The sequence below is a fragment of the Pempheris klunzingeri genome, chromosome 10, assembly GCF_042242105.1.
Source record: "Pempheris klunzingeri isolate RE-2024b chromosome 10, fPemKlu1.hap1, whole genome shotgun sequence".
NCBI lineage: Eukaryota > Metazoa > Chordata > Actinopteri > Acropomatiformes > Pempheridae > Pempheris > Pempheris klunzingeri.
The window spans coordinates 25,517,540-25,589,628 of NC_092021.1; the positions used below are offsets into that span (position 1 = coordinate 25,517,540).

The 72,089-nt window shown below is 42.6% G+C and overlaps 2 protein-coding genes across 2 annotated transcripts in view; both read left to right on the forward strand.

The window, feature by feature from the left end:
• Positions 1 to 33,159: 33,159 nt before the first annotated feature.
• Positions 33,160 to 56,894, forward strand: wars2 (tryptophanyl tRNA synthetase 2, mitochondrial). The gene is made up of 6 exons (XM_070838460.1): positions 33,160 to 33,256; positions 46,492 to 46,752; positions 49,714 to 49,794; positions 51,364 to 51,446; positions 53,094 to 53,212; positions 55,861 to 56,894. Exons 2-6 carry the CDS (start codon positions 46,687 to 46,689, stop codon positions 56,307 to 56,309), a joined length of 798 nt encoding a protein of 265 aa, XP_070694561.1. The 5' UTR covers positions 33,160 to 33,256; positions 46,492 to 46,686; the 3' UTR covers positions 56,310 to 56,894.
• Positions 56,895 to 62,700: 5,806 nt separating this feature from the next.
• Positions 62,701 to 72,089, forward strand: part of tbx15 (T-box transcription factor 15) — a 35,547-nt gene continuing 26,158 nt past the window's right edge. Inside the window, exons 1-2 of the mRNA XM_070838117.1 lie at positions 62,701 to 62,887; positions 70,831 to 71,038. Of these exons, the coding sequence (XP_070694218.1) occupies positions 62,701 to 62,887; positions 70,831 to 71,038 (395 nt within the window). The remainder of the gene's footprint in view (positions 62,888 to 70,830; positions 71,039 to 72,089) is intronic.

Genomic DNA, 72,089 nt, shown 5'->3' on the forward strand with positions numbered 1-72,089 from the left:
TCACATCTCGGCTTTTCCTGCCGCTCCTCTCTCCTCCCTCTCTCTCTCTCTCTCTCCCTCTCTCCCTTCCTCACTCGGCCTGTTTTCTAGCGGCGTTGAGCGTACATCTGTCCGGCAGGTTGCGGATCAGCGCGCTCTGCTACATGTGGGACATCAATCTGCCTCTGAAGTCTGATCCACATGTGTCTGACATGTATCGTGTGGTGTTGATATGTGTGTATGTGTGTAAATAATATCAGTGCTGGTGTGCCAGAGAAACTGTGTAAATAATTATATGATGCAATCGAAAAGAAAACAGAATACTGTGATCATGCACATTAGGCTAAAAAGTACCAAACATACAGGTATCAGCTGTCTGAAAACACAAATATTTTAGAAACTTGTTTCAAATTAAACAAACTGGAACAACTAAATAGTCCTTATTCACATATTTTACCCAGAAATCTTTGGCCCTGATTGTTTTCATGGACTTTTCCACCGTCTCTTTTGTTATTGAGCTCCAAATAGTTCCCAGCTGTTCCCTCAGACTTGCTTTGGATTAAAATTGTGTGTGGTCTATTTTTTAATCCAATAAATCCCAGATCTGTTCGATAGGATTCAAGTCTGGACTCTGACTTGTCCAGTCCATCAGTTCCTCTACTCCAGATTCCTTTTCCATCATTTCAGATCCATCATTGTGATTAAAGAGCTGCACATACTGGAGGGTTAACCATCACAGGAACTAAAGAAATAATCTGGTCACTTCCAAACCGACTGGATACTTTGAGATTAGAGAGATTTCTTTTCTCAGCACAGAAGCCTGTTTTTTAAAGTCAGCAAAGACGAGTTGTGAGCCGCTGTGAAGGAGTCGTACAGGTTTTACTGTCACTGTACAAAATGCTCATCAACACAGTCGTTCCTCCGTTAGAAGGAAGCTGAAGGTCTGTGGATGAAATGAGTTTCCTTTTTATTATCATTATAACTTATTTTAACAGCAGGTTATGACCCCTCAAACACACTCACTTACTCGGGTTAGTTGCTCCTGTAGTTTTCTAATTTCTTTATCTGGTGACACCGAATCAGTTTTAAAATAACACTCAGTGTGTTTGTCTGATTGTTTAAACCATGAACGTGATTTATTCTCTGTAAGTAAAAGTAAAGGTCTGATGCTGCTGCTTTAAACCTGTTTCCTTCCTCTTTTTAATAAATGTTTGATTATGAAATGATTAATCGCAAACTTTTATTACAAAAACAGCATCAACATGAAAAAAACGACTCAACGACACTTTGATGTTTCATGAGTCTTAGATAGAAATGAGGCTTCAAGCCAAATGTTTGATATGAAGAAACTCAGTCAGAGCTCTGTCAGGTCACCAAGCAGGCCAGTAAAGAAGCAAATCCTCCTCATCAGACAGCATTTTACAACTCCAACGTCAACGAGCTGCTTCAAAATTTGACATTTAACACCACAAACAGACAGTGTGTTTTTAGACTCTGTCTGATTCTGGTTATTAAAGACTTCATCCAGATTAAGATGCCTTGATCGCTATTTATGATGATGGATGAGATAATTTAGTTCAGTTTTTTTTTTTTTTGCAGTCAGAAAGATTACAGAGTGGGTCAGAACATCAGGATTTGACATTTGTATGTCATTAGAGGAGCAGAAATATCCTGCTCTCTGCACAGACTGGGGAGGAACGCTGTCTCTTAGCATCATCTCTGTCTCTGTCAGCACAAAGGCGTCAAATTAACAAGTCAGCGTATAATGGGAACCAGGAGGGCGGTCAGTCCCTGCTCATTTACACTGTGAAGGAGGAGGAACCGCCGTGGGAATCCTGGTTCCCCTGGAGGAGAAGAAAAACCTGCCCCACGTCCCTGGTCCCCGAGCTTCGGCCGCCCCAGTGGAGCGAAGGGAGGAGAAATGGTGGAGATTAAAGCTGGCACCTCGCTCTCAGAGGTGGGGGGCTGTGGGGGGGACCAGCCCCGGGCCTCTGCCAGCCACGGTGAGGGATCGTGGGGGAAAGGAGGCCTGGCAGCCCCACTTCCTCCGAGCTCCACGGTGGACGCCAAATTAGAGAGGCAGAAGCAGAGAGCCTCGCCTCATCCGTCACATTCCTCTCATCTCTCACTCTTTTTGTCTGCTTTATCTCGTTATCTCTCCGACCCTCTGCAGCCCCTCTGCTGGATTACAGAGCACAAATCTAATCCAGATGATGCAAACCACAGGTGACTGGAGAGCAGGGGGAGACAACCAGAGATGACCAGGCCTGATAATCAGTGTGTGTGTGTGTGTGTGCAGCTCTCTCTTGTTCCTGCTGCTGACAGCTTGGACCTGCACTGACTGTGCTGCTGTGGACAGTTTCCAGGGTTTTTTTTTTCTCCCCCCATCATGTTTTTATCAGTTCTTCCTCCATCTTGTCTCTCTTGAACCATTTCAATGACTGTGTTCAGCTCAGTTCACTTCATTAAGACAAGATAAGATAAGATAAGAGAAGGTAAGATGAGATGAGATAAGATAAGATGAGATGAGATAAGAGATAAGACAGACAAAAAGATACAAAAGACATAAATAAACTATAAACATAAAAACACTAACCTCCACATATGAGATTAATAAAATGCATATATAATAAAAAATAACTGACGTGGGTGTAGATTAAGAATTGGCATGAATATGCAAATAAATAAGATTTCACATTGTGGACTGTATGATAACCAGTAATGCTATATTATGTTATATTATTAATATAGAACTTTTCCCTTTATCAAGTTTGCATGTCTTTATATTTATTACTTCATTTAAATCTTAAGTCTTATTTATTTTTCTTTTGGATTTTTCAAGCTGACACTGATTTCGCAAAATGATATATTTATTTTCACCTCTTCTCATGAAATAATTCTGACAATGTGATTGATTCCTGATAAATAAAGTTTATATCTTCTCAACTGAATTGATCAAACTCTTCCAAACACATCACAGTGAATCTTAACCTCTAAAGACCTGGCGTACACATGTGTGGACATCACACTTTGGGTTATATTACCATAGTAGTTAATTCTGCTTAGCTGGGGCCGTATGGACATGTATGTGGGCAAAATTGTTGATATTTCATATTGTTTTTTGCATCGTGATTTTCAAAACATGTTCAAAATATGTTTTGTATGTGTTATAAATACATGCAAAAGCAGTCAGGAAAAAAAAACTGCTATGTTCAGGGTGGAAATAAAGAGTTTTGCACAAAGGTGACTTTATTGTGTTTTCTGGAAATTAAGACCGATTGTCCACATATGTGGACAGAATGTTTCTCTAAAACTACACCATGTAAAAAGATGATGCTTAGGTTTTATACTTATCAGGGTCCAATAAGCCCAAATAGCAAGGAGAAATAAAAAATGCATATCAAACAAGAGCTCGGGTCTTAAGAGGATAAACCACAATGAACCTTTGCAGACTGTGTATTCAGGCTTTAACTAAATTGGGGGTATTGAACAATTATTCCAACTTTATGGGCAACAGTGTGGATACATATATATATATCTTTTTACATGAACACAACAATTGTATTTACAATTTCTTCAATTTGTTTCTGACACAATGACGACACCGTCTCTTGTATATTTTTGGCTAATATATATATATTTTTTCAGGCTAGGTCCATGTACTGTACTGTATCTACATTAGAGGCATTTCTCTGAAACCTTCCATTAAAACAGTTCCTCTCAGATCAGCTGTTGGCGTCGTGTCCGTGCACCCTCACTGCTTTATCACTGCACTAAACCAGACTACTTGCTCTGCTGTTGGATTTAGGCTCCACACAGATTTGGGTGTTGAGGTGTTACAGTGTGTGTGACCTCTGACCTCTGACCTGTGGCCTGTGACCCCGTTACCTCGTCAGGTGTAATATGGACCAGCTCACTTCTGCTCACATGTAAAATCAGTGCAACAGACGTTATTATTACGCTCATGTGTGCTTATTGTGCTGGTTTGATGACGAGCCAGCATGATAGACGAAAGGCTGCATGTTAGCTTCCACTGGTTTGCATGCTCAGTTTTCCCTTTCAAACAGCTACATGATGCCTCTTAATCAATGACCACACAGTCACATCAGATATTCCCCTCATTACCTGACGTTTCAAAACTTTAGTTTAGTTGCTGGATTTATTTCAAATAAACCAAAAACGTTAGACTCTTAATTTCCAGTATAAAAAGTTGACCTGGATAAAGTGTAAACCACAGTCAGTGTGTCAGGTCAGGACGTCCAACCCTTTCCCTCAGTGTCTCTCTCAGTGTTTCTCACGGTGCTGTACTCCCTCTTATCTCTTGTGTCTGCAGCCAGTGTGTGTGTGTGTGTGTGTGTGTGAGATGCTGACAGTTCACCTCTCTCTCCTCCACTTCTCGATCTCCAGTCTTTCCTGGTGTTGACACACACATCTGGATGACGGCTTTGAGGTCTGCAGTCTTCATCAGGAACCAACACAGACCATCAGGTTACGTTAACCGTCCGTCCGTCCTGTCGTTTCTCACTCACGCTGCTGAATGTGCTGCTGAACAGGAGCTCATCACAGCTACTAGCTCATTTAATTTTTTGGATGATAGATATGAGTTCTGTAGCTCACAAGCTGTGGCAACATTTTCCTCGATAGAAAAACTAAATCAGGTTGAGACCAAAGCAGTCGACACAGAACACAGAATCATGGTGCAGTTAAAAGACGTCAAATTTAAAAAAGTAATCATGTAAAATCAAAATCATTCACACACTTCTGTGGCTAAATGGAAACTTAATTGATCTCCTTTCTAAGATATTCCTTTATCAGTCCCATGATGGGGACCACTACACTAAAGTAAACTAACATTTTGGAAAGTAAATTGACTCAAAATTGAAATTAAAATCAGATAATCAAATTCTGAAACACTGTTATGATGAATTTAAACTCCTAAAATAGGTTTTCTTTCTTTCTTTCTTTCATTGATATCCATCTCCATGGAAGTAACTGATGGCGGTGACTGCAGGGCCACGTCACCAGCACAGGCAGCAGAGACCTGAGCCACTAAAACTGTGCCTTGGTGGCATCTTGAATATAGTTAAACACACACCGTAGTGCTCGGAAAACAGAGAAATAAATCTTAATTTCAATCAAAAACATTTGCTCAAAGATGGCAGACAGAGAGAAGCCTTAAAGATAGCCCACCGTACCGCAGCTGGCACGGCGGGAGGAGAAGTGGTGAGCCGACAGAGCGAAGCGTCTCGCTTTGATGAAGCTGCTGTGGTCAGTCAGCGGAGGACGAGCAGAGACGACCGTCAGCTGCTGTGGAGAATAAACCTCTGCAGATTAAACTGCAGTAGGTTTGTAAAGTAGGAAATGTGCTGTAGTATCTGATGGGTGCATTTAAGAGTGGTATTTAAGAGTGTGTCCACTTGGTGTTTATGGCTGCGCCTGTTGGTGTCTGTCTATCTAAAGGAAGCATGAAGTCGACAGGAGTGATTGATTTTACCTCCTGATTTGGGTACAAATGGTCGTAAGTATTTTGGTACATTCCTGTACATTTTTAACAAAGACGTCAGCTGTCGAGCTAGGAGGTCAAGAGGAGTAGAAAAGATGACCAGAGAATGGGCTCAGGAGGAGACGGGGACAGAGGACGGGGGTCACGCTGTCTGTTCCTACAACTGGCTGAACGTCTTCCCAGACTTCCATGGTGCCTGTTAGACATCTGACCTTGTTGCAACAAACCTATTTTATTCACTAAGTCGTTGTCAGCGGAAGTTTCCTTTCATCAACTGCACATCATCAGCATGAGAGAAGATACAACAGTGACTAAACTGAAAACTATCTGAAAATAAAATGAAGCAAAAACAGAAAACAGAACTAGAAAAAGTTTGTCAGGTTTGTTTCTTCTCACCATGTTCCCCCTTTTTAATCTAAATAAATTATATTATTCCTCCTTAAACCTCTTAATCTTAAATCTGTATTTACTATTTACTTTACCATCCCTGTGGCTTCAATGGGTTCAGACACATAAAAACCCAACTTAGTACTTAGAATACAATAAACTACCGTTCTTATTTCAGCAAAATCTAGTTCGAACATCCTTTTATTTAATTTGAACCACAAAACGACTTAATCCTACCAAACATTCAACAAAAGGTCCCCAATACAGTGACCATCTTTAAATCACACCTCAAAACCCACCTGTTTAAACAAGCCTGCTCACTGTGACTGTCACCCTGCACATCTCCCCTTGTTTTAAACTGGTAACTGGTTTGTTTCACCGTTTGTTTTTATCCTTGGGTGCTTTGAAAGGTGCTTATAAATAAAATGTATTATTATTATCATTATTATTATTATTAACTGGAAACACACAAAAAAAATGATGCTAAAAAATATTTGTGTCCAGTTTTTAGATATTTGATTCTTCAGCCTGGACAGGGTGGGGGGGTTAGCAAGTGTGGAGAGGATTTGTTGACAGTAAGAGAAACACCTTAGCTGCCACATGTCGGATCTGTAGGAGCTTCCAAACAGTGAACAGAGCAGGTTCTCTCAGTCTAAGCGCTCTAAAGCTGATCTGGCCTGCACACATAACAGCAGAGCCGCACTCCTCCTCTCTGTGGGTCTGGTTTCAATTTCTGGAAAATGAAGAGGTTGTGAGAAGGAGCGAGGGGAAAAACTCCCGCCTTGTAAATCCATTATTGTTCAGGATATATCAGAGATCCAGCTTTAATAGCACTGTTTGTGTAGGATCTACTCTCAATCCCCTTCTCCATAATCCCATTCGCCGACCGAGGCTTAGCTGCACAAATAAACACGGTAATGGATCCCCTCACATACAGCAAAGAGAGGAGGCAAAGACTGAGGCACCCTTCGGCCCAATCTTTTCCAGATGGCACCAATAGATCACATTATTTACATGGGCTGTGTTCGGGTTCCCGAGGCAACGCTGCTCTGTTTTACAATCGTTGCTTCAATGACCCGAATCCTCTCTGTTTTTTCTTACCCGGGCCTTGATTAGCGCAGGATCCGAAGAAGATAGATCTCCTTTGTGGAAGCGTACGCTACTGATGCACAGATGTGGTGTCACTCCAACGCACCTTCTCAGGAGGATGAACCTCCCCGGTCTCCCACCTCCTCCCCCCCACATGGGTTTCCTTATGATATTCAATCCCCAGGCAGGGCGTGCATCATGCACTGATCAGCGTGCATCGTTTCCATTAGCGCAGCTCGCTCCCCTTCGTTCACCCGTGAACTGCGGTACGATCTTTGGGACTCATTACCCCGGTGCTCTCAGTGTGGTTACGGATAGTTAGCTTCCTTCATGAACCTTAATTGTTTCTCCTCGTCCTCTCTGCTCAGAGATGAGCAGCCGGGGGGATGGAGATGCACGCTGCAAAATCCCTCCGGCAGGCGGAGACCTCAACACGAGGGGAAAAACTCTGCCCCAGCTGGTGCTAGTAAGCTAACCTCCACTCTGCCTGCCCGTGTTATTTTAATCACAGGAACAGTAAATCTGTCCGAAGAGATCAGGGACCTGTGGTGACGTGCTGCTGGGACAGGAGGAGCTCACGTTGTGCGTAAGAGGTCAAAGGGCATTCGACGGACAGGTAGGTTTTTATTGCTGGTAGCAGGGAGGAGATTCCTGTGAGGGTTTCAGCTGCCAGAAGCATCTCTTTGTTGTTCTCAAAGCTGTGGAGGCTGGACGCAGCATCTCTACGGCCTTAAAGAACAGCACGAAGGTCGTCAGGCCTCATGGGAGGGGTTCAAAGCCTACTACTGTACTAGTCCATGCCACAGTTGTAGGGATTTCTCTTCTTCTGCCAAATCTCACCGTCTTCTTCCTCTGCTTCTTCTTCTTCTTCTTCCTGGCTGCGAGTCAACCGTCCAGGCTGTTTGCCTCATGCGTCTTTCCAGCTCTGGCAGCGAGGGAGACGGAGGAGGCTGGCCTGGGCTCCTGACACAACGTCGGGGAGCAGAAAAAAGTAAGAGAGAGAAAGAGAGAGAGGTTGGAGGATGTTAAGACCTGGGAGTCCTCCAGAAAGTCTGTGTTTTCTGAGCACAGTTTGGCGCAGTGCTGCTGCCAGGTATGTGCACGTGTGCGTGGACATAAACAGCTTATGCATGAAGCAGGATTGACTGATGTGCACTTTGATCCCAGTAGAGACGTTTGATGATCGTTTCTTCTCGTCAGAGCTTCTGCACAGTCGGCTGAAACACCTCTTAGAGATCCTAGCCCATCTCACAGACTAATTATTTATTAGGGAGGTCCATTTAACTACAGAAAAACTGATGTCTTTGATGCAAATGTTCACCTTCAGTTCTTTGACAGACACTGAGAAAATTAAAAATCAGACATCCATCAATCATGTGCAATGGTTGTCAAAGGTTTACTGTTCACTTTATCAGCCGCTTCTTGTTTACATCTTATTCTATTTAATTAGTTAGGCACTATTCCTCTGCTTTTTCACTTAGAGACACTTTGTACTGTACTCTGTACTGTGCAAAATAATTTCCTTCGGGATCAATAAAGTTGATCTTATCTTATCCACAAATCAGCGACAAACACGATGCACACCAGAGGAGATCAATGAATGTGTACATCACTGCCCTAAAGTAATCACATTACTCTGAAAGCTGATATTACCGCATCCATATTTTCTATTATCAACGGGTCACATGACTGTGTAACAGGAGCTGCAGCTTCTGAAAATCTTCTGACTAAGCAGTTCCCCTCAGCTCTGCAGAAATGTGAAGTTCAGCACACTGTTCTGGTTTTCTGTACCACAACTTTCCTCTTAAAACTCACTGTGTGCAGCTCAGGCAGGCAAAGTTAATGACCGGCTGTTTTACGGAGCGTTTAGCGGCTAAAGAGCCACAATACTTCCCTCAGGTTTGGTGGAGAGCAAATACAGAGCTCACAATATCAGCTTAAAAGGTCTCGTATGTCCCCAAGAGGCCAAAAAAGGCTTGAAGTTTAAAGGGTTTAAAGGATATTTCTGATATTTTTAATCCTATTTAATACATTTCGGGTTGGTGGGTACAAAAACAGGTTTAAATATACTGGAATTATGCTTTAAACTAAATGATAAATGAAATGATTATGTGGAATAAACAATATTAAAGCTCAGCAGTGCAGATTTCTCTGCAGCAGGTTTGTAACAAGACAGCATCCAGTGTTCAATACGGGGGCTAGGGCTGCTGGGGCGGTCAGCACGAGTTGAGATGAACATTATTGATCCCTGAGGAGGAAATAGAGTGAAGATTAAGGGTCATTTGTTCTCATTATGAAAATATAGAGCTCCTGTGGGCCCTGAACTGTCTCACCATGTTGACTATTGACAGATTTACAGACCAACACGTGTAAGCAGTTTTCAGAAATACAAATTTTCAGTCGATTTCGAGAGCAAATGTGCATCACTGGCCACACTGCAGCTGGAATTGTGCAGCCGTTGACAAAGAACACCCTGATGAGCCAGTGTTAAACCCCCCCACCACACTTCCGCCTGGAAAAATGTGCTCCGACTGCGTGTGTTCGATTCCTGGCTCGACCTGTGCTGTCGTATTTCTCTCACTCCACACGTTCTTGTCCTAGCGGTGATAAAACCTAATAAAACATTGCAGGGAAGTGTCTGCCCGCCGTCCCCCGTCCAAAAAACTCAATTAAAACAAAAACAATGAGCAGTTAGAGCACATTATTCACACTGACGCTCCCTGACTGGGATAAATCATTCTGCTCAGCGACAGACTGGCGCATGATTCAGGCAAATATATGAAGTGACAGTGAGCTGTTCGGAGCAGATGGAAGCTGAAGAAGAGGAGGAGGAGGAAGCTGGAAATGTAATTATAATTGATGTGGGTGGGAGGCCGGTGAGTTCGGACAGTGAGCGGGGGCTCGTCGGCCTGCCCCCGGATGGTTGTGGGTGCGAATCCCTTGTTGCTGAGGCCGATGAAGGCAGCTGAATAAACCCAGCAGAGGAATGTAGAGGCAGCAGAGAAAGTCATTAGAGGGAAGCTCAGTAATTTGGAGGATGAGAAATTATGTGGGATTTTAGAAGGTAGTGTCCATTTATCACATTATATTTATACTTTCAAAGCATTTCTCCTCTCAGACTCACAGCTGGCATGACTAGTGTGGTGTCAATCAACTTTTTAAGCAACTAAAAACAACGAGATACCTTTAAATTGGAAAATATACGACATTATATATGAGTATATTATCGTGTTTACACAAATAGATGGAAATCAGCTAATAATAAAATACAAAAGATATTTAAAAAAAGGAAAAAGAATCATTAACCCTTTCAGTGTTTTTATTCATCTTTAGGCTGAAAAACAAGGCTTCAACTTTCAACCTATATTTTATAAAGACATATAACACATGAGCTCAGTTTGCCTTTAGTTATATATTATTATTAATGATACTCATCTATGTGAAGACACTGATCACGTTAGTGATTTCTCACAATAATTATCAACAATGACTTAACAAGGTGGGAAACTGATAAAATCAATATTACACATTTAATTTCTATTAATCTCAGCAACTGTTTAAATTTTCAGATGATCACTTCTACAACATTTCATAGAACAAATGTTCCATTTTCACTGCCCACTGACAAAGAGCCTTTAAACACATCATCAACTATGTTTGTAAAAGTTATCAATTAAATAATGTTTAAGAAAAATCAGCTTTCATATTTTTAAATAAATCTTACCACATTTTAAACTAATGAACAAATCTGCGGCATTTTTAACATTATATCTGTTTACATTTCATGAACACACTTTTGAATTGAACACAATTAAAAATCAATATTTTTATTTAACGTTGCCATGACACCGCCATGTTGCCCCTGACAACATCTGGTATCTGTTTGAAAATGTGGAGCTCTAAACGAGGCTTCGGCTGCTTGTTGGGATTTTTCCTCCGGCCTGGTGAAAACAGACTGCTGCTTACCCAAAGCTGCCTTCAGCTCACGGGCTGTTTCTGCCTGTAGCTTCCCGGTGGGCAGTTAGCATGCTAGTTAGCATGCTAGGTCAGCACTAGAGACACTTCACTACGGGTCACAAAGCTAGCATGCTAGTTGCATGCTAACTTGCTCTCCACATTGTGCCGCTTTGTCGTCGCCCCACAAATGAGACACACGGTTTTCTTTCACAGTAGTAACAAAGAACTCTTCCTCCCATTCACTGTGAAAATGATGAGCTTTCTTTCTTTTTTCTGCCATGTTTTTGGGGTTAGAAACCACATTCAGCTCCTTCATCTCCGCTAGCTTACTCTCCACGAGCGCCAAAGTCTTGTCATGCGCACAACGCTGACCTTTGAACTTTGACCTTTGAACTCGAAGAGGTCAGAGTTCACCTAAAACTATCTACACTAATTCTTTTATTTTTAAGATATTGTCATTTTCAAATCTATATAAATGTAAGTGTGATTAAAAAAAAGAATAACAACAGAAAAAAATAAATTTTTAGACGCAGCTCACTGGTGAGTTGTGCTATTTTTAGAACAGGCCTGGGGGGGGCGACTCATGAGGTCCTTGGGGGCGACCTGGTGTTGGTGACCCCTGCCTTAGATGTCACTTGATGTCACAATATTTTTCTTACCTGCAAGGGTTTGTTTTTCTAGAAGGTTTGAACAGAAGAAAATGAGCACCTTGGTGTTTCTGTCTGTCTGTCGGCCATCTTGGCTTCACTCTGGGCAGCAGTCAGTGGATGAGATGATGCAGTAGCTTCACTGTAGTGGCTGATGTGCAACTACGCCATCAAAACTCATGCATATACAAGAAAACAGCTTTTGAATAGCAGTAGTGACCTCTATGCATGAAAGGGTCAAAGCAACTGAAGACTGCATTTCCCATGAGCACCAGCACCTGGTGTTGTAAAGATCTCAATCTGTCTGGCACATTTACCAGTTAAACCCTCTTCGTATCTGTACTTTAACAATAATCTGGCTAAAACAATCAAAGGTGTATTGTAATGTGTGAGGCTTTGAGCTACACGGCTGCTCTGGACTGTTTTCATGTGTGTTTTTACACATTAACGTCACTTTGCAGACATTTGTCATTTAATCTCTGGTTTTCAGTCACATCCTAGAATAGTTGCCGTACGTCGGTTATTCGGGGAAAATCAAAAAGAGGACGACACCAGCTCAGAGCTCAGCATGGAGCTCTGCAGTGCCACTTGAGACACAAATGAGAGGAAGTTCCTTCTGGACGACCTATAATTTCACAGATGAGGAGCATCTTTGAGTCACACCATCTCTTCTTAATCATGTTTCTGCTCATAAACATGTCTGCTGGGAAGCATTTGTGTTTCCCCTCGTGGCAGCGATGCTTCACTCGCGTCTTTTCATGTCTTCGGATGTTGTTTCCAGATGGAACCACGAGGAGTCAAAAATAACGTTATATTTTTACATCTTTCATGGCAAGTTGGTCCTTGTGATCTGCACGCTGACAGTCCGGTCTCATATAGACGGATCAGACAACTGCTGCTCTACATTTATGTACAATGATAATAAACTGACAGTCTGTAAGTAGTGAACTGAGAACAGAACTATCTGTGGATCACATACTAGTGCCTCATGAATCCTGACAACTAATCTAAACTAAGGAAAGATGGAGTTTTGATGCTGATGCACACTTCTGTTAGATTTTAGCACCTCTTGTTTTCCACTGAAATGACCTCCAAAGCTTTGACCACAATTAGTGCGAAAAAGACCAAACCAAAAATGTAGAAAAACTGGAAAATAAACACACAAGCACACATTTAATATAGACACACACACACACACACACACACCAGTCCACCATTTTTTCATTATGAAGTCTTAAATATGGCTTATTATGCCAAATGTGTGAGAATTATTTTTCCTCAAAGAGTTTCCATAATTCTGACAACATTATTACTGTCTCTGTATTTCAACATGATAAATCATGAGCATTACTCTTTTTTACCATTATTAATTATTTTACTTATTATAATTATATCAAACTTACAGACGTTCTCTCCTCCTTATTTTTCTCTCATCGCTCTTTCTAACAATTTTAACTTGTCATAACATGAGAAGAAAATATAAAAATGTTCTCTACTGGCATACATACATATATATATATATATATATATATATATATATATATATATATATATCACATCACTCACGCAGTCCTGAGTCAGTTTTAAATTCAAACTTTAGGAAACTTGAGCCGTTTAGCATCACTTCCATAAAGTTTAGGGACGCGCAAGAGACAGAATCAAATTAAACAACGGTCCAAATCAAAGCCGCACACGCTGAGAAGTTTTATTTCCAAGTGCAGATCAAGGTTCAAAAACATGGATCCCATAAAGAAGACGCTGTACAACGGCTCTCAAAGTCTGTGTAGAACTCCCCTTGATGAGTGAACAGTAAACTATGCACAAACTGTGGAATGCCCCTTTAACATGACATTTTTGAGGACCTCTGCACTGGACCTCCTTAACCTATAGACCACTGATGGGACTCCATGATGCTTTGTGCTTTTTTATATTGACAAAATAAGGACAAAAGAGGGAAAATGTGCCTGTTTTAAAAACTCTATGGCTTTAAAAAAAAAAAGAAAAAAAAGAAAATCATATCTGCAGGTTTTTCCGAGCCCACTTCTAGAACCGCTGTGTAATTGTCCTCCTGCCCCACAGCACCCCTGGGACCTCCAATTAGACACACAGATGCTCCACACACACACTCACAGCAGACAATCAGACACGCACTTCCTCCCGCTCACAAACACTCTCAGGGATGGACACACACCGCACGCTGCTCGCTGCAGCTCTTTCTGTTTTCCACAGCCAACGTGAGGGCGGTGAGGCCGAAATGTAAATGAAAATGAGCGGGTTCGGTGGAAAGACGGCGGGCGGTTCCAGCTGTATGATTTCGGTAAAACAATCCTCCATCACACACATGCCGAGGATCTGACATGCTGACAGCAGTGATGAGGCCTTGAAACAGATATTACACATCTATTACACATGTGAGCAGACCCATGCACACACACACACACACACACTCACATATGTGTCTCTGCAAACACACACACACACACACACACATGGGAGGACGGGTAGAAATATACAGACACGACCGAGGGGGTTTGGGTTAAATGGAAAATGGTTTGCTGTTGGTCCAGCCGGCGTAAATGTTTCTGATCTGGAAACTTTACTCACCAGACAGAAAAATAAGTCACAATCAAAGCAGGAAATATTTCTGATTGTTGGATCATTTCTTTGCTTGGATTATTCTGAAGTGGCTTTTATTTACCTCAACTGTGGAGAGAGTCTTTATTTGAAGCCTCGTAATATTAGAGACAGACCCTCTCTGTTTCTAGAAGTGTGTTTCAGTTTGGTGTCTCCCTGTTTTCTAATCCCGCTCCTGTTTTAACTGGAGGTTGATGCTCCATGTTACCTGCAGTCCTGAGTACCGTCACACTGTTTGGTCTCCTTTTGTCACTGCACGTCGACTCTACTTTACAGGTTTTATGTCCGGAGTTAAGCCACCGCTGCAGAAACACACATCTCCTGCACAGATGTTTCACATTAAAAGCCTCGTGTAGCGTTATCGCATATAAACATCTGCAGAAAGTGTGTTCTGTTACTAACAAACCAATAAACAAAAATGTCTAGCCTAAAAATCCACTTTCGATGAATATGCAAACACTTTTCATTGAAAGAGTTGAACTGCTGGACACACGATGTCTCCTGATGGTGCACCGAAGGTTTCAGGTTCCCTGTTCCTGATGGTGCACCGAAGGTTTCAGGTTCCCTGTTCCTGATGGTGCACCGAAGGTTTCAGGTTCCCTGTTCCTGATGGTGCACTGAAGGTTTCAGGTTCCCTGTTCCTGATGGTGCACCGAAGGTTTCAGGTTCCCTGTTCCTGATGGTGCACCGAAGGTTTCAGGTTCCCTGTTCCTGATGGTGCACTGAAGGTTTCAGGTTCCCTGTTCCTGATGGTGCACTGAAGGTTTCAGGTTCCCTGTTCGACCCTGACTGGCTCCCAAACTAGCAGTGATGTCACAAAGTCATTCGTGCACAACACTAACAGTTTATCTGACAGTCATGCCAACAGCTAATCCATAACGAGTGTGAATAAATTGTGTTTGTTGTTGTTTAATTGTCCTCACAGGACGACCCCCCCCCCCCCCCCCCACACACACACACACACACACACACACACACACAGATGATTCACTGGCTGAAGGGATCAGAAACGCTGCAGCAGCTCATGAACGACGGGAAAATAATCTCAGTATAGTTTCAGTGTAACTTCACAATCATGGATGTATCAAGAAAACCAGCTGGGGAGGGGCCACTTCTGCTCACTGGTGCTGGGGGAGGAGTAAAGATGATGATGATGATGATGAGGATGATGAGGAGGAGGAGGAGGCATCCAACACGCCTCTGGGGTGCATTTATATTTAGCTGTTCTGCGATCAGATAGTCATGTGATCCAGCAGACTGTGTCAAACACAGAACACTTGTTAGTGGGACAGATTCATCGCTGCCTTCAGGGAAAAACGCAAAACAAAGCCAGACTTGTTTTATTTTACTTTATTGGTATCAGTTTTCTGCATTAATCATTTCATTATGGTTATATAAGCTCCTTTTCATCATATTCTCACAGTTGTGCTGTAACAGTGCTAATAGTGTTTTCTGAAAGAGCTGTGACAAAATGAAACCATGATTTTTAAATGTGTGTTTTTAATAGAACAATTAGCCTTTCACATTAAAACACAGTGCAAAGTACAGAATATGCTCACTAAATACATGTTTCTACACACATACAGTACAAACACACACACACAGACATGCACCTGCACACTGATGTACGTGTCACTATCATTAAAATTAAAGTTTTTTAAATTCAGGCCTTATTACTTCAAATCTTATGTGTGGTTGTTTTTAGGAGGCATTTATGTGCAGATGTAAACCTGACCTGTGTGAGTTCACTGCAGTAAAATCAAATTAATAAGTGTAGACCAGGGGGGCCCACACTTTTCCGGCTTGTGAGCTACTTTTAAAATGAGCAGGTCAAAATTATCTACCTACATTAAAACTGCTAAACATGTATTTATTGATATAGTTTACTTTATATATAGAATATATGCTGGCGTACACTGCAGCTAATGTAACCCTTGGTGTTACACATAAACATGAACAGCAGTAATGCACAGAGGTGACAAACAGTGATGCACACTACATATTAAAATATAATATATTATAATACTGCACACAGTGACCAGAGGAACTGGAACATTCAGTACAGTTATGGTCTCTACCTTCCTCTGATGACCTGCACTGAATGGAGTCAAACATCCTTCCTGTCCTGTTCTCCATCCCAGACTATCTCTTCTTTAGTAGATATAAACTGGAAGGCTAAAGCTGGAGTTTTGCAGCAGCTCATGTCCCTGCCGGGGACCCGTACACTGTAAGAAGTCTTTCACCCAATATGTTGTTGTAACTTTAGATTGTAATTTGTTTTCACATGATAATGAACGTTTTCAATTTTTAACTTATGTTCATAAGTTAAGATGTGGATAACTCTTTGAGTTGTGTTGTACAAACAAAGGATAAAATTTCAATAAGTGAACTTGACTTAGTGTGGTGAGTTGTAGAGTATAAACCGGATCTTGTAACCGCACAGGAATATTACTGCGCGACACATATAGTGCTAGGAATGCAGACTTTCACATATAAAATAATATCTGGCCTTTTGATGAGTTAATGCGTGCTTCTAATATAAATCTTAATGTAACAACTTGAAAAAGGAGCTTGAGAAAAGTTAATCTGGACAAAACTGTCGACTTCGCGGAAGAATACTATCTACATCAGTCCGCCATACGGTCCTGGTACACTTTGCTGGAAAAAGCTGACGTGAGGACTGTTTTCTTCCTTTCGTCGTGGAGTCCAGAAGCGCGTTGAATGTAAGGAAATGATATTTTACTTGTTTTTTAAGCCAAATAAAATATATGCATTATATCACCTTAAGCCATGCACTGCACGCACATATAAATGTGGTTATATACTTTTTTCATGTCGAGTAAGCCATGTGGTGCTATTGCTAGCTTGGAGGGGGGACGGTTAGCTACTTGTAGAAATGTGGGTTTAAGTTATGTTTTTAAATCGATTGTAGTTTTTTAATGTATCCGCAATATAAATTAGAAAAACTGTTAATTTGCTCGAAATGCTCCTTTGTGTACAATAATGAGAATATTTCCTACAAATCGACTTTCAACGGTTTAGTTTTCCTCTTGGCCCCGTTTCGGGCGCGGGCGCGCACACGATTGCTAGACAATGAAAATTGACATTTTCATCACTTTATAAAAGTCACCTTTTTCATGCCTTTGGTGTTTGCATGTCTGCTCGTGTAACACGGCAGGAGCGAGGCAGATTCCGGGCTGGTCGAAGCGAAGAGGAACTGCAGTTTTACCAGAGGCTTGTGCCTGTAAAGGTAAAATTCTAACGTTGGCTTTTTACTGTTAAGCAAGTACTTTTACTACTTAAGCAATTGTTTTGATGCATACACAATTTCTGCGTTGTGTTAAATGTTACCGCGCTGCAACGCGCGGTGCAGCGTGAGTCCGAGCACAGGCCATAGTCTGCGGTCACTGTGTAGGAGAGAGCCCCGTGCACCGCACGGAGGTTTGAACGTGACTCTGACCATGTGAAGCACTTACTCTATCTTATCTGTGTTTTGCCCAGTTTTATTTAAAATGTATGTTAATCGTTCATGCGGTCACTGTTATAGATGCATTGGTAATTCTGTTACTTGTCAATCTGAGGGTAGGTATGTGTTTATAGCATGCACATCGATGTACATGTCTTGGTGAACATCGCACGTTCACGCCTCGATTGACGATGCGCGTTCACGGAGATCTAGAAGTGCAGTATTAAAATTCTCCTGCACTGTAGGAGTGAGGAGAGTGGAGAGGATACAAAAATTATAAAGGCTTTAATATTTATTGTACTGATAAAATGTATACATCATTTCTATTTTTCTTGAACACATACAAGTTTACCTAAGCAGCACAAATCAGCTTTGTCTTCAATTTACCTTGCTATATTGTGCAAAACTGAACATGTTAAAGTATATGGCTATGAAAAGGTTTTGGCACCGTTAATATCAGATATTCAATATATAAATAATTCAAATAGGCATTGTTTCAGCCACACATGTCTGCTTTATCCTTGAACCTTTTACAGCCCACTATGTCAAGCATTTGAGGAGTTATCGCTTGAAGAAAAGCCTGTCTCCTTGTCTTCTAGTTCAAAAGGAAGAACTCAATGACTACATTCCTCTTGTTGCATACTTCATTCGAGGCTGCCTTCTGATGACGCCCAGAACCTTCTTGCTGAAGTAAATGTAAGTCATTTTTGATTTATTTTTGTATTATTTTTTGCTTACTATTAATGAAAAACTATTAAATCTGTTAAAGCAGAAAACACTGACTTGCTACAGAAAAGAAACAGAGTAAAGGCAGTCAAAAAAAGTAGACATCCGAGGCACTCTGGTGACCAGAGTGCTTTTGTGACATGGATAGCCAATGTGTTTCAACACAAGTAACTTTTTGGCAGTTTAAACTGTCCTGACATTGGTGTCAAAACACATTGTCTATCCATGTGACAATAAAAGGTTCTTAACTTTTTCACCTTACCTCACCTTACTGTTGTTAGTCTATTTGTTACTTTAGCAAGTCAGTGTTTTAACTCTGTTTTTATTTTTCCATAGCTGAGACAATCCACAATGCTACTACGAGTAATCCTATCCCCAAATGACATAAGGCGCCTGACCATTGAAGAGAGACCACCTACTGTTGACAAACTTTACGAGATACTCCGAAAGAATTTTGGATTAAGGGGTAGCTTTTGTTTACAGTTTGAGGACCCTGACTTCAATAATGAGCTCTGCAATTTGCAAGATATACAAGAACTTCCTGTGGACCGAGCAACATTGAAAGTGCTCCTTACTGCTGATCCAGGAGAAAGCTCTGACTCCACACTGAACACAGGAAGCTAGTCAAGCCCCTCTATTGGTAGCGTGGATTTGGCTGAGTGGCCTGACCCTTACCCGATACCTCAGTTCTCCTATGACCATGAGCTCAAGTTGAAAGAAGCCAATGCAAGATATGCAAAGGATGGACTCCTGATGGAGGTACCCAAAGCAATGAAGTCAGACATTCTAGATACTCTTGCAGATGGTATGTGTAAAATTAGTCCATATCCTGAAAATCATCATTATAAGTTGGTGGCAAGGGCACTTGTGGACAAACATCCGGGCTTGAGGGATCCTGGGTCCCCAGCAGGATGGTATTCATGGGTCTATAGCCTGAAGTATAAGCTTGGAAACTTTCGTCGTGACTTGGCTGATGCTGGACTTCCAGAAGTGGTTGTGAACAAGTGAAAAGGAGGGCAGGCTAAAAGAAAAGTCAAGAAGTCTAAAAAAGGCGAAGTTCACTTTTGTCCACAGCTACAAGAAGGTGACAGTGTAGAAGCAATGGAGGAACCACTAATTACTGAAGTTCGCAACCGATGGCCAGCATTGCTTCAAGAAAGACAGGTAGTGTAACTGCTTACAGTTCATAAAAATCGTGTTTTGTGTGCTTGCCAGTATAAATTATTTTTCATTTTGTTCTTAGATAAAAGCTGAATTTCAAAGAGTTGCTGCAAAAGAACTGCTGCCTTCATTTCTGGATGGCCTTGATGAAGTTGTTCCTCGGCTGCTTCAACTCTACAAATCTTCATGCAAGTCTGGAAGGTGTTGCTCCTTGTGTGACATTTTGACCTCCCTTGAGAAAGATGTAAGTCAGGGTTTCAGCGCGCATTACGAAGCATTAAAAGTCATTAAATGAGTTCTGCCAAAATTAAGGCCATAAATGTCTTTAAAAAGCATTAAATTGGATTCTAACAGGCATTAAATCTAAATTTCTTTGAAAAATAGTATCATTGCCCCACTTTTTTGGTCCAAATGTTCATACAAGATTATGGTTCGAAACATAACTGCAGGTTTTGATGAAATTCTGTAAATTTTCAGTCACTTTCAATTGTCTGTTTTACACAAAGTTTTGCTCAAAGCCTGTTGAATCAAATTTTCTTCAGAATATCTACATTTGTTTCGAGATACGTGAGGGCATTCCGTAGTGAATACAACAGAGCTTGATGGTATTTGCTGCTCCGCCCCTCAAAACTAATCAAATACGCAACCCCACGACTTCAAAACACTCGTGTGGACAAGTTGTCACCTACACATTCACGGCGCTACAAAAAAGTAATGTGAAATTATAAAATAGGGTTGTTTTCGAGTAAAATGCATTGCCGTAACTACATTCCAAACGCTAGGCGGAGTGATTTCAAAGAAAGTAGTTCAGAGTATCTCAGACATGAGTAAAATTTCACTCAATCTTAACGTCAAAGATTTTGTTATGTTTTCTAATCCGTAACAGCACCTCTTTCATTTTTATTTCTCCAGGCCCATTCTGACCATCTGGATGAAGCGTTGAAGAGAATGGAACTTGGACTGCTTATTGCCTATGAAGAGGAGAAGGATGCTGTGCCACATCAGGTCTTTGATGTTGCCGTTGTGGTCGAAGAAAGCATAGTGATTCACCGCGAGAAAAGTGTAGCATGTGGTGTGGCAATGCTGATGGGTGTCATCTATGCCGTAAACCTGGAATATCCCTCAGCAATGAAGTACACGTTCGAGTTTCTGCAAAAGGTCATCATGAAAATCAAACCAGAACAGGCCTCTGCCAGAATACATGGACTGCACAATAAAATACTGAGGTACAAAATGTAACTGTTTCATAGGTAAATCCTGTTGCATCTTTTCCTGCTCACTGTTCTGAGCCATTTTAGGATTTGAAATGTTTTATAGCAGGCCTGTTTAATTGTCCCCTTTTAGATACATGTTGACTAGTTTTAAAACCTGGCATTTTTTAATATACCAGTGGTTCCCAAAGTGGCCTCAGAGGCACTGCAGGTGTGCTCCAAGCTTGTCTAGAATACAAGAGCATATGAAAAAATTTTGTTTGAAAGATTAAATATTTTTGCAAAAATGTTCTACTTAAGGCGAGACACGTCAGGTGAAAACATCGATGTTCATGGGCTCACTTTCTCAAAATAAAGTTTTCCTTACACTCTTGCAACAAGATCTCCACTTTTGTAGCACTTACAGGCTCCAAATGTTCCAGTCTTGTACTTAAGAGTTATTTTCAGTGGCTTAATGTTTAATTCCTGCCTGAGTTATTGAATTCAGAGCCCCAAAAAAAGAGGCAAAATTTTAATTTTTACAGGTTTTCTCACAAATAACTAACTTGTTCAAAAAAGATCTAAAATCCCTGCTGAAAAAAATCTTTAACTAATATACCAACAAAATAAAAATTAAATTTAAAACTGTCTCAATCCATTTAGATTTTGTCGCTGAAAATAAATTAAATTTTGGCCATTTTCATCCCTAAAATGACTTTTTATATGAAAACATAAAATTACAGAAAACATACAGTAATTTACTCATTTATGTCAATTATCTACAACAAAAGTTTCAAATTGATATCTATACATTTATTTTTTCCTATTCATCTGCAGTATCTCGCCTAAAAATTTGTATTTGGCCTACAGCTTTTGCAATTTTGTCCTTTATAAGCACTTAGAGACTTGTTCTGTTCAACTTTAGAAAATAAAAAAAATCTTTTGACTACTTGTCTATTGTGAATTATTTACAAAGCCTGTTTGTCAACAGGAATTACAACTATACATTCTTTTAACAAATGTAGGTTAGTTCAGTTTTTGCCATAAAAATATAAGTTCTCCTAACATTAGACTGTAAGTGGTGCCAATATTGAAAAAAGTAGTATTATGTGTCCAATTAGCAAATATATTTGGTTTCACTCAACTGCAGTGAATGAGTTCAGATTTATTCACAACTTAACCTGCTATGTTGTTCAAAGCCAAAACATTGTTTTCTTTCAACAACAGTTTATAGGTTAACAATTCTTTCAACTTAAGCTGGTGAGTTTAACAAACGCACAAACTTGCATTAATATGAAGAAGTAATATAAGTTTATTGTTGGCACAACATAACTTGTTTGTTGGCAAGAACTTAAACTGTTAAGTTGTAACAATTTACAGCAATACATTTTGGACCACTTATAACTTGCTTGCTTTATTTGATTGAAAAGATATCGGTATGCTCAAAGAACTCAGCTCTTTGTGGCAAAAACTCAACAAAGACTTTTAAGTTAAATGACCTTATTTTTTCTTACAGTGTAGCAGAGAAGAGCTCTCAGACTGGAGCCCTGAACGTCAATCAAGTCGATCAAGATTCATTACATACGTTCCTTCATTGATTTTCTAAACCGCTTGGTCCTAATTAGGGATGACAGATGGACTAAAATCTATTTTCTTAAATGTCACGCCATCTAACGTACTGGGCGCCCCTGGTGTAGAGTAATAACTAATAGCTTACTGGTATAGCTGCCCCCCCTCTGATACTGGGAGGTTTGGGAGGAGTCCCATTAAATCATGATATAAAGCCTAGTTTCTCCCCTCCAGCTCTCTGTGCTGTGGATGTGGTCATAAAACCAGATGAAACTTCTGTGCTTGTTGTGGAGAGAACAGAAACAGAAAAACGCCTGTCTCAGGACCATCACCATCCACCCATCCACCCATCCACCCATCCATCCACCCTTCCTTCCTTCCTTCCTTCCTTCACGTCACTGTCCTTGAGCTCACCTCCCTGCACGCTGCTCTGGAGTCGGCAGCGTGTGTGAACGGCAGCTGCCCAGGTGTGATTTTCTCAGATGTGTTCATCCGAAGCTGCTTCCTGAAACCGAATACAGAGAGTTTCACATGTGCACGCCGGCGGAGCAAATACCGTCGGCCTCTGCTCCTCCACTCGCTCCTGCCTTTAAATGAGAGTAAATTAGGTGTTACAATGTTGTGGCTGTTTTAGCGGCTGCTGAGAACACACACACACACACACACACACACACACACACACACACACACACACACACACACACACACACACACACACACACACACACATATTTGTACACACCAGTCAGATTGCTGATATTTGGGCAGACAGTTTATTCAGTGTTCTGACTCTTAATCAGTCATCAAGTTCAAGGGGAAGCAGGCGAGATATGCAAACACACACTCACACACACACTACCTGGATCACAAGGTCACATTTGGAGATCAGGATTTACTTTGGCCCGTGTTGCCGAGCTTTAATGATTAAATCATTTATTGGTTCAGGTTTTCGTTACTCTGCGTTAGCACATGTCTGAGGGTGAGGGACTGACGCCAGCTCCACACACACCTCCAGCACTGAGGAGGCCAGTGTGTGTTCAGCTCAGGCTGCAGAACGTGACCGTGTGCTGGACGCTAGTTTCTAAAAGTCCTCGGCCGCTCTCGGTGCATTCAAAAGCACAACTCATGGAGGGCACGGTGATAACGGTGGTGGATTTAAAGTCCCATTTTCTGCTTATCTTAAAGTTCATACTTGGTTTTTTGGGGTTCCTGCCAGAATTAATGTGTAAGAAACCCTTTTTTCCCCTCCTGACAGATGTGGCTGCTGCAGCTGTTTTCAACTCAACTTGACATCTTCGTGTTACCGAGGGCTGCTGTTAGTGAGGACAAAACAATGGCGACGTGTATTCAGGAGGTTTTCAGGACGGTCACATGATCAACAGATCCCCTTCTGACATCATAAAGGGAGCCAAAACTAAACAGGAGACACAGAGAGAGGACGGTCTTTGGTCTCTAGACACACTGGGGATGTACATAATAATAATAATAATAATAATCATAATAATTATAACAATAATGATAATAATGATACTGATAATAATAATAGTAATAGTAATAATTATAATCATAATAATAGTAGTAATAATAACTATGATGATGATGATACTGATAATAATAATAGTAATAATAATAATAATAATAATAATAATCATAATAATCATAATAATGACACTGACAATAATAATCATAATAATAATAATGATAATAATAATAGTAATAGTAATAATTATAATCACAATCATAATAATATTAATAATAATAATGATGATGATACTGATAATAATAATAGTAATAGTAATAGTAATAATTATAATAATAATAATAATCATAATAATAGTAATAATAATAATTATGATGATGATGATACTGATAATAATAATAGTAATAGTAATAATTATAATCATAATAATGATGATACTGACAATAATAATAATAATCATAATTATAACAATAATGATAATAATGATACTGATAATAATAATAATAGTAATAATTATAATCATAATCATAATAATAGTAATAATAATAATGATGATGATGATACTGATAATAATAATAGTAATAGTAATAATAATAATAATAATAATAATAATAATAATAATAATAGTAATAATAATAATAATGATGATGATACTGACAATAATAATAATCATAATTATAACAATAATGATAATAATGGTACTGATATAATAATGATTATAATAATGCTGCTAATAATGATACAACAGATGATAAGAAGATGATAACAACAACAATAATAATAATTATAATAATAATAAGATGAAGAATTAATAAATAATTGAATACATAAAGAAGCAGCTGTAACAGTAATTAAAATACAAATAAAACTAAGAGGAGTTTGGCAAAAACTTATAAAACTGCTTGTGTGTACGACTGATTACATACAGAAGTTTTTTAAACTCTGAACAGACCCAGCTGACCTGATGGGGAGGGGGGGGGGGTGATACCAGAGGGTTGGATCTATGTTGAAAAGATAATTAAAAGTGCATTTTGCATAAGATGGGACCTCTAACCAATTAAAAGTGCTGTATATCTTCTGAAACACTGGGTGTCAGACAGACGTAGACTCACTGAGGGCGGCTGAACTGATGCTGGCAGATTTTCAGAGTTTGTCAGAAGCTCAGTTTCCCACATTATCATGTTTCTAGCTGAACTGTTTGAAAATGAGAAGCTCACGAAACAGACTAAATATGATGTTAGCTTAGTAGAAACAAAGACCTTTTATCACCAGATCTAGTCAGTCCTGGTTTATAAGCAGTAAGTTTCCATCTTGCAAGATAAAACTTTAGATTTTACCTCCACTGACGAGCAGGAGCTGCTTGTAGCCTGGTTCAGACCTGCTGAGGGTTTTCTGCATCGTGACCTCGATGAGGCTACAGGTGATAATGTAGCTTAATCATCTTATTATATAGTACGTTACCTCTGTGGCCTCTGGGTTTACGAGTGCAGGCAGTGAGACAGTTAGCCAACATGTTTGTATTTAAGTCAGTGTTTGTATTAGTTTGAGTGAAGTCTGTTCATTCACTCATTGTAGGTGTGTGTGTGTGTTATGATAACAGAATAAAAGACTTTCTTATGTCTTTATATTCATAAAAATCCTAAATAAAACACAATAAGACACATTTTACTTTCAGTGTTTAATGACTGTATGACACACATTAGTTTTTCTTCATACCAATGAAACGATGGAGAAATTAAGAATCATCTGTCTCTAGGAGTCCAAACCATCCAGAATGAGTTTGTCTGCGTGACTTCTACTTTCCTTGGTGGGCTGTTGGGGGGAGGATTGTGGGAAATGGAGAGGGAGCTCGTATCCAAAGAGAGAGTCATTATTTTTCACGTCACAGGGAATAAACGAGGGCTGTCAGGCTGACTAATGACTGGGTCTCTGCTGCGGTGGAATCAGGAGAAAGTCTCTGTCTACCGATGTCAGTCATTGTCTGATGGACCCCGGCGCTGGTGGATTCTGGGATCTGGCTCTAATTACATGCTACGCTGGCATCCACTCATCCCCCGATCCCTTTGTTTTTTTGGAAAGGGGTAATGAACACACACACGGCGGATGTGCATGCATTCACACACACACACACACACACACACACACACACACACACACACACACACACACACTCGCTCCCGCTCAGCAGTCTTCATCAGTTTTGACACTTTGCTCAGACCTCAGCTCGGTCAGAGGCTGCACGGTGGAAACCCCCGGAAAACACAGCACGTCTGGTTCCCAGAAAACGACACACAAAGCTCTCAGTTACGCTTTTTTCCACGTGCTAAATGACTAATAACGTCTTTGAAGCACACTCTAATGACATAAAGTATGGATGTATGCTGCACACACACCCTCAGCCTGAGCAGATGCTTTTGTTGTGACTTTTATTTTGTGTTGCTGAGCTGTGATCACTCGAGGAGGAGGGACATCTTCCTCCTGACAGGAAGCAACAGGCATATGGGAAATGTGGCTGTAATTTTGAGAAATATTTATGACAGCAGAGCACGTGAGGGAGAAACTCTGATTGGATTCATGCTGTGATGTGTTGGTTCATCAGAAATACCAGAACAACAGTTCTCCCCCCTGTAACGTCCGACCATGCAGATGAGACCTTTGGCTTGTCGAGCACAGGTGTAACTGATACACTCGTTATTAGGAACCTTAATGGAGGGGGGGTGGTTTGCACTGTTACCTCACAGGAAGAAGGTTTGAATCCAGGTTTGGACTTGAGGTCTCTCTGTTTGCACGTTCTCCTCGTGCCTGCGTGGGTTTTCTCCAGCTTCCTCCCACAGGTGGTGACTCTGAACTGCCCGTAGGTGTGAGTGGCTGGTGATTGGGATTAGCTCCAGCCCCCCTGCAGGTATAGACGATGGATGGATGGATGGAAACCTTCATGGAGTAGACTGATCATTCATGTGATCAGCAGAACTCAAACCTGTGGTGGGAAAAGTCTAAAACAGTGAATGTTGGGTCTGAACGCCTCTAAACATCTATTTACCAAAAACAACGACCACAACGTTCATGTCAGTGATAATAAGACGAGGAAACGTCCTCTTGATCTGCTGCACGTCTGTGTTTCACCCTGTCTGCCCCCCCACTCCTGTCCTGTCAGCACTACAACAGGCAATGAGACAAGGTGCTGAAACAGACAGGCTCCCTGAGGGACCCCACAGCCCCCAACCCCCCCACATCTACACACACACACACACACACACACACACACACACATCTACATCTACACACACACACACACACACACACACACACACACACACACACACACACACACACACACACACACACACACACACAGTTGAAAGTGACTGACAGGATACAGAGATGTCTTCTAGAAGAGGTAGAGATGATCAAGATAAAGAATAAAACATGATAAAACATAATTCTCTGTCGTTCAGGCTTTGATGACGAGTTATTTAAATATATTATATTTAATATATGTGACTTTTACCGTCCTCTACTCTAAAAATATTAGTTTTCTATCATTCACACCCAGTTTCACCTCCTCAGGAACAAGTGAAGCTTTTATATTTATTTTTCCTCCTAACTTCCTTTCATCCCCCACTTTTTTACCATTTTTAAAAGAAATCTCAGCGCACCTTATAGCTACTATTTTCATTTATGTCTATAATGTCTTTAATACTTCTGAGTTTCTTCATCTTTCACTTGTCTACGTTGTTCTAGTGCGTTAGAGAGACTTATCATCACCTGTCTTTACACCTCTGCTGCAGTTTCAACAATGTTTGTCTCATTGTCTTTTATGTTATTGTGTTATTTTCTTTAATTTATCATTAATATCAATAACAATTGTTATAAAATGATAAAAAATAAATAAAACTCTGAGCAGTGATGTTTGAAACAAGCCGACCAACAAATCATTCTGTCCTCCTCACAATCAGGAATTAGAATAACTGTATTATAAGTAGACCTGAGACGTTTTCTCATGCTCTTATAAAGATCCCAGCGGAGAGGAGGGGACGGCAGAGTGTGCTCCTGTCGTCATGCTGCAGTCACACAACTCACTCAGCCTGAGACTCTGCTGGGAAACTGTCAGGCAGCAGCACTAATCAGAGGCCTCGGGGAAAGTGCTGCGTGCCTGTGGTTGGAAGCAGCCTCTGAAAACTTGTGGAAAAGGTCATGTTTCACGGCGGAGTTCAGGCTTCGCAGCGAGAAACGGTGACAAAAAGAAGCCAGAGATTTCTGCTAATCATGTTTGATTAGAGAGGACGGAGAGTCCTGCCTGAGGAGCCCACAGAGACCAGCAGGGGCCACCTGGTGGAAAGACTAAACCAGTGTTGACACCTGAGCTCAACGTCTGTGAATACATGAAGAAAATAATGGTGCGTCAATCTCTGACTTGGGCCGGACACACACACAGTGCTGCACACTCACTTTAGTACCTGGAGGTGGCTGACACTGATGAATTATTGATATCTATAGATGCTACGTGTGGTCTGATTTAGGATTATTGTTAAATCTATTTGTTTTTTTTTAAATAATTTTGCCTGTAAGGTGTCGCACAAAAACAGTTCCCACAACCTTCCAGAGCCTGATGAGGCGTCCGTTCATTGCTTTAATTGTCTTTTAATCCAGAACCAAAGAATCTCTGCTGTTCAAGCTGTGGAAACAATTAGCAAACATGCACATTTCCCACATTATTGATTGATTTTCTGTTGATTTCAGCCTTTCAGCCTTAAAACTCACAAAATCTTCAGTGCCAGTCATTTTAAACCTAAATAACAATATGTATATATATATATATATTTGTTTAAAAAGTCAGTTGAAGTCAACTGATTCTAGACAAACTAACAGTGAAGCAGTCCTGCAGAAGAAGAGCCTGGTACACTGAAGCACAGGCCTGGACATCACGTGTGGATGTAAATCAGGTGCATATATATGGACACTAATGCACTGATGCAACAAACACACACAGGTCTCTCACATGTTCAGCCACACAGATTAGTAATGAGCTCCAGATTCTCCTCGGGGAAGCAAACATTGCTTTACACAAAATACTTTGTCCTGGGTGTTTATTATGCTTGCCGAGGATTCCCACTCCGAGAACAGCGGGTCTGTGAGGGCGCGACGCCGCTGCCGGCTGTGTGCGGTCGGCCTGACAATTCAATCACTGACACGTCCTCTGCACTGCACACCATCACACTTTATTATGTTTTCATCCCTCCGGCCGAAGCCTGGAGAGCTCTCCACACATTCAGCTGTCTCTGTATGTGTCTGTCTGTCTGTCTGTCTGTCCGTCCACTGAATCTTTCTCTGTCTGTACTTAAGTCCATCTGATTTATACATCTTGTTTGTCATTTCTACTGTCCGTCCATCCATCCATCCATCCATCCATCCATCCATCCATCCATCCATCCATCCATCCATCCATCCATCCATCCATCCATCCACTTGGGTGGTGGACGTCCTGTGGACTCTGAATACCTACAGTGTCAGAGGGGAGATCCTGTCTTTCAGCGTCAGGATCCTGAGTCCAGAAAACACACACACACACACACACACACGTCTTTGGCCCCTCACTCAGCAGCCCCCCCTCCCCCCCACCATCCTCCCATCATGCCTTGCCTGGCTGTATTATGACAGGTGGACCAGCCACACTTTCCTACCAGCATCTCTCCTCAGCTCAGAGGCTGCAGCAGAGACTCAGTGTGTGTGTGACTGTAAGAGAAGGGATTAAAAAGTGTTTAGCAGTTAAACCAACGTTGTGTCTGTATATTATATCCATATAATCTGTGGATCTACAGAAGTGTTGTATGTGTTAGCTGTGGTATGGCGGGTTGGATTGACGGAGATGGAGACGTATGAAGGGGAGAAAGATAATGAAGGACGTGAGGAGCACCGGTAGAAGGAGGACGAGCTGCAGGAGGAGGCGGGAGAGGTTATTCAAGACGTGGAGCTAGAAGCAGAGGGGGGGCGTTAGCAGGAGGTGCAGAGAGCCTGATGAGGATGAAAAATGAGTCACCCTGATGGTGAAAAGTGAGCGGATTTGTGATGAAAGCACAAAGTCTTCACTCGTCACCTGGACGGCCTCTCGCTCCTCTCCGGAGATCCCACTGCTCAGTTTCTGTTTCTTCTTCTCTGCTTCAAACTGAGTGATGGACACTTTTTGACACTTGAACTCTCAGTGAAACAAAGACTCAAAAGATCCTACAAAGAAAAAGCCTGTGCAATCAGTAGAGAACAGTTAAATGATGCTGCGCAAAAAAAAGAACATCTTGTGACTCGGATGGTTGAATCATAAAGTGGAGATGCTGCACTTTCAACTTTGTGTGTTGGTTTCTTGATTAAATTAAAGTTAAAGTCACATTCCCATAAAGATGAATGAACATTTCACTATTCTCTGGCTGCTATAGAACAAGACAAGTATGATTTTAACATTTATAAACCCTCCTATCAGCCAGGGGATGGAGCTGATGATTTGCCAAAAAGAACTTGTCCTTTAAAAATCAGGTTTTATGGCAGTGACGTCTTTAAGTGATCAAACTGATAGAAAGATATTCTTCTGTTTTTCATAAGGATGCTGTTTTCTTTCTGTGCAAGACTCTTAACTGTGTTATGATAAGATTTTAGAAGTGTGCGCTAATTTTAAGCCTTCAGATACACCGTTCAGGAGATTAGATTAGATTATTGAGGAAGAGTCAGACTTTGAGCCGACAACAGATTAGGATTAAGAGAACTGGGTGATCAGATTTTAAAATTCGTTTTACGTTTTTTCCTAAATTTGTAAAATCAGAAAGAATTGAAGGGAAAATATATTATGTTAATGTTGTTAGGTGATGTTTTATGATATAAAGCCTTCAGGGAAAATAATAATAATAACAATAATAATAATAATGTCTACTATAAAGGACAAAACTGTGTGATAAGTTTCGTGCACTCCAAGTACTTAAATAATGAAAACAAAAAAGACATAAAACACTTTTCCACAGACCAACAGGTGAGGTCGATGCGGCAATAAAAGCAGAGAAGAAGAAGCCTGCTAACTAGTCAACACGCATGTAAAAATACAGGATTTTAAATACTTAACAAACGTTTTATAAGGAAGCAAATAAATCCAACATGTTTGGATTCACACGACGTGGTGAGTAAAACTGCCTGTAAACTTCAGTTTGTTTACAGGAAAACTCCGCAGGGCGACTTTAATGGTACATTTTGTCCTGTTCTCGGCTCGTGTTAACACTCACACATCTGCAGAAAAGTCGTTTTTAGGCTATTTTTGGCTCCTTAATTGTTAGTTAGCACATAAGTGCGCTGTTTTCCACTGAGACACATTTACATATTTACATTTTGATGAACAATGGCTTTACCTGCACCGTAAGCTTAAATGTTTTATTACTGGTGACCCATCGTCACAGGTGACAGTATGAGTCTCCCCTGCAGCCATACATATTTCACCACTCTCACACACATCCATTAGGGTCGCGTTGGGCTGGAGCCAATCCCAGCTGACTTTGAGCGAGAGGCGGGGTCACCCTGGACTAAACCTAACCTTTGGAGTCACCAGTTAACCGAACCCTAACCCTGGACAGCAGGAGGAAGCTGGAGTACCGGGAGAAACATGCAAACCTGCCGACCAGCCGATCTGAACCTGGAACCTTTTTGCTGTGAGGCGACATCACCGTGCTGCCCCACATAAATACATAAATACATAAATAAATTAATCAAAAGCAGGACAATCCCACTTCTCTTGATTTATGGAAGGTAATTTAAGACTAAGAAGCAAAGAGGAGGCAGCAGAAAAAAGAAGAGGAGAGACGAAGAGCAGGAGGACCAGCTTCTACTGGGTGGCCAAGAAACAGGAGCTGAAGGCTCACACACACACACACACACACACACACACACAGGCCGATCACCCGCCCACCAGTCAGGCTCTGCTCCACCGACCAGATCTCCCATCACCCAGGCGTGAGAGAACAAACCAGCTCAGGTCTCTAAATCTGACGCACCAAAGAGCTCAGCCTCAGCGCCTCGGGAAATAATAATGAATATGGAATGATAGTCTGTATTTTGCTCTGCAAATGCAACCAGATGCAAAATGTGGAGGGAGAAAAAAAAAAAAAAAATCAGGAGCAGATGTTTGAGCAACAACAGGTCTGGAGGACTGTGAGCGGCCGGCGTGCCCTGCAAACATAATGTAACCCTAGCCAGCGTGCAGCATAATCACTTATAGTATACATATCGGCACTTTGTAATGAGGGAAGGTATGGAAAAGAGGCGCAGCTGCTCCCTGGGAAAGTTCAGTTGTTAAGGAAGCAGCCCGGCTAGACACAACACCACCCAATTAACATAGAGACTTCAGACAATGAGGAAACCGCACATGTCTGACACATTTCTATAGCCTACTGTACATGCAGCGGTGGTGCTGGAGTGTGTTTTTGCATATCTTCCCCCTCCATAGGCTGCCCAGATATGCATGCAGAGCGGTGCAGGCAGCTGGTGTGCAGTTCAGCGAAGAGAGAAGGACGTCCTGTGTAGTTTTCACATGAAAGACACAGAGGCTGAACTTTCTGAGAACGTAGTAACATGAATTTAAACAACTCTGTGTTCATTTTTTTTCCACTTTTAGGGTGAATTTTATTATAGAGAAGAGTTGAGTTGTGCAGAAAAAGCTGCCAGACAAGTGATCAAATCAGAAGGACTTCAAGAACTGATATTGTTATTATTGTTATATTATTGTGTGTGAGGCAAATGGTGGTCACACCAGATACTGACTGGTTTTCTGACCCCTCCAGACAATAAAGCAAAACTGCACATTTCAGAGTGGCCTTTTATTGTGGGCAGCCTAAGGCACACCTGTGCAATAATCATGCTGTCTAATCAGCACCTTGATATGACACACCTGTGAGGTGGGATGGATTATCTCGGCAAAGGAGAAGTCCTCACTAACACAGATTTAGACAGATTTGTGAACAATATTTGAGAGAAATGTTTTTTTTTTGTATATAGAAAATGTTTTAGATCTTTGAGTTCAGCTCATGAAAAATGGGAGCAAAAACAAAAGTGTTGCATTTATATTTTTGTTCAGTGTAAATATATATAATATAAAGTCAATAGCCTGGATGTACAATGAAATTTATAAACAAGAGGCAACATTTCATGTTTATATTACATGTTTCCTGCATTTATTCAGTATTATCTTATTTATTTATAATATAATAAACGAGTTTCGGTCTCCTGTTGTGATTTTAGCCTATACAGCTAAAAGGCGAACATCCGACTCTTTTGTCCTTTCAAAGCCACCGTAGCGTGACGCCTCAATCCAAGATGGCGCTGCCCGTGCGGACCAACCTGAAACGTCTCTTCGGCTTCATTCAGCGGTTTAATTCTCCAAAAAGAAAACTCTGCGCCGGAGTCTGTGCGGGAAACAAGGCGCGTGCTGCGGAGGAAACATCTGTAAGTGAACTGTTCAACTTTTTTAGTGTCTCAGCTCCGATAAGTGTGTGTGTGTGTGTGTGTGTGTGTGTGTTTACCCGCGTTAATGACACTGCAGTTATAATTAAAACTCAGAGTGAGTAAGAGGAGAGCTCCTTAGCAGTCAGATATGTCAGGCTGGCATGTTAATCTAATGCTGCTTAGCTAAAAGAGTGTCCTAGTCCCTCTGTTGGCTGATTAAATACTATGATTGGTGTTTGTTCAGGTTACTGTCGCCTGTTGGAAACCAAATCAAACACACACTCCTGTCAGCCTCAGCTCTCTTTGCAGCACATGCATTGCTGCGATGGTTCTTTATATGAGACTAACTGATTGGCTCGAGCTTTGTTCTCTGCATCTGTGTTTTCAAACTTCACATGCCATCAGCTGTGTTCTGCAATCCAGGTGATTTATGGCAAAGTGACAACAAATGAGTCAAGATTCAAAGACTTTGCAGCTCTAGACCCAGTTATTCAGTGTTCATCAGTTATGGTGGACCTACAGCGCTCACTGGGATCCTGACCGAGTCTGAAGAGCTGAAAGACACTTCTTAATACGGCTTAATGACTGAACAGCTCCAGCTCTACCTGACTCTGCAGAGAGAGTCTCTGCATCCACAGCTGACCTTGTGTCGGCCCACCACACACACCAGTCTTTAGACTGAGGTCCTGTCATGTGTGTTCCTCAATCTGCAGTGTTTAAAGCCAAGAAAGAAACAAGTCATTTAGAAATGGTGTCACTTTTAAAGTAGTTTGTCTGTCGGAAAAGTTTATTTTCCAACAATGTATATCTTTGTCTAATACAGTTTTTTTTTTTTTTTTTTTAAATCTTTATTTAGTCCGGTCTCGTTGAGGTTAAGATCTCTTTCAAAAGAGACACCTGAGAACGAGAACATTCACTAAAACACCCAGAACAGGTAATGAGGTTTTAAATTCGACTCCAGTTTGAGGGCAGATCGTAGCTCAATCCATTTAAAAGGTGCACAACACCTGAACCCAGCTCTGCCAGCGTTGGTGCAGGTGTGAGGGATCTCTGAAGTTAGACAGGCACTGGATCGAGTGCTGAAGTTAGTGGATTTAAGTGAGGGAAGAAGAGGAGGTGATCCACTGTGATCCAGAGAGTTTAGCTGCTGAAGAGCTGATGAAACCAGTTACAGCTTAATTCCCCAAATGTTTGCAGCTATCCTGCCCTCATCAGGGTCATCACAATTCTGTAATAATCAAGTATAAAAAGAAATTTAAACTAATTATCAAGTTTCTATAAGCCTCCCAAATACTGACGTCGGTATCGGCCTCAAACTGCAGCGTCAGTTGTACATTTTCAGTCTTTCTTTCTATTTATTTAGTGTTTTAGTTTGTTGAGTCGAGCCAAAACCTTCACATCAGCGATTATTTTAACACTAAATGCTTCTAGTATTAAAATGTCTAGTCGGCCGTAGCGCTGATGATCAAAAACGTATCACAATCGGGGTTTGAATTCTTGGTCTGCTAGTTTATTCATTCTTTGATCAATACTTGCTGATTTAAAGGTTATCCATACAAGATGTAGAATATTAATACAGTATTAAACAGCTGCTGTCTATGTAAAGCTACAGTGGAGTTCTGGTGTCCTCAGCGTGCTGTAATCCGCCTGTTTCTGGTCGTCTGGAAAGCTGCACGTGCATTTTAGCACTTGTTAATTTATACGAGTCGTTCAGCGAGTCGGAGCTGCTGCCCAGCGACAGACTCAGCAGAGCTACTGAGCTAACATGGTAGCACAGACGCTGAGAGAGGCTGTGAGTCAGCAGTGGACAGACTTTTCATCCATTTTAAAGGAAAGTTTTAGGAAAGTTCTTGTATGGCAGTGTGTGTTAAGACACAATTACTCACTGATGCCCCGAGAAGTTTAGCATTTTTTGTAAATTGTTTTTTTTCCCCCGTAAATTATAAAAATGTACAGTAATGTTTTGGCACCAGTATTGAGAAATTGAACACAATACTCACCCTTCAATACGAACTGATAAGTTCATTTGTGTTGTGTTTGCAGAAGGATTTTTATTGATCTAACAAAAGAGGACAAGTTTGTTCTCTGCTCATGTTTCGTCGTCAGGTTACTCAGTGACGGTCAGCTGCTGGCGAAGTGTTGGTCTGAAGAACAACCTGCAGATTGATCAAATCTCATGTTCCTTTTGTTGCTGTGTATTGTCCTGCACCTTTCACCTACCTGGAGTTGGACGTGCAAACTTTTTCTTTTTGCTTTTTCATGTGAAGTCGACCAGCAGCAGCTGAGTGCAAGAATTCAATCAGCCAAAGTCTCTTGTGAGCATGAAGCAAACGTGCAGCCGTTCTGCAGCACACATGCAGTGGAAAAGTATTATTTTTAGGGTTAAACCGCTGCTTTCAAGTGAAACCGTCTCTCCAAACTGTTAGTGTGACATACGTAGGGAATACTTGTGGAATTATAGCAGGAAGTTTTGGTATTTAGAGCAGCTGCATTTAGTTTGACAGCAGAAAGTGTTTTCAGAGACTTAAAGCCTCAACAGTAACTGTTGGCTTTGGTGTCAGTTGCTAAGAATCAAAGAGTGAAGTTTTTTCTTTTTGTAGAGTTCAGATGAAAGCAAACATGGTTAAGCCCAATCCCTGGGGAAAAGGCATTCTGGGAAATGGAGGAAACCATAAACTGAAGTTGAAGTAAACAAGGCAGGATGAAGCAAAATGTCATCACACGAATTTGATTTTATATTTACATTTTATACTTTTACAAAATGATTGTTATTTGTTATCAAGGATTTTTTTTCTGATTGTCTGTTTGAGTTTAAATCACTTCCCCTCTCAGCCCTGTTTGGCCCATCACATCCTTAGTTGTCCAGTCTTGAGCTTAAGCAGCTTTAATCTGTGACTAAAACTCTTTTCCTCGTCCATCTTGAGTTTATTTGGCGCATTTTCCTCTCCCAGTCCGGCATGTGACATCATATCCTCAGTAGCACTGCTTGAATGTACCTTTTTACCTCAGTGGATTCAAGAAATGCACCCACAATAACTCAGCTTAGGGTTTTCTATCATTGCACGGCTGCCTTGGAGAAGCAAATGGGGTGTTAAAGCAAACTACGAGTCCCCTGGTGCGCCTAAGAATACCCAGTGTGTTTCAGTATAACAACGATGCTAATTATTGAGCTGTTCTTGCATTACGGCGCAGTTAAAGACCTTAACCATCTGCCCAAAGCCCTGTTGCTGGTTGATGTACGAGCTGTAATACAGTATGCGTGTTCACCGCCGTCCCGTCTGTATTTTGTTAAGGCGAAGTCTCTGGAGAGGCCGGAGAGGTGTGCGACGAGAGGGGAGGAAGGGGTGGAAGTGGGGGGGGACTCAGAAAGCATCACAGCAGTGCTTCATTACCAGCAATAACATCAGAAATGAAGTGTTGGTTTTCATTTGTTTTAATTTTCTCCAAATGTGGAAGGCCGAGTGCAAACACCAGCGCACTCACAATGCCCCGAGGTGTGATGTGCGTCAAACAAGATGCTTTTTGGAGGTTTTTCTGCCCTGGAAAATGTGTTTAAAAAGTCAGTGAACCTCGATGAACTGACACAAAGATGAAGTGTGACCTTTGTCAGATGCTTTGAATTTCGAGAGGAATGTTTGTGAGGCAGCTGGTTTTAAAATCTTCTCCATCGTTGTTATAATTTGCTGTTAATCGCTGCTCATGATGGCAGACGTTAGTGAGGTAACCTGCTGTAATCTGAGTCCCCCATCTTGACTGGGTGAGCTTGTTCTTACACACATTAATGTAGATTATGTCTTTTATCAGCTGGTTTTCATAGAGACTTCACAGGTTATTGTCATTATCGAATGTTTTCTAAATTATCACAGGGTCTCTGAACGTGATATTTTATATTTCACCTGTTTGATGATGTCCTCTGTACAGTTTGCTTTGCATTTTATCAGAAAGTCTGTGTTAAAAGCTGAGCAGCAGGGAAGGTCTAATAAAACACATTGTTGACTTGCATTATGGGAAATATAGGTGCTATTCTCAGCTTCGTGGAGGAGAAATACTAAAGTGCCAGATTACCCCTTTAAGTTTATGAAGTGCCAAAAATAATACCCACTGCAAGCTACATCAGCCAAAAGCAATCCTCAAACAGCCAACGCACAAACCGCATCTAGAGAAGTTGACATATTCGTTCACATGTTTTTCTATAATGACTAAAATGAACCACAAGTGGACGCCTACAAATCAAGGAAGAGTCCTGACATGTTTTGGCTCATGATATCAAAATTCAGTTCCTCAGAAATCAGGGCCTGAAGTGTTTTCTAATTTAAAATGGACTCTTAGAGGTCCTGCAAATGTAGTGGTGTCTGCTGCTCTGCCATAGCAAGAGATGGGATTGGAATTAGTTTTCTATTCTAATTGACTCACAGTCGCCTCAACGTCTTAAACATTTGGTTCCTCGACCAATCGTTGAGGTGCTGTGTACGTGACTTGAACCTGAGTGGTGGATTTAACTGTTGCAGTGTTTGCTTTGAGTTGAAAGATGTGTGCTGCCTCACACTAACCTCCAGCCTTATGTCAGCTGTAAATCCAGGGCTCCCAGCCGTCCCTCGCCTGTGGTCCTGTTATTGACTGATATCAGTCATGTCAGCCGCAGGCTACAGGAAAGAGGAAGTGACTTCTAATTTGCCTCTCTGTTCTCCTCGGCTCCAAATTCACTTACTCGGGTGTCAGCTAAAACCATTAGAGCGGCTGCTGCGCTGCATGGGAGAGGCCGACGAGAGCAGGGAAACATGGCCTCCCCTTTGAGGATGTTCATTAACTGCCCTATTTATTTTCAACTGTCAGAAAAGCCCGCTAATTCTCAGCAGTCCCCTCCGTGTAATTAGGTCTGTCGTAGTCTTTTCCAGCCAGGGCCCTCGCTCAGACGCTTTGCACATTATCCATTTCTTCAAACTATCCCATATGTCAACATATTCCCTTTTTTATTTTTTTTAAATTCATATCTAGCGAAGTCGAATTACAGAATCAGTCTGTAGCCGTGCGCCCACCGTGGTGCCTGGGGGCTCTCGCTAGTTTTCCTGTGTTTTATGCCTGATCCAGCGCTTTTTCCTGTGCGTCTGACATTTGTAATTAAAATGTACCAAGTATCTGGTATCCTGCCTTTGAGCTGCACTCAAGGCAACAGGCTTTGCCTTTGCAGGGGGAAATTACAGAGCGGCTGCCGGTGCAGGTTTGCCGTGAGTGTTACCACAATTACATATTGATAAATGTATGAAGTGTGTGTAGGTTATTTTTTGCAGCGTTGTGACTATTATGTGTTTTTCGGGTATTATTAGCTTTCCTGTCAGTCGCTCGTCTCCTGCAAGTGAAATAAAATTAAACATGTCCATTGTCAACACAGAAGAGGGAAGTGGTAGAATGAAACTATTTCAAACAATTTGGAAAGACCTTCTGAATGGAAACAAGTAGCTCTGGCATGGATGTGTTTATTTAACAGGGAAAAAAAGCTACAAATGAATTAAGCTAGTCTTGGCTTTTCCAGATACACACAGCTGCTTTACATGTGACATCTTGTAGGCAAACTGCTTTGGACCGAACCTACAGATTTAGTCAGTGAAACTCTCGTTAAGTTGATTTGTCCTTTTGTGAGATAATAATGCAGCTGTTTAGCAGGCCTTGTTTGTAACTCGTTGATTGGTGGAGTGTTGGAAATTATTTCCTGCTACAGAAAATATTTGGGTTGTCAGACAGACATTTGTGCAGCAAGACAAAAACAGTCGTCGTCATTTTCTGTCAGTGAGAGCACGTTGTTGGTGGAGCAGAGGTCCTCGTGCAGAAGGTTTGGACCAAAACACTCACGCACACATTGTCTTCTGCAAAAATAAGGTGCTCCAGCTTGACTTTTGCAGCATCAGGCCAGTCAAACACACACAAGCTCACATGTGTTGTAGTTTAACGTGTTTCCAGAGTTCTAAAATCCTGTGACGGCTGTTTTGGTGTCTGATTAGTCTGCATGGATCCTTTTCTCAAACGGGGACTTCCTGGATTGTGTTTCCAGTATTGTACACCACAGTTTAAAGTGCAGGACAATGTTTGGCCTGAATTCCCACGAAGACCTTTTGGTGCAACGGCCTGCAACAAATGATTCTCATATCTGTTTCCAATAGTTTCAGAGTCATTAAGACTTTAAGTTAATTCTTGACCTCTGAAGCAGTAGTTTTTCTGCAGCTTTGCTCAAATATAATTTCCTCTGAGTACCTCAGCTTCAACTTCTCAGCGTCTGAGCCAGTGTGGACAGCGAGTCCTCGTAGATTCTTACACTTGTTGTGTATAATCACATCAGCAGGTAATATGATACGGTATCAGCTGTCAGTGTTTGTCACATCCCATAAACTAGAAAAGTCATTAAATTTTTAGTTTCTTATCCGCCACGTTATGGCTTCCTGTCTCGAGCAGGCGCTGCTCCTCTCGGTTATCTGCCTCCAGGCCGGATTAAAGTCTGGTTCCCTCAGAAGCTCCAGCCTGTTAGGGCTGGAGGCTGGGGCTGCCTCCCCTGCCTGGTTATTTTTGGAGCGCCGTCGGGCCCTGTCTGCGGGGAGTGCTGTTTTTGAAGGGCCTCCAGTCCCATTAATCAGCCGAGGGACCCCACGGCGCGAGCGGGCCCCGAGCCCTGGCCCGCCACACTGCAGCGTTCTGTTCCTGTACCCCCGCTCTCTGCACAGTGTGAAACTCAGAGGAACCTCATCAATCTCACCTGTCCCACACGTCAACCGCAGATTTAATCAAACGCTCCTTTTGGGCCTTCCCCTCTGCTCCCCCTCCAACACACTCTGGGAGGAAAAAAAGAAAAAAGCTGCCAAAGTCTTAACTGGGCTATAGTCACACTTTTATTCTTACTTTTTTTTTAACCACATGTCCTCCTCCATCATTTTCTTCTTTATTTTTTATTTCTCCTGCTTTATCCACCAATCCATTTCTTAACTTTGTTGCCTGTGTGTGTTTTATGTGTGTCCATGTGTGTGTGTATGTTTTTCTCTGTGGTCATATGCACTTTGTTTCAAGCTGTGGTGTGTTCCCACATTGGCTAAACGCACACACACACACACACACACACACACACACACATGCTTTTAGCGATAAAAGGGGGGTAATACAGTAAACCCCATTTCCTATTTGATACCTCACTGAAGTGGTGCTCTGTTGGTCGCCAGCGTTAACAGGTCCCAAAGTGAGAGAGAGACAGAGATGAAGAAAGATACGAGGCGAGGGGGGGGAGGGTGTGTCAAGGTGTGTTTCAGCATGATGCCGGTGTTAATGGGGTGCATGGGGCGTCCAGGACAGAAGAAGAACACTGGATCCTGTGTGTCCAACGGCCAGCGGGAGGGCAGCAGAAATCCTCCATCTGTAGGCCCATCGTGGAGCAGCCACGGCCAGATCTGGAGCTCTTCCCCGGCCCACAAAGAGCCGATGGTAATTCACAGCGGGCCGAGCGGCGGCGCTCCCAGAGGTGGTTTTGAGATGTGTTGAAACTGGCGCTGTAAAATGGTGGTGACCGTCGGCCCTGCTCATCAGCCCCTCGGTGAGAGAGATGTCAGTGGGCCACTCCAGGACTCCCAGGCTCTGATATGATGTATGAGCCCAGAAAAGCTGCCCAGAACAGATCTGAGAAGAGAAATCCACTGTTTTGCAAGTCGTAGCTCAACCAAACCACGGCTGTGATTAATTACACTGAGCGGAGTGAGGCTGCATGCCTGGACATGCTGGAAGCTGCAACTGCTCAATAATAATAATAATAACCTTGAACGCGACCATTTCTTATAGTGACAACTGTAGATCAGGGTCCAGCAGGCTGAACCACTGAATGAAGCAAACAAAATAAAAACCCCGGTGCTCGATGTTCAGACAAGCTGTGAGAGGGATGAAAGGTTGGTTTTGGGGGTCGGCCATGATTTCTGAATAGATGTTAAATTCTAAAAATGGTTAATGGTTGTCTTGTTTTAGAAATATAACTTTCTTTGTTCTTACTGGCGTCTATCTCTGTTCAAATGAAACCAGGTCTCTGTACAGATGTGGGCACAAACAGTCTCTGATACAAACGGTATCATTTCATCCACTAGCTTAGCTTAGCTTAGCTTAGCTTAGCTTAGCTGTGGTGAGGGTGGACAGAAGATGCTATGGGCCATTGGCTCCCACGGTTCATTTCAATGTGTAATTCTGCCATAAATCCCCACAAGTAAAACATGTTTCAGCAGTAAAGGCAAAAAAAGTGGCTGATAACCAGTAAACACATCAATTTAGCAAAGTTTGAATGAGCCACACTACATTTGGCGGTGGTGGTGAGGGGGGGCAGCATTCGAAGAATCTTCACATAGTTCACAGAGACTGTGGAATAGTATTTTTGCTTGAAATGCACGTCCCTAGATTGTTGGACTGAAAAGCCTGTGTGACGTAATTCAACATGAGCGTGTGGTCAGGATGTTTGTCCCTCGTGGATTCTTTCCAGACTCGGTGTTCACACTGTTTTCTAGGGCGAGCCAAGAGATGGGGTCTATATGTAAGGTTCTTCTATTCGGCTGTTTGATTTGGAATCAGCGTTTTTATAAATAATCAGTCTGCCTGTTCTGTCTTGTACTGACGTATAGATTCAGGACCACAGTCCCACACAGTTTTATGCGTCTGGTCCCAGTGCTATTTGTCACCTTCTTCTGTAAGGATGTAATTTCGTTGTATCTTGTGCTCACATTAACAATAAATCCAACACTTGTCATTCACTTCCCACAACGAAGTCGTTCCAGCGCTCTGGAAGACTTTTGGAGAGAAAAGGGAAATGTTTGTTTCCATGGAATCCTGGATAGATGGATTTTCTCTTGAATTGTGGGAAACTTTTCTTTCCAGAAGAAGAAGAAGAAAATCATATTTATACTCAAATGAAGTGAATCGGCTTTAGTTGAGTATTGTTTTCCGTCCAGTAATCCAGACTGTGCTGCAGGATCTGGTTGTGTTGCTGTTTTTTCTCCACCCGTGTTGATCGCTGATGTGAGCTGTCAGATTCATACCGACAGACACCTTCACAGCTTAACTAATGTTGATGTAGGCAAAGACTACGACACATGTGGACATGTGTCTATGTTTGCACATGACCTCTGTCCCCATGGAGATTACCACACACATGCACGCTCAGACAAATGAACACATTTTCCCGGAAAGGCACTGCAAGTGTGAAAACACGGCCTTCCAGTGTATGTAACCTTCTAGCTGTTGGCGTTACTGTCACACACACATGGTGCGTAATGCATTCAGCATATGGCAGACGTGGATGAAGAAAGCTTTCGTCACCCTACCAACGTTGTGGTACGAAGGCGCTGTGCACCGACGGCGTACCGTACGAGGAAAATCAGCCAGTGTTCCTGCGTCTGCTCCGTGTCATCAACAGCAGGCCACTGACCGTATAAGAGGTAGAAAGGGAAGTGAAGACGGTAAAGGAAGGCACGTGGTGCCGTTCACCAGAGCTTTACTCATTTATTTGACTGTAATTGAATGAGGAGAGTTGGTATTTTGCTTGTTTTGAGCTTGATGCTCTTTTTTTGCCTTAAAAAATCCAGACAAATTCCCTGTTTTAGCCACACCGTTGGCCTGGCTGTTGTCGGAAGTCGGCCATCTTGGTCTGACTGAAATATCTACGCTGCTATTGGATGGATTACTGTGAAATCTTGTTTAGACATTCATGGTTTCCCAGATGATGAATTCTAATGACTGTAATCATCCCTGACTTTACCTCTGGGGGGGATAACATTTGTAACTGAGTGAGTCTCTTTTTTTATTATTATTGGATGGATTGCCATCAAATTTGGTACAGATATTTATTAATCCCTCAGGATGAACAGCCATTGTCTGGTAACGTTTTTAATTTGCCGCAGACTTTAGTTTACGACCAATAACCTCTATAACTTCTTCTAGCATGCTTAACAAAGATCTTAATAATAATAAGCAACTCGACTTGATCTATTGTGAAGTTTAAACACAATGTTATTTGACACAGACCGAAAGAAAGGAAAGAACAATGACAACGTGATGAAACTGAAAGTAAAATAAAAGTCCTTTGTTCCAGTAGAGCCACATTTTCAGTCATTGCAGCAGCTTGAAGCGCATTTGATTTATCTTACTGGACTTTTTTTAACAAGCCACACAGTGTAATTTCACCTACAGCATCTGAAGGTGAGCGCTCTGCCAGTATCTGAAACGAATTCACATGCACAGATTTGATATTGTCCGCGGCCAAAGTATGCTCAATGATAATATTTTATTACTCTTGGCTTTTGCAGGGTCGTATTCATTACAAACATTAATTGCTTTACAACATTTGCTGTCTCCTCTGTCATCATGAAGCCCTTGATTTACTTCCATGCATAACCTACTTTCATTTCCAAAAACTACAGGGGCACATTTTTAAAGACACTTTCCTCTGACCAAAAGTAACACAGAGGTGTCTGGCGAAGTAGCGTCATGCGTGATAGCGCGATTGCCCAGTGGCTAGTTAGCTGTGTCGTTGACTCTCATTTGACACTCGATTGGCTCAAATGACACCATTACCATGTCTGCATGGCTAATGGCTTCCCCTGGGGTCCCGGGCAGGGGGGGAACATGCGTTTGGCGTGTCAGCTCGAGGTGAGAACACACATGAGCCAGACTCGGGGCCCCGTCCGCACCCAAATCAATCCTGACACCTCTTAAGAGCCTCTCAGCATCAATGGCACTCCAGTGCAATTACCCCGACGGTAATGACATAAGCACCCAGTTCCTTCCTGCCTCCCTCTCGCCGGGCAGCGAGCAGCTCCCTCAGGCCAGTAGATGGAGTCTATATGGACCACGCTGGCCTCAGAACAGTTGTTATTTGATCCCTCAGGGCTGAGAGATGGAGAAGCTCTGGGCCACACTGGTAAGAGAGCAGCTGTTATCTGATCTCAGAGGCTGTGCTGAGCCTGTCCCTCAGTCGAATTGAATGTGATGTCGCTCAGCTAGCTGTCAAGATAACCGATTTCTCAGCAGTGGCTGAAGAGGATATCCTCCAAAAGCTTCAGGTTTTAGTGATTAGTTATGATGACCTTGAAGAGTGCAGCCGGGGAACATATGATCGCCAGTCAGATTTTAGGTGATAACACAAAGATCCCATGAGTTTTGTTGGGGAACGCTTTAAAAACGGGCTCCTCTGGCCAGCTGTTGCTGTTTGCAACCCATCAACACATCTCTGGCCAAGCTGAAACAAACCTAACCTCATCAGAATTATGGGTTAGTTTCTTTGACGGTGAGTAAACGATAATTACATTATCAACCTCAAGATGTCAAGTAAATTTCTCAACAATTAATTTTATCAGAATGTAACAAAAGCTTAGTTAAGTAATTCATCATTGCAAACCTGTACAACCTGTTGACGACATGTTTGAAGCCAACATGAATGAAAAGTCCACAAAATGCTCAGAAAAATGAACATTTGAACTTTTCTAGTTCTATGACAATTGGGCGAAGTCAGTCTGCTGAAGAAAACTTATGGTAAGATTGTTTTGTCAGTGGTTAAACCCTCTAACTTTATCTAGTTCAGACAAAACAAAACATTTCATCAAAAAAAATGCAGCCTCCTCGTCTGTGAGAGAGCTAATACAAACAATGTCGGGCTGTTTGTGCTAATTAGCAATTGTTAGCATGCTAACATACCAAACTAGGACAGTGACCTTGGCGAGCATTTTACCAATTTAGCATCAGCACGTTAGCATTGTCCCTGTGAGCATGTTAGCATGCTAATGGTAGCATTCAGCTCAGTTTAGCTCACACAGCTGCTAGCGTGGTTGTAGACTTGAGGATTCTCGTTAGCATGGACGGTGTAACGCTACTGTTTACCTCTCACTCATCACGATGGAAAATTAGATGACTGCTGCTCAGGAAAATTACAGAGTTGTAAAATCATAACAGCACAGTTTTGGCAGGTGATAAGTCTTATTGTACAAAACTAAACTAGACTGCATTTCCTTTAAATGCAATGTTGTGTTCAGTCTCAAAGCGTTCTTCATATGTACAAAGGAACTGGCTCATCTGTTATCCTGGATGATAACATGTCTAATTCTTACCTGGTGCATGTGGAGGTTTCTGTTATCTCTGCCCTGACATGATACGTCACCACCCTCTCACCTGTGAGTTGGAGCGCACGGCCAAACCTCAGCACCGCACCTCTGCCGGGAACTGGACCCTCGGCCTCCACGGAGGGCGAACAAATGTGTCACCCAGGTGCCAAACACTTTGTCTTTCTAGCTGCCCAACAAAAACATCGAGTTCCAGTCTGCGTCTTTGAGTTTTTCTGCTCTGTCGAATCCCTAATCTACTGTGTAACGGCTTCGGTGCAGAAGCCCTAGATGTTGGACGCCAGTGCGGTTTCATGTCTCATGACAGGTGCCGCTCTGCTGGCCCTCTAATTGTATCAGCGGTTCTTGGTGCCACAAGAAGTGGTTTAGACTCTCTTCCAGTAGGGCCAATTTAAAGCCATGGTTCAGTGGTGCGGGCCGGTGCCAGAAGAAATGAGGCGGTCTGGCCCGGCCGGGCTCTGGAGAAAGAGAAACACAATGTTTGCCCAACGATACAAACACGAGTGATCTCCCTCTTTCTCTCCGAGGGCACGAAGAGGCCGCTGCTATCCGAGCTGCAGCTCTGTGAAGTAACGTCCTTGTTATGATGTTGGTGATACGGTGGGCTGCATGTTGGGTATATTTGATCTGTTTCCATGGTTCTGCCTCCCCTTCCTCCCTCACTGTCCTTCCCCCCATGTGGTAACGGAGGCCTTGAAGTTGGCTGAGCGGATGTTAATTATTATTGTTGGCCGGTAAGGTGATGCATTCTTCATGCTGGATGTGTTTGGGAGAGAACAGAGGTGCTAGCCATGGAGTTGGCATCTCTGTAATACAAGCATGACTGCTGCCGGCCTCCAACCTGCCGATAGTTTAACACTGACACTTCAGTCTCTGCAGTCGTTTTTCTAGTTGTGACTTTCTCACCTTTTCACCTTCTCGTCTCTGTTTCTCTCTCCTTGTCTCTTGTCCTATTAATCTTGTCATGCCATTACTTACAGCACACAAGACATCATTATGTTTAAGAAACACTGGCTCTAATTAAAGCTATGAAGCAGTTAGTTTGAAGCTAACTGAATGAAAATGTAATGAAAATATCTTTCCAGAGCATATTTAACTTCCCTTTGTCTTCTCCAGGAGCCTAAAGGAGGTGGGCGAGTGTTTTCGGGTATCCAGCCAACTGGGGTGCCCCACCTAGGCAACTACCTGGGTGCCCTGGAGAACTGGGTGGCTCTGCAGAACCAGTACCCTTCGGTTCTCTACAGCATCGTGGACCTGCACTCCATCACCCAGCCTCAGGACCCGGCCCAACTCCGGAGCAACATACTGGACATGGCAGCCAGCCTGCTGGCCTGCGGCATCGACCCAGAGAGGGCAATACTCTTCCAGCAGTCTCAGGTTTCTAATTCTACTACTACTATTATATAGGGGCTGGCTGTAGAGGGAGAGCAGGTCGTCCATTAATCAGAAGATGGGCGGCTCCTTCCTTTTTGCTGCACATTTTACTCTGATAGATGTCATGAGGTCATTCGTGGTTGTTGTGAAGTTTGATAAATGCTTCTTTAAAATGTCAGCCAAGGAAATTCTGGGATTTTATTCCAAAATAATATTATGCGGCCTCTTTAATTTATTTTTCCTACTTTGCAATTTCAGTTTTCTGGCTTTGAAGGTGCATCATGAGTGTGTTATCATTATAAGCTCCTTTTGTCCTTCGCTGGAGCGACTGGACAGATGAATGAATGAATGAATGAAACTAGATGCTCACGTGTGAAGCGCTCTTGCCCGACACATGCTTCTGCACATATTTAACTCGTGTCTGCACGTTTATTTCACAGCTCTACTGTGGTTATCACACAAAAACTCACATTCGAACATGATCGGTGCTGCAGCAGACAAGTGTGGAAGTCTGTCCGTGTCTGCTCATGAATGTGTTTGTTTCTAAAAGGCAGCTTCTGGTCTCTCTTCTTCATGTCAGCCATCTTTGGCTGTTTATTTTACTGCTGTCGACTCTGTAGTGTTTACCTGCTGACATGCCGGCATTTACTCGACGGCTCCTGATTCTTATCTTCGCCGTACGCTTACAGGGTCTATATAAACACACGCTAACCGTAAACCGCCAGTAAGTCCTCCTCTGGCCACATGAAAGACCTGAGAAATCTACTGACAGTCTGAGCGTTTGCAGCATGTCAGCAGATCCCAGATTTCAGGTTGAAAATCACCGTGAGGATGGAGAGAGAAATCAGAACAGCTGTTTGGTCCTCAGCTGAAACTGTGTGTGTGTGTGTTTTCTTTATAAGTTGAAAAGTGTGAGAGAGAGAGTGTGAGATAGTTCAGTACATCTGAGTTTGTGTGCCACCCCCCTCTCCTACACACACACACACACACACACACACACACACACACACACTCAAGGTCCTATTTTTATGCCCGTTTAGCTTCATGCCACATAACTTGGCAGCGAGGCAACCCTCCTGTTGAACACGCCTGCTCCACATGTAAAAATACAACGGCTGCCCAAAGAAAATACTCGACTCCATTGAAGAAAAAAGAAAAAAAAAGAAGAAGGAGCAGGTTTGGTGACGAGCTGAAGTCAGAGGTATCAAAGCTGAAGTGGATGAATCAGCAGATCCAGAAATCCTTGGGGTTTTATAGGAGTATTAAAGAGAAAAGTGGATTTACTGTTAGCCGTTCTCTGAAACCCCATCTTTACAGCTCTAGAGCGCTGTAGCCATGGCTGTATGCAAACCCACTATCAGTGTAATGTCCATGTGATCCGCCACATTAGCATATCTCATGTTGCAGTGCGTTCTCGCCATGAATGGAGACCTTGTTCCTCCGACGCTTTTAAATATCAGAGTTTTATTGCACCTCAAACCATAGCCATCCCTCTCTGCGCTGTCGTCGACATCTGTCCCATCTCTTGTCTGTGTGCAGTGTGTAATGAATACTGGCCCCCTGCACGTTAGCCCCAAATCCTGCTTTATGTCCCCGCTGTCTGGCACCGACGTCATGTTCCCCAGAATGCTTCTCAAGCAACAAGAGAAAGACGGGATGGCAACATAGCCGTCCATAATTTAGTTTGCTAAAGCAGAGGGATATTTCCTGCACACACACACACACACACACACTCACACACACATACACACTCTCACACTTCAAGCATTTTTTTTTTTTCACATGCAGCCCAGCCTCCATGAAAGCGGATATGTTATGGAGTTGATTTACCGCTGCCAGATGCACCAGCTACACTACATTACCATCACCTATTCATTACTTCACAACATGCTATCATTATTATTCTTTTATTTGACCACATGAAAAACGGATAAACTGTTTTAACATCTCCACCACCTAAACAGAAACACTAAACCAAAATTTAAAGGGGGGGAAATTCACATTCCTCTGCAACACCAGTAAAAGCAGAAACTGATGACTGATTTTTAGTGCGCTGATATTTATTTATTAGCTGCTATCTGACGTCAGTGACTACGGATTGTTTCACGTCCATGTCGTTGCTGCCCTGAAAAAGTGTGTATGTATAAAATTGAAAACGAATGATAAAAGTAAATGACATCAGATGAGAGACAAAGCTGTGTCTGAGCTCTCCTAACATCAGGAAGCACACCTTGATCTGCAGGTACGTCCAGGTGCACCTGTCTGTGCAGCAGCAGCTCAGAGCAGCAGTTCTCTTCTCTGCCACTTGGAGGCGTTAGGGAGTCACCACAGCTGCCCCACTGCAGACCTCTCATCCCTTCATCTGTGTCTGTTTAATCTGTCTGCTTAATTGATTTCTCCTATTTATCACTGAATGCTTCTTTGTGGTTACAAGTGTTTTTTCTTTTTAAATTTAAATAAATGAAGCACTAATTAAAGCTGAACACACACACACACACACACATAGAGTACATGTGTGCGTTTGTACATTTGCATTTATTAGTTGTCTGCTCTGTAAACATCTATCATTACTCTCTCTCTTTCTTTATACATCCAGCTCCATCCAGACTTCCAGACCAGCAGAAATATAACAAAGGGAGAGTAAATACACTGCAAATGATAAACTGCTCTTTGTCACATTGTTTTTTGGCTTTATTGAATATGGGTGGGAACGTGAGGCTGCATGGAGAAGGCAGGGGAGGAGAGGGGAAGACAATCCTATAAGGATTGAAGGACTGAGCCTCTGATTTACGGATGCTTGTGAGTTAATTACACTGAGAAAACACAAATGGAGCCAAACAATAAGACCCAGTGAAATCCAGTGACAGCATCCAGGACGGAGAAGTCAATTCCAGATGTTATTGTATTGTAATTGTAATATTTTTCTCCATCCCACCCCCCCACCTCCACCCCTCGACCCTGCAGGTGTCCGAGCACGCCGAGCTGTCCTGGATCCTCGGCTGTCTGACCAGCATGCCGCGCCTCCGACACCTGCCGCAGTGGAAGGTCAGACTGTTAGAGCACTTCATACTGACGCCGAGGGTCTAAGAGTGTTTGAGTTTTGAGTGATATTATGTTTATTTTCTGGATAAATACTAAAATATTATATTAGTATTATATATTGTATTACTGTGTTGCAGCATTTCAAGTTCACTCTGAATGTCTTTAGATGTGATTGTGAATATTACACCAAACTTCTTCTCCTAACGAGCTTCTATTAACCATTTAAATGTGGATTAATTACATTACAGATTTGTTACAAGACTTAATCATGTGTTTTTATATGAAATGTGGACTCAGAAGTCAACTTATTATTTATTCATCAACCAGCTCTGACCAAAGTGTTTCAACCACAACAGTCGGCAAATAAAAGAGATGACGATGAATCGATAATCAAGGAAAATTTGAAAGTAGGAAGTCAGTTAATTCTGTTTTTAATTAATTTCCATTCGGTTCTTTAGTGAGATGCAAGAAGACAAAAACAATATTTAGATATTCAATTACAGCGAAATTATAAATTCATCCATTTTGAATAAAATGTCTCTTATTTCCTTACCTGTTAGATAAATGTTTTATTATGATGCTGCTGATTATTATTATGCTTAATAACTATACTATACTGGAGTTCCAGCTTCTGCTTGTGATCTGTGGTACCAATAATCACTGGAGTTTAAACGACGTCTTGATTAAAACAAAAAGGCTTCAGTGACAGAGGGGATTCTTCTTCTCTTCACATTGTTCAGACTGTCACTGTGGAGCTTCGGGGCCAAGCGATGTTTTCAGCTGACTGACGTGAAGTCAGATTGAGTCCAACTCTAATATTCTGCTCCTCGCTGCGGTCAGATCTGTTTCCGACTAACCTTCTCATCGACCGGAGAAGAAAAGTATTCATTTCATAGCTGAGCAGAGAGCGGCCTTAAAGTCCAGCTCCGAATTCTAACAGCTAACATCTTTTGAGACGAGGTGCAGTCTGAAGATGCAGATGGCTGCTTTGATAGTAAATGACGCATCTTGTGATTGTTATTGATATTTTATGTCCATCAAAGGTTGGACCCCCTCTGCCTCCCCCGCCGCTTCAGCATCATGCTGATTTAATCAATGCCACGTCTGCGCTTAACTTCAATCTGAGGGTTGCAAATTAGGATCGTTCCTTTTCCCTGGCGTCTGTCCAGCCACCCTGTTGTCTGTTTTATCGTTTTGTTTCGCTGCTCCACCTGCCAGATTTCTACGACGTCTCACAATTAGTTGTTCTTTCCGCGGCCACATGTAGATTTAATGGATGCTGAGAGAGCAGAGGCCAGCGGCTCCCTCTGTTTGCTGTATAGAAAACACCTTTTGTTTACCCGACAGATGAGTTGATCTCAAACGTGGTGGAAAATGTCTCGTGAACTCATCCGTACACGGTTTGTGTGAGATTCGATGGGACGTAAAGGTGCAAATGGTTCTTTCTGCGGGAAACAAAGTCAGCTCGACTCAGTCGTTCTTCTTTTTCTCTCTTTCGTCTTTCTTTTTCTTCTTTGATTCTTTATTCCATCTCACCTTTCTTATTTTTCTTTCCTCAATCTTTCACTCCAGATGAAGAGCAAACTAAAGAGTGAAGGCAGCGTTGGTCTCTACACGTATCCTGTCCTCCAGGCCGCCGACATTCTCCTCTACAAGTGAGATCTCATACAAGTAGAGTGTGCGAGAGTGTGCGTGAGAGTGTGCGTGTGTGTGTGTGTGAGAGTGTGTGTGTGTGTGTGTTGGATACTTTACATTACATCTCTCCATGAGTGCAGGATAACTTTATCAGTGTATCTTTCAAATTGAACTTGCTGTTTCAGGTCATTGATCCGTGTTTGTCCTCTAACTTTGCTTCCTACTCCGCTGTGTTCGCCGCATTTTGCTTCTGATACAGATGAAGTCAATGGAAGACTCTTTTATAGGTAGAACATCCTGACTCGTGTGTTTTATCTTTGTATTTAAATGACTGTAAGTACATGTTATTTGCTCCTCCCGGTGTGTGTGTGTGCTCTAAACCGACACGTCAGCTAACATCGTAAAAAAAACCAAGTCGCCTCGTGTATGTGGAATAAAACACGACCTTTAGGGAGAAGCAGCACGTCGTGTGGTTATTGTTTAGGTGGTCGTCTGCTCACTAAATTGATCACCAGAAGAGAGAAGAGTCAGGATCTGGGTGGTTTTCTGCTGCAGCTGAAGTATTTTTCCTGAGGGGGAGTCTGATCGGTATAACAGTCTGTAGACTGATGTTATTGGCGAGTGGAGTATTCCCTGCAGTATAATCTATGTTTTGTTTCCATTGAAGACATGTTTATACTGTCTGTTCACCCATATTACAAAAAACACTTAACAGAACCGTATTTTCTCACTCGCCTCTAGTGGTGTCTGACCTTGCAGATAGTTTAGATTTTATTTATCCAGGTCTGGAAACATCTCTCCAGCCTTGTCCTATTACAAAAGATTATTTGTGGTATTTGAAAAAAAAAAAAGCAGCATCTTCCAGAGACGATGTTCCAGCGACGCTTGATAATCCACGACACGTTCCAACTGTTCTCTGAGGGACTATTTCTTCAGTGTGAAGGGGCTGTGTGGTCCATCCAGGGTGACATTCACCTCCACTGTGTTGCACCGGGCTGCACTCACAGACAGATAACAGCAAAACTATCCACACAGGCACTGGGTCACCACTAAGTCATTATTATCCCTTTAATGTATTTAAAATGGAGAGTCTATTTTAGTTTTAGTGCAGCTGAGTGTTTTTGTGAATGATCCACCAGTTGAAGCTGCGGTAGTAGATGCTGCTGCCTCACACTGCATCTTTGCACACGTATTATTATTATTAGTTTTATTATGTTAGTTAGTTGTTTCTTAGATGTTGATGCTGCTCTTCTTTAATAAGTACTTCTATTTTATATATTTAGAATAAAGTACCTTGGAGATCACATCACATGGCGGCTGGATTATTTCATCTTGGTGTTTCCACTGTGAAAATGAACACTTCTGAACAAATGTAGAAGTTGAGCAGTTTCAAACAGCCAAAATCTAATTTCCTGTGAAAACAGTGAGACGCAGCAGAGAGGATCTCCTCTCTAAAGCTCTCTGGGTTTTATTAAAGATGAAATTAATGGATAACTTCCTCCCGAGTGACAGTTGCAAACTTGCAAAACCGACACGGAGGAGCGCCGCAGCCGTGGCTCCAAGTGTCTCCAATATGTGCTCCCATCTCGCTGAGCGTCTCAGCGCCCGTGCTGTCGGTGTGTGCGGTTGTTAAAGAGGCTCGTGTTGTGTGACGCTTCATCTCTCAGGTCCACTCACGTCCCCGTCGGAGAGGATCAGGTCCAGCATCTAGAGCTGGCCCAGGACCTCGCTCGCATCTTCAACAACCGCTACGGAGACCTGTTCCCTGAACCCAGCGCCCTGCTCAGTAAGAACACACTCACACACTCACACACACACACACACATCAGATACGGGCGTAGAAAGACCAGCTACTGATGATAAAACAGATCTGATTGGTGCCAGAATTCAGTGGCTTTTCATTGTTGTTTTTTTAATGTGTAAAATGCATCCAGTGGTTTCATCAGCTTCCTTTTGTGAGAGTGGAAAATCCTCTTAAAGAGCATTACGGGAAATCATCATGGCACATTACTGTGCTCTGGAACACACACACCACAGCAGCGCCTGCTGTTTGAGTGAGATGTCGGCCCTTAGCTGCTCTTAAACGGTCAGTAGAACTCAGGCTTTGTGATCACTGTGTAATTTCATGTTTCACGGGGACAACAGCTTGTTTCAGCTGTGAATTGTGTACAGAAATGGTGATTTATTCTTTTTTTGTTATTGTTTTTGATTCCTTAAATCTCATTTTCCTAAAACAAAATAAATCTGCCTGTGCCGCCAGAATACTTCAACCAGTTTAGTGGAAATCAGCTTGTTTCACTATTATTATTTATTTTGTCCAAGGAAAAAATAATGGAGCACTTTGTTTTTGCCAGAATGACGACAAAACAAACGTATTTTTGATTTTAGAAGAACAAGTTGGTTTGTGTTGGAAACAAGGTTACATATACTGAACTGCTGCACTGACAGATTGTTTAAGAAGATATTCTAACAAGACAAAAGAAGTGGTGAGATTTTAGTGCAGATTAAAACAGTTTGTATTCTGGTATATTTTGTGCTTCTGCGTCTATAAGTTGGTCCGTTTCCCTGCATGGACTCAGTGTTGTCCTGACTTTAAAATAAGCCCCTGTGTTTATTTGGATGTGATGTTTAATGTCACGGCCGAGGCAGCTCACTGTTGGCATCTGGACCCGTTAGCCATGGAAGCTCCTTTTTGCAAACTTATCTCACAGTTTATTTTACACTCGTTACTTCAGATGACTTAAAGTATATTTGCTTTCTGTCGCCAACACTGATGAATTTAAAAAAAAAAAGCCTCAATGTTTTCAGCTTCAGCCGCTGGAAAAAGTCTGGAAATTAAATCAAGGGAAGTCACATCTCAGACCAAATTCAAGACTGTTTAAGGTTTACGGTAAATGATTAATTAGTAATTGTCTTTTTTCATGTCTCTTTATGACCTTGTGAGTTTTTATTGTTTTGTCTCCAACTTTTTCTGTGCAGCCATGTTGGCCACGTCTGCACTGAGCGACCGATCACAAGTTACACTTCAGGGAAAAATTAGCACATAATCCAGCAAAGTTTTATTTTGAAATGTTTAGTCTGTGTTTTCTAATGCATGCTCACAGTCAGACACACACACACACACACACACACACACACATGGCTGACATGTTTCATCCTCCTTGATTATCAGTATCATAAAAGCACAAGATGGAATCAGTCATGTGTGCCGTGCAGCTTTGATTAAAGAAGTATTTTCTTCCTCTTGTATCACAATAATAGAGTGATAATAGACTCTGAGGACCGTCCGTGGGATGACTTCAGGGAGGGGAGGGGGGGGGGGCTCGGGCACAGTTTGGATCTCGTCCTCAGTTTTTAAGTTGCCCGTCAGCACCTTCCCTCTGAAGCCCTGCCAACGACTTTTTAATTTGCCTGAAATAAGCACGTCTGGGCTGATAAAGTGTGGAAGTTACATGTGGGAAGGATGTGGACGACTAGTGGATGGGATAGAAGGAGGGATGATAGAAGAGCTGGAGCCTGCAAGACTGCGGAAATGTGTGGAGGATAAATGAGAAAGGAGAGGAAATCCGGGCTCCTGCAGTCTGCTCATCACTTCACACTGAGATACGTCTGCTTCACACACACACACACACACACACACACACAGGCAGCAGGCGAGCTATATTCAAACCCTGCATGTACTTTGTCTGTGTTTAAAATGATCAAATGTAATGAAAATGTGTAGTTTACTGGCTTAAAGCCATCACGTTATAATAAAACCTCATTATTTCCCAAAGAAATGTCTGTAAAACCAGAACTTGAACCATTTTCAAGACAAACTGGCAAAAAATGTGATGAATTTTGAATGGCCGACTAGTTTACTCACTGAAATCTCTCTAACGGTTTCTATTTTTGAGGTTTTCAACATTAATATAGCAGCTAACGGCCGTTTGCTATGTGAGGATACGGTGTAGTGACGGCGTCCCGAGCAGAGAATGAAGCCACACCAGCTCCGTGTCATCATCTGAGCTCTTTTGTCTCTAGTTTTGGTCGCTGCTCCGGCCACGTATGCATGTTGGTGCTTGGTAGTCATTGACTGAGCGAACCCAGCAGCACAGAACACACACAAGTGACTATATGACTTTGTGTTTATATGATTTAGACATCTGACAGAGTAGAGGGACGAGGGGACATTTATTTTGGTGCTAGATGCTGGTGCTCATGTGGCTTTGAATGTTTTATTTTGCCTCTTTGGCCAAATACAGGCTGCCCATCCTCTGACTGATGGGGCTCTGCAGCTGCAGTTTATTTTGGTTTACTTAGTTGAACTTCACAGATAAAGCACTGAAGGAGAATGCTTTGTCATTGTCTTTATTACCATCCTGACTTTTCTAAATGTGACGGTGCTCTGCTCCTCACACTGAAGGATTTCTCTGTCTGATTTTCCCTCCACAGGCTCGACACGAAAGGTCAAATCCCTTCGTGACCCTTCGGCCAAAATGTCCAAATCCGACCCCCAGGCGATGGCAACCATTACCATCACGGACTCTCCCGACAGCATCGCCCTCAAGGTTCGCCGCGCCGTCACAGACTTCACCTCCGAGGTCACCTTCGACCCGGAGGAGCGGCCCGGCGTGTCCAACCTGGTGACCATCCACGCTGCCATGGCGATGATCAGCGTGGAGGAGGCGCTGACCCAGGCCTCAGGTTTGGACACGGGCGCCTATAAGAGGCTTGTGACCGAGGCTGTGGTCCAGAGGTTGACGCCCATCAGAGAGGAGATCGAGAGGCTGAGGTCGGACCCCGCTCACCTGGAGGGAGTGCTGGCCCGGGGGACCCGGCGGGCCCGGGAGCTGGCCGCACCGGTCCTCGTAGAGGTCCGACGGCGAGTGGGATTCAGCTGAGAGGCTGGAAGTGAAGCGTCGCTGCTCAGTGCTCGACTGCTGCTGAGGTCTGGTTTTATTCCAGTGACTATTTACATTTACAGGACATTCAAGGATGTAACTCATTTGATAACGACACGTGTTGAAAGCAGCGTGGAGAAGACTCAACTGCAGAGTAACATCATGTGCAGACTGACTGGCAGACGACCTCGTTATTTCCCCTCAGCCTCATTGAAATGAATGAGGAGGCCGTCTTTTGTCTGAAAATATGTCGGTTTTTGTGTCCGTACATGTGCGACACTTCTGCTTATTTATCTGCCTTAGAGTTTTGGCTGTGTGTTTTACCCAAATACCACACGAGCCATCTTATTTTATTCTAGCTGGTCGTCTGATCCTCAGTGTGAACAGCCAAACTGCTGCTTCACCAAAATTTACAGCACTTTCTTCTCAAACTCTGCTTGTGTGGTTCCAGTGTTCAGATGAAGCTGAATCAGGAAAAAATGAACAGAGTTTTGCAAATAAGATTCAAAACGGATCAATTTGGTGGTTTGAAAAGTGCAAATTCAAGAAAATGTACCCCAACAAATACTTTGTAGACAGAATAAACACGTGTGAAGTCAATGGGACACCTTCTGATGTTGTGTCATGTTTATTACTGATGAGAATTAAGTTTCTCCTGCAGATCGCTGTGAGGAATCGACTTTTCCAAAGCTATAATGTCTGATTCAGTCTGATTCCTTATGTTCCAGCAGTGGAGGGAGAGAAATACTGATGTTTTATAACTTCTGGATCATTGTCCCATCTTCAGCCCTGCAGCAGGAGATCGGCTTCAGCTCTACCGCCTCCAGACAGGCCATCGCCAGTGTGGTGAGAGAGTGGGTGTGTGAGAGTGTGTGCGTGTGTGTGTGTGGAGAGTGTGTGTGTGTGTGAGTGTGGTGAGAGTGTGTGTGTGTGTGTGTGGTGAGGGGGTGTGTGTGTGTGTGTGTGTGTGTGGTGAGAGGGTGTGTGTGTGTGTGTGGTGAGGGTGTGTGTGTGTGTGTGTGTGTGTGTGTGTGTGTGGTGAGAGGGTCACCTGGACGTCTGTTGGTGCTTTTGTTCACCGTTTTGTCTGAATATCCAAAATAAATGAGAATACAGGATGTTTTATTCTGTTTATCTGCAGTTCAGCAGTTTTTAATCCTTTTCAGTAACACTGACTTTGAGACACAGACACACTCACACTCAGACACACACAGACACACTCACACTCAGACACACACACACGCAGACACACACACACGCAGACACACACACACTCAGACACACACACACACTCAGACACACACACTGACACACACTCACACACACTCAGACACACACACACACACACACACGCAGACACACACACGCAGACACACACACACTCAGACACACACACACACACACACACACACACTCAGACACACACACTCACACTCAGACACACACACACACACTCAGACACACACTCACACTCACACACACTCAGACACACACACAGACACTACAATGTGCTAATACAGGAAATGTACTAATACTACTACGTACTGATACTAGAAAACATACTAATACTACATACTAATACTGTATAATACTACATACTAATAAATAACTAATACTACATACTAATACTATATAATACTACATACTAATACTACATAACTATTACCACATACTAATACTACATAATACTACCTACTAATACTACATAATACTACCTACTAATACTACATAATACTACCTACTAATACTACATAATACCACATACTAATACTACATAATACCACATACTAATACTATACAATACTACATACTAATACTACATACTAATACTTCTACGTACTAATCCAGTCTTTTCAGTGAGGAGGAGCAGTGACTCTAACACAGCTGATAGTATTTCTAATCTGCCCCCTCCATCTGCCCCTCTTTAGTAGTTATTCTCTCCCCCTTCCTCCCCCTTCCCTCTTCTCTCCTCCAGTCTTCTCACCTGCCCTTCTTCCTTCCTTGTACCCACCTATGCCCCCCCCCCCCACAGTGCATCCTTCTCTTGCAGCTTTAACTTTCTGTCTCTACTAGAAAAGACACACACACACACACACACACACACACACAGGCTGTGTGGAGCTGGACGCTGCTGTGGTTTTTCCATGTCGGTGTTTACCTGGGAACAGACCGTGTCCTCGCTCGGTTTGTTTCCCTCTGCTGCTTTTTTCCTGTTGGCACAAGCAGCTGACGGAGTATAAATAAAAATATATGGACTACATATACACACAGCAGCGGGCTGTAAATCTCTGCTCGGACCTGCGGCTCTATCTCTCTCTCTCCCTCACACTCTCTCACACACACACACACACACCGTGTGATGCCGCAGCGGTAACAAGAAGTCTGTTTAAACGTGAAAGCGACACCGTAACTGAACCGTTTTATGCGCAGAAGTAAAACTTTAATGGAGTCGTAATAAATGTTGCTTTGTAAAGACGTCGTGCTGAATGGAAATGGTGTCACATGGAAACAGCTCCGGTCCGGGAGGAGGAAAAATAAATACAAAAAAAGAGCCTCTTTGGTGATGCTGACGGTGCCTGAGCACAGAGCAGGAGCGGAAACTAGTAAACCTGAAGCCTCTTAAGCCTCACACACCCCGGCCTGATGCTCTGCAGCAACACACACCCCGGCCTGATCTCTGCAGCAACACACACCTCTGCAGCAACACACACCTCTGCAACAACACACACCTCTGCAGCAACACACACTTCGGCCTGATGGTCTGCAGCAACGAGTTTTTCTGTCACAATGAGACGGTAAAAATGTATTTGATGCTGTTGTGGCCAAAGATAATCTCACTTTTTGCTCTTTGTGGCTAAAATAGCAGATGAAAAGTCTGATCCTGCAGGTGTGACAGAGTTTAAAGGTTAAATCGCGTTTTAAACACAGAACTTATTACAAGAAGACGGAAAAACACGCACATCTGAGTCACATGATATAATTTTTATTTAAATTAATTATCTACAAAATATTGAATATAACTAATGGGCTGCAGCTGCATTGGAATATCTCGTTTTATAATTATTATATCTGTTGTTTTATTGGAGTGATCCACCTCACAAAACGGAAGAAATACGCAGAATGGACCTTTTTAGAAAATATCATAATAACCCATATCATAGTTATTATTATAATTATAATTATTATTATGGCCTGTTTGTTTTTTTCATTCCGTTTTTTCCACTTTGTTTAAATCTTAAATATTAATTTAATCAGAATGTCTTTATGAAAAAAAAAAGTTTAATGTTCCAATTAACAAAACATAACCGCATCTCATTCTTCTCGTCATTACGCACAAAGATCACTGCGCACATGATCTCTGCACTCTGGATTTAATATTTAAGGCTTAAAATGGCGAACAAACGCTGTAACAGTGACACAATTTCCAATTTAACGCCCGCGTAATTATCTCACACCACCCGGATGCTGCTGGTTTTGTGTTTTGCGCCTGAAAATGAGCGTCAGGTGGATGTTTGGCGCAGCACGGAGCTCTCAGTCCTCACATCCTCAGCTCTGCCAGTGTCTGCGGCCCCTGCTGCTGCCCTCCGCGCTATATTTAGAGCCTGTCGTCCTGCGTGGGGAGTCGCAGTCCTTCGCCCCGGGGTGGAAGGTGCTGAAACAGCCCGAGAGCTGCACCCCTTCCCACCCCCCTCCGAGGTCAACGGGGGTCAAAAGCTTTTTCTACTAATTGAATATTAACTGCACGTTCTGCCTCCTTCCACGTGTGTCTGCCTGCTGGGACGAAGAGAGAAAACAAAGGTGCTTCAGATGCGTTTTGGGTTTTTGTGTGTGTGTCTGTGCGTAAAAGAGCCTGAGAACCAAAAAAAAAAAAAAAAAAGAGGCAGCAGAGAAGAGAAACAGGAATGTGGAGTGTAAAAACATGCTGCTAGATGGACCCACAGAGTGTTTAAAATATTTAAAATGCATGAAACCTTTTAAAACCGTCCCCTATGAGACATATCTGTGGAGATGATCTGGTGCAGTCTGGTTAAACAGACCGTCCACCCCTTCGCAGCGGCCCCTCCTGCTTCTGCTCTGTGTTAATGAGATGCCATCGGGACTATAATTGGGATCTGAACAGCATACAGTTGGTTTTAGTCCTTACTGCTCGTGTTTAACGAGTTTCCTCCCACGGGGGGTTGAACCCACCCTCCTGTGCACATTCACACTCGGAATATTTACTTGTTTACTTTGCTGGAACTTTACGCACAAACATTTACTGCTCACATTTCGCATAATTTTGTGAGAGAAAAAAAAGTAACTATCAGCGGCGTAAAGAAAGTTTCACTCCAAAGGATGTTTAAAGGATTTCAAACTCCTGATTATTAAACTCAAATCAAATGTAACATCGTGGCGCACAATATTTGCGTTAAAGCGCCAGAAATGTGCGTATAAATATCCACTGCGTCGATCCCTGCGCACAAAAGTGTGAGAATGTAGCTTCACCTGCAGGAGCTGATGAAAAGTCACTCTAGTTTCCTCCGTGGGGGCTGAAGAGTGTCACCGTGGAGCTCTGCATGTCTGCGAGCCAAACGCGTTGGATTTGTGGGAAGGCGGCAGGTTGACTTCAGGCCTCCAGCAGCAGCAGCAGCGACCATCCTCTCCTCTTCCTCTTCCTCTTCCTCACTCATCTTTTCGTTCTGCCGCTGACGGGAAATGTGCCACACATTATTTTTTTTGCTCCTGTTGAGTTTCTTGTCTCTGGACTGAAGATCAGAGTGAAGAGTGAAGAGTGAACACGGTCAGTCTCACCTTTAAATTAACATTTTCCTTAAAGGGTTTAGAGAGAAAGGATTCATTATTATTATTATTATTATTATTGACCTGGTCATTATCTAAAACGGTGAACTCGTTGTATTTTAATATTTATTACACTCGTGTGTTTTGCTTTTACTTTTCCATCCCAGTAAGAAATTATTTATCTGATTTTTAACCCTTTAACACCAAGTTTATCACATCTGATCACACACCTCCACATCATGAGTGGGATCTTTTTCTGTTTTATCTGTTTTATGTTTTTGTTTAAGATAAAAATAAAATAATAACTGAGCAATAAACTGCACAAAAATGCTGGATGTAGCAGAAATTATACAAATTAAAACTTTTTAAACTTTAAAAGATTTTATTTATTTTTTTGTGTAATTTCTCAGAAGGTTCAATAAACTAGAAAAAAAATAGATTTTTTTCTGGCTGAATTATTTCATGGTTCAGGCTTTAAAGGGTTAAAATAGTTTAATTGGTTTTTCACTTGATTGAATCTTAAGTGTTATTTTTCTGCCCTGACTAGAAAATGACTGAATGAATTAACGGACCAACAGTGAACAGCTGATCTCCTCCAAACGGTCTCTGCACCTCCTTTATTGTCGAGATGTTATGTTTCTCTTACCGACCTGCAGGTCCTGTGAAGTGAGCCGAGCCGAGCCGAGCCGAGCCAAACCTCCTCTCTGGCTCATCTTCTCCTTCCTTTTGGTGTCCGACCCTGAGATCAGCCCACCTGTCCGTCCGCAGCTCTGCTGATGAAGGAACCAGCGGATACCGAAGTGACTCTGGGCTGCTCGCCGTGAGGAGAGGGCCTCACACCGGCCTCACACCGGCCTCACACCGGCCTCGGCTCTCAAGCCCAAACCTGGAGGTTGAACCTTCAGAGGAGGAGAGCAGGGAGGCTGCAGGACCTGGGTGTCACAGAGGGGAGACATCAGGGCCGGTACGTTTATGAAACACATCATTTAACTCGAGTTTATAGTTTTATTATTCTGTTTGTAGAGAAATCAGTGCGTAAATCAGCTGGAGGTGCAAAGAGGAGCAAAGATAACAGGCTGATGTATTTTTCCATTGTGGAGTCCGTTCATCAGGCTGTTCGGTCCGGATGAAGGCTCCTCTTCCTCTCCCTCCGCGGCCATTGGCCCAAACTCTTTGTCTCGCTGTCTGTCCTAACTTCTCATTGGGTGCGCGGGTTTGACAGGGCGCGGGAGGGCCGCCCCCTCTGCGCCTGGAAAAAAAAAACTCCTCCAGAAGTGAGTATCAATCAGCGAGAAGCCAGGGGGACAGAAAGAGAGAAAGAAAGACGCGGAGTGGAAGGACGGAGAGACGCGCAGACCGCACCAGAACTATCAATCCTCCCGGACTTGGTCTCACGCGCAGCCAGGATGGCACAGCCTGCCTCCCACAGCTCCACGCGCCGTGTTTAGTCACAGTTGGGATTAACTTTGGACACTTGGTGAGTTTGCGTCCCGCTGTAAACACTGACGTGTGCATTTTTTTTTTTTTTTTTTTACTGTTTTGCTTCACTGCTTTGGACGGACGGAGTGGGTTTTTCGCTGCGTCCCCCCCCCCCTTCGGGTGGATCTGAGAAATGAGTGAGAGGAGGCGATCTGCCGCAGCTCTGAGCTCTAGAGCCCACGCTTTTTCCGTGGAAGCCCTGATCGGCTCCAACAAGAAGAGGAAGCTCCGGGGCTGGGAGGAGAAGGAGCTGGAGTTGTCCATGGAGAGCCTCGGCACGGACGGAGAGGACCCGGCGCACTGTCTGGATATGGACCCGGGTCAGTGCGCAGACATGCACCACATCTCCGTTTTATCACTGCAGCGAGTCCAGAGTCAAAACATGGCTCCACTCTGTGGGACCCAACCCGCGGCAGGGCGCGTAGCTGTGAGGTCCACGGGCTCCGTGTGACCGTGGAGTCTCTTTTTCTTTAAACCAAGTGAGACACTGTGAGTCCGCTCTGCTGGTCCACTGACAGGAAGCAGTTTTACTGTTTCAGCTTAGAAACCTGATGCATGCAGGCCTGTAGACAGTCAGCTGTGCTGCTTTACTGGCAGGAAAGAGACAGAAAACCCATCTAAAGTCTCCTAAATGAGACACTTTAGTCCAGTCTAACCAGACTAGGAAGTCAGCTGCGAGGTTTCTAAAGTGATCAGGTGAACGTGTTGGTCGTGGCGGGTTTGGCTGCTCCAGGTTTTGACTCCGGACTGGTGGACTTCACTCTGAGATTTAAGTCACACGAGTTGAAAAGGAGCTGCGTGTCCGTGAGGAGGCTGCTGCTGTCAGTGGGAGGCGGGCGGCTGCTGCAGGCCTGTAGGGAGGCCTCGGCTGGTGGCACCGAGCAAACCCCCCCAGATCTGATGCCTTTTATTCTCAGAGAGAAACACACTTCACGTATGTTGAATAATATCGTCCTCTGCAGAGGAATCAGCTCCGGGCCTCCTGCAGAGATGCTTTGAACTCTGTAGCAGCGTCCGTTTAGCAGAATACATTTAGCTCCACACTTTATTTAAGCACGTTTGAGATCAAGGATCTATTTTACTAGCAGACCAGCATGAAACACCTACAGATTAAAGTGACATTTAAGGGTTCAGTAGATTCACCAGAGCTTTAAAATCCTCCCGGGTTTAAAACTAAGATCTGTTCCATGGACTCTTTGTCCCACAGCTCAGAACACCCAGTGTTTCCCGGACTTGAAGGCGCTCACTGAACTTTTAGGGTTGAAATTAAAGACTTACTCAGAGTCTGGAAATTGTGTCATCAGTTTAAAAAGGCTTAGCAAGAAATCAGCCACCGTCCAACCTCCGCGTAAAGATGGGAGTCAATAATTCAGCGCATCAGAGGAAGTTCACATGAAATAAAACAGAATAAAAGAGAGAAGAAAGAAGCAGACATTAGGAGAGTCAAAAAAAAACACAGTGAAAATCAAGATGAAAAATAAATGGAAATATTTTATTTTAAGTTATTTCTTATTGTTTATGATGAGGCCAATTTGTTTTGCAACAACTACAAAAAAATTTTGTTGCTGCAAAAAAAAAAAATTGGCCTCATCGCACTGCATTTTTTTAAATATACCAAAAATATAACTGAACTCCAATTAAAAAATTTGGGGAGTTCAGTTATATTTTTGGTATATTTTTTAAAAAATGCATTAATTTAAACGTCAATTAATTTTTTGAAGCATTTGAGCAACAGCATCACTTCGGTCATGAAGCAGCCACACAGGCCTCCGGAGCAAACATGGCTGCTGCTCTTTTATTTCAAACTGCTCACACTGGAGTGTTTGAAGGTGAACTGATCGCGCGGACACAAACCTGTGTGACTTCATTTTAAAACCAACAGACTGAGATCAGCTCCAAAAAACATTCAGTCTGGAAATTCACGGTTTTTTCAGTTCAACCAAAGAAAAAAAACACTTTTAGTTCAGTTCGTCTTCTTACAAAAAATTTTAATTGCAAAGATCTTTTTAAATTCTTTTAATTTCTTTCTAATTGTTTATTTTAATTAGCCTTGAAACAAACACATTATATTATGTTGTGTGCACATTTAAATCTTAAATCGTGGGACAGCGGACGCGGACAGAGTCCCGCCGCCCGCTGCAGTCTGACCTCCGGGGCGCTGCGTCTTTACGCGCGGCTCGTCTCCACTTTGACTCTGCTGCTGACTGACAAGCAAAACTAAAAGAATGACTGAGAGGGGTTTCTTGTCTCGGGGATGTCATGGGAAGAATGTTTTTGCTGGACTGGCTGCAGTGTCGGTAGATGAGGGGGGGAGGGGGGGTCACCAGCAGCTCGTGTTTAACAGACAGAACAGACAAAATGGCCCGTTTCGCTCAGCTTCTTTGGTTCCGTGCGGCAGAAAAGTTTCTTGCTCATTTTGTCTCAGCTTTTGTTCCGGGGAGTTTTAGGATTTGTGGATGAATCAGTTGCCCAGCTCCCCCCCCACCCCACACCTCTCATTAGCAGGCGGGCTCCTGGCAGGTTCAGCGGGCCCTAAAGCCTCCGCTTTGGCGCGTCGGGCGGCGGTGACCGAGAACAGCGAGTCTCTGTGGTCAGATTATGTGGTTTAGAGGAATCCTTAACGGAGAGATTTTATTTTTACTCCGCTCCAGGCGAGGCTGGAGGCCGCTCGGTCGTATAACACGTTTATTAGCCTCAAAGACAAGGGCAGGACTGAGGCTCTGCACCGGGCTCACATTTAACAGCGCGCCTGTAGGAAGTGAAGAGTTCAGTTAGCGCAGAAAAAAGTCCCTTTGTTAGTGCAGAACTTCTGCACCCACATTTCCTTTAGGACAGAAGTTAACGAGTTGAACTACATCTAATATAATATTTAATGCCGATGATCAGAGGCCTCACCCAAACTCTGGATTTACAGGGTGACACTTTTCGCTTTTACAAACACCTGAAGTCCCAACTAAGCATCTGTTAATCCAGATTACCGTGCAGCCTAAGAACACACTAATACAGCAGCATCAGACTGATCCACACGCTGCTCCTTCTGCTCAGAGCTGCTCTGAAGAGTCGCTCCTAAAAAACAAAAATGGAGATAGATAGAGAGATAAAAGAGATAAAAGAGATGTGGACTGAAGTTTTTACGGCTTCCTTCGTGCCTGAGTCTCCATCAGGGAGGAAACAGGTGCTCTCACTGTGTGGATTGGGTTACTCGGTGATTTCATGGTTGCACGTTGCTACTGTCCACTCCAGAAATCCGCTGCATCTCCATAAAGGGCCATTTCGCTATAAATAAAATAGCAGGAGTTGTAGCCATATAGTAACTATTAGAAAACAACTCCACTGGCTCATCTGGTAACTAAACTTTTTATTATCTCCGTTACATTCTGCTTGAAGAATAAACAGCATTCAGTCCACATGAAGCATCTTTCCACACTTTATAATAATATCACACACAATAATCTACGTGGTGCCTTCATCTATTCAGACATCCAAACCCAAAACATTTGATTTCTTATGCACCTTTCCCAAAAGACACATTTGGTGTGTGTGTTGTTAAAATGAAACCTCTGCAGGTTTGAATGTTGTCTGGCTGTACAAAATGTTTGGGAAGAAGAAAACACAGTCTGGTTTAAGAGGCCGATGTTCTTAATTAGAAACATCTTCTGCACGTCCACCTTCACACATCTACCTGCAGCTCCCAGCAAATCATCTTTATTAAAACCATCTCCTGACAGGGGGGGGGGGGGGATAACAAAGGAATATTAATCCATAAATGTAAAATGTGTGGTTGCACATTTAATTTAGTTTAATTTAGAAAAGCTCTCCATCATCAGATGTGCACCACCACACCTATAAACAGTCATCGACAGCACTTCCTCCTCTGAAGTTCAGCCTGTGAGCAGACGTGTGAGCGACTCCACTTGTCTCAGACCAGTTAGTGGCCTTCAGTGGATGTTAGACTGGTTTTAATGAGGCCTGGCATGAGCGGGTTTAGACCACAAGATAGAGGCCTGTGTGTGTGTGTGTGTGTGTGTGTGTGTCAGGGCAGCGTTCTGCTGAGTGGTCAAATTTCTGTTAATCAATAAAAGTCAGGGTTTTTTTTTATGTTTTTAATTAATCCAGTTTGAAAACTAAATAAATAATCAGACTGAAGCTTGAAGAAAACCTTCAGACAAACAGGAAGCTGTGAAACTATTCTGTCTCCACACACACACATACAGGAGCATGTTAGCAGCAGCTACCTGGTGGTGTGTGTGTGTGTGTGTGTGTGTGTGTGTGTGTTTTGGTACATGTGGAGTTTCTCAGTGAGGCTTTTCACACTTTGTTGGTCTCAAACATTCAAGCAGATTTTAGTTTGAAAGACAAACATTCGATATTGTAATATTTCTATATGATAGTGTAGAATCCTGTTTGTCCCAGTGAGACTCCACACTAATGATATTATTTCAGATTTATCACCTTTTCAGATTGATGAGACTAATTTTAGGACTTTACATGATAAATTATCACAATTACTAAACGTGAAAATGAGAAAATAATTCATTGCGCTGCAGATACAAACAGTTTTTCCTTCATTTATTTTGATTAAAGCCTCAAAGTGACAGAATTAAACAGCCGTCTGAGTCAGTTGGTGCAAAGCAGCTTGAAGCTGAGACCATTTGAGCAGTTTTGCCTTGTTGGTGCAGTAAAAAGGTTTTATTCAGAGTGACGACAGTAAAGAAGGATTAGAAATATAAAAAACAGGGTAACAGAATCAGTCCAGCTCTGTTAAACATTTACTGCATAGATGACAAAATCTGCAGAACAATCAGATATTCCTGCTCTCCCTCTGTTAGACCGTCAAATTAAAAGCCTTTACGTGATCTGCTCTTATTTAACACTGGTGTTATGTACAGTAAGTGTTTTTATAGAGACGGCGGGCAGCTGCAGGGATTTTAGACTCCAGGAAAGAATCTAAAGTTTACAGCTCATCCATGTGGGCCACTTTACTGCAGCAAGCCCATCTGACCACCCCGAATATTAATGATCAATTAAAAAAAGTGTATACATGCGTCATGATTTCAACTAGCATCATTTTCTGATGAGTGATTTAGACACTGAGCACGTCTGCACACTCGTCCTATCGTGTTGTATATAGTTTACTATAACATGATGATATATGTGATTTATGAGGAACTGCTGGATGTGATTGGATGCCATTGTCGTTTTCAATGTTTGGTTGAGAGGATGTGATTTATCAGTCAGGGAATTAAAAGTGCTATCCTAATATTATTATTATTATTATTATTATTATTATAATTGGCAGCAGCAGCAGTGTTTTGTGATAATTATTATTTATTTCTTTTGATCGAAGAAGCAGAGGATGGTTGGTTGGTTTTCAGTCTGAAGTGGCACACAGCGTAATAAAGTGAAGTGTTATTTAGAGCTGTGAGGGATAATAAGAAGCTACCAGACTGAATATAATATGTAAAGTCCACACAGACTCTACAGACTGCACCAGTAAACACAGTAGATTAACGGCCCTGTGCTAAGTTGTCCAACATCAATGGTTCTGTTCAGTACTAATATAAAAATACTGTTTTTCCAGTTTAGACTGAGAATTTCTCAGTATTCAGACTCTTATCATCTGTAATCTGGAGTCTCAGCGTTCAGTTATAATCCAGACAAAACAGGAAACAACATCAGAATAAAACATCAGTTTCAATATTTAAACTAAACTAATTTAAACTAAACTAATTTAGACTAAACGACACAGATCAACCTCACAGTCGACCTCCAGTCAGAGCAGCAGCAGCAACACACAGGCGTCCTATAGGGAGGAGGATGGGGCAGCGTGTGTGTGTGTGTGTGTGTGTGTGTGTGTGTGTGTGTGTGAGAGTGTGTGTGTGTGTGTGGCGCTGTGGCAGGAAGAGTTTATGGAGACTTGGCAGGTCTCAGCTCTGCGATCTTTAATTCAGGAGTGTGCAGTTATTAATGTGTCCAGAATTAATATTTAGTTGATTGATTGTCTGAACTACCAGCAGATTAATTCCTTTAATTTAATACAAATATTTTCTATCATAATATCAAAATAACTAATATTTTTAAACAATATAATTTCTGAATAAAATAAAACATTTGTCCTTTGACTTGACAATGAATTTATATATTTTCAACAATAATAAAGAGCAAGACATGAACTCCACTATAAAGTATTAATATAAATATAAAATAATATAAAGTAAAAATCACGCTGAGCTCAAATTTCTCTAATTTCAGAAAAAAACAATTAAGGAAACTAAAATCCTGCTTCAGAGTGAATGAATTTATTATTTATGATATTATTATTATTATTATTATTCTCATCTGAACAGTCAAAGCTTTTAGTTCATTGAACTCGTGGACTATTTATTTATTTATTTTATTAATTTATTTAGCTGCTCATCAGCTCCCACTCTTTCAGTGAGGGGGTGCTGGTGGTGCTGGTGGTGGGGGGGGTCTGTAGCACACAGTCTGTTTTTGTTCATGTCTGACATGTTGTGCTGTTTAACCCGCCTCCTGGTGCTGTGAGCCTGCATTCTGATTGGCTGGGGACCCTTTGTGACACACACACACACACACACACACACACACAGACCTGGAGGCTTTTAGTAAAACACTGAAACACGCCATGATTTTGTTCCTGACGTTCAAAGAGGCTGAATTATTCTATTAGAGCCCCAAACCTTCCTCAGATACCTGATGTTCTAAGTTCATGTAGTACTTGAGGGCCTTGTCAGCCCACGGCCTGAGGAGTCGCCCTCCCTGCCCCCCCGCACGGTGCCCCTGGGCTGATGTGAGTGTGTATCTGCATGTGTGTGAAGAGTTAAAGGGGGAAGAAGGGGAGAGTAATCATGTGTGACAGTCCTCACTGGCTGCAGTGACACTGGAAGGATCTCCCAAGAAGATGGTGGAAAGTCTGTCTCTGTCTCTCTGTGGTCATTACACCCCCTCCTCCCCCTCCTCCCCCTCCCCCTCCTCCTCCTCCTCCTCCTCAGCTCTTCCTATCTCCATCCCTCCTCTGCGCTCTTGTTTCCAGCAGCCTTGGCTCTGCTCGCGCTGTGGCGGTTTCGCCTGGGACGCTGTCCAGTCTCTCAGCAGCTCTGCATTTGCATAACCATATTTGTGTGCCCTTAGTCTGCCAAGTCAACCTCCTCGTGTCAGGGCCCTCAATAAATAATACATTATTAGATTCTTTTTCATTTTTTGGGGTGCTGGTGGTGGTGGTGGAGGGGCTGAAGGATATTCAGCTATAAAGTATTTCTGAGAAAAGTGAAATAAGAGGGAGCATGTGGTGATCTTATGAGAGTTTGAGCCGGTAAAGTGCAGCTTTAAGATGTTGAGCATTAAAGATTTGACATCCCAGCTGGAAAAACTATGATGCATATTGATATTTAACCCCAAAAGGTTTCCATTTTATTTTTAGATAACATCAAACACATGTTAAATCATATTTAGAAGGTCAGAGTTGAGCAGGAGGATTTCTCTTGAAGTGGACGTGATGTTTAAAGTGTTTTTATTAATTGGAGAAAAAAAAAAAAGGCAGCTTGGAGTTATGATTTATAATTTAGTTTCACTGTGAAAAGAAATAGTCGAGTTGAGATTAGATAATAGTGAACATGTATGTAGAGGACAGAATAAGAGGAAAAGCTTCTTATGCAGTTTAAGGTCCTGCAGGGTTTGAGGTGATTGTCAGGTGTTGCTGGTGTTTTGTCCTCCCTGCTGATGGTTTCTGTTGGTTTAGAATAAAAACATGGATGTAGAGGAGGCTGAGGTCGGCCTGCTTGGTCTCTGAGTTGGAGGCTCAGGCGGATGGAAACCTGTCCTGTAGGTCTGGACCTGCTTCAGGATGGAGGGAAGGTTTTTATCTGTGATGGTGTTGATGACTGTGAACGGTCAGTCTGTTAAAGTTGGTCCTGCAGGAGCACTAGAGGGGAAACTTCATTTGCTGAACGCCTCCCATCGGAATCCTTCATTGTGCGGGCCAATTTAAAGTTTAATATTTTCTACATCTCATTTCAAAGGTTTTTACGCAGCATTTATTCTGCTTTTGACATCAACCCAGAACTTCATGACAAGTTGAGCCAAACTCGGCCGCTTCTCTCCAAGCACCAGACGGCAGGTGATTTGGAGTCAGCAGAGAGAACCGCTGTACTTTCTCACCGCGCCAAGTTTCCTGCGTAAATCCTAAGCATATTAATTCCACTGTTTCAGAGCTGCCTTCTCATCATCTTCCTCATTTCCCCCTCAGACTCGGAGGCGAGTCCCGGCTCAGACGGAGAGGGTCTGGCCGAAAGGACGCCGTGCTCCTTCGGCTCACCTGACGATCTGGCCCCCGGCCCCTGCGAACCGTCGCCCCCGGCCTCCATGGAGGAGATCCAGGTGGAGCTGCAGTGCGCGGACCTGTGGAAGCGCTTCCATGACATCGGCACGGAGATGATCATCACCAAGGCGGGCAGGTAGGCCGGGAACACACACACACACACACACACACACACACACACACACACACACACACACACACACACACACACAGACACACACACACACACACACACACACACACACAGCTGCAGAAAGTAGCCCAGAAGGCCTACGTGCAGCTCTGCGGCGGCCTGATGGCGCAGACTGACTGTGAGCCAACTGTGCGTAAAAGGCGATTGGCGAACTTTTACGCGCAAAATAATATATTCTTCCTTTTTTTCTTCTTTTGGCGAGGACAAAGTGAGCTCCTTATCATTTCCATTATGAGATCAGATTCTGATTATTCAGACTGAAGTCATCACAAGCAAAACACGAAGATTTGTCAAATGCGCAAAGCTAAAATCTGCAGACGCTCCAACACACAAATGCGTAAAATTTAGAAAAGCACAAAGTTCAGTCAGAGCTACACACACACACACACACACACACACACATCTGAACTCTGTTTGGAGGGTGTTAATGTGTTGCACATGCAGGCCGCTCTGTTGTGCTCAGGCCGTCGTGACGCGGCAGGTTATTCCTGATGTCAGAACTGGCTCTAATTAATCTCTCTAACTTGTTCCGGGTTTTTCTGGCTCTCTCGGACCAACAGTCCAAATCCAGAGCAAGCGCACAAGTTGACCTACGGATCTTGCAGGAAGTCCCTCTGCCCGTAGTGTGCTCCTCTGTGCACATCAGACTGACTGACTCCAGGTTTAATGCTGCTTCTCCTTTACGTAAAAAAAAAAAAAAAGATAATTCTTTACATTTCCAGCAAAAGTGCGGAAAATGTTTATTGGATCTAAAGTGATCTGGTCACAGAAGTGAAGAAGCGCTGAGTGACTGATCTCATCTGAGTTTGGTTACTAACGAGGAAAAATCTCTTTAGGCTTTTCATAAACTTCATTTCGCTTTTTCCATTTTGCACAGATTAACAGCGGTGTGTGTGTGTGTGTGTGTGTGTGTGTGTGTGTGTGTGTGTGTGTTGCAAAAAGGCTAAATAATATTATTTACTGTTAGTAAATCTTTCTTTTCAAGGTGTTCGTT

Bases quoted from the DNA above. Each gene is read 5' to 3' on its own strand.
- wars2 (XM_070838460.1), top strand. From the start codon at position 46,687: ATGGCAGCCAGCCTGCTGGCCTGCGGCATCGACCCAGAGAGGGCAATA. The intron at 51,447-53,093 runs GTGAGATCTCAT...TTCATCTCTCAG, and splicing joins GCCGACATTCTCCTCTACAA to GTCCACTCACGTCCCCGTCG. The intron at 53,213-55,860 runs GTAAGAACACAC...TTCCCTCCACAG, and splicing joins TGAACCCAGCGCCCTGCTCA to GCTCGACACGAAAGGTCAAA.